We start from the raw sequence: 60,948 nt of genomic DNA, 5'->3' as shown, positions 1-60,948 counted from the left end.
GGACATTATATACACACCCTCGCATGCAAACCGTTATATTTCGGCCTTCTTTCTCCGGCAATCTTTCAAAAAATGACATGGCGATTATTCACTGCTACGATGGAACTTGTAGAAACGACTCTCGACATTACGACATGCAAAGGATGTTTTCTTCATACATTTCCCGCAACCAAAAACTCGGAGGAAAAAATGTGAAGAAATGAGCTACCATGGCACGGACGTCTAAAAGACCAGTTTAACGCCAGCAAGGATGAAACCATTCACATTTAATATGCAGTAAACATTTTTGTTTTGGCCAAGGGGCAGGGGCGCTGCCAGGGATTTTGGGCCCCATGAAAAGATATCACTTTGGGCCCCACCACAAGTGCCGGGACACACACACACATTTAGAGTATCAACTACGTAATTTCCTGCATTCTGGTGAATCTTTACACACTAATTTGTGAATTTTCTGCATTAATTTAAGATGAAAATATATTTATGTAAGCATACAGCGTAAAGAGCAATAATGAATAGACATAAGAAATGTACTGAAGGCCATCTTTTACAATCTAAATATATTTTTATTAGAAATATTCTCAAAGTAAACACCATAATGAATGACTTAGAATAAATGTTTTGTTTGAACTTAACTATACTACAGTATACATTACAGTATACAGTATACAAACAGTATGAATAGATTGCTAAGGATTTGCCTGCTGTACTTATTAAATGTGGGCTAATAGTGGAGCAAACACTAGCTAGCAAACAATTACAGTATTTCATTATGGAGTAGGCTGAGCCTCATCTGGAAACTCGTGATCTCCACTATAGGCTCCAGCTCCGAAGCAAGGTCTCTTGCTAACAAACTAAATTCAATTGATGACACACTAAATTCAATAAATTCTTGAGAAACTGGATTCAAGCTGATTTTAAAAAAGAAAATTTCCACACCAACTTTCAACATCTGTTGGATACCAAGAAATGCCGTCATTATTTGGAATTCATGTTTTTGAATAGGTGCATGTCGCTCATTGGAGCCGGGAAAATCCTGTATTTCTTACGGAGTGAGCTGGCACCTTGCTTCTGAGCTAAGATAACAGGTTAATTTTCAGCACTACACTGACACAAGACACCAACCTTCCTTTGTGAAGTACTTTTGACACATTCTGTTGGCCTTTTCTACCCATCTTTTCTACCCTGATTTTTGTTTTCAAAACATTTATGCACTACCGCACTTCGAGTCATTGACTGGTGTAAGTGCGCACCGCTGCTCCCGGTCTGATCGAAGGAAGGGCAGACCAAACCATTTAATGAAAATACGGGGATTTGGAGAGGGGAGGTGGCAATACATATGCTCTCTGTGTGTTTACTTTTTGCCAAAAACAAAACAACAAAACGAAACCCTTCGTTTTATTCCTATTAAAATTATGATTAATATTTAAATTTGCAAACGATTACCTAATGTTGTAATTTTCTTCGTGGGCCCCCATCAGGGCATGGGCCTTTAGAATCAGTATCACTTTTCACCCCTATACGGCGCCCCTGCCAAGGGATAAGCCATTTTGACATTTTGACTTATTTTCAGCGTGGCGTTTTGCTGTGCTGCTTCTGTCCGACAATGAATGACCTGAAAAAAAATTAAAGTGGTATCTGAATGCCACCGTTGTTACCTTTTATGTTGTAAAGAAACAACTTTAGTAAGGGGAAGTATAAACAAATTAATAGAATTAAGATTTGTTATTAATGAAAAAATTAAATCTGTTCGTTGGCTGTCAACGAGTAGCATTTGCGATCGCTACACAAAAATAGCAATGTAAATTGCCCAAAAGAACGGTCAGAGAAGTAAGACAACCAGAGGATATAATATATAAGAAAGACAGGGCTTATGGTGGTAAAGGATAGATTGTTGAAACAGTTGAATGTCATTGTCAGTGCCGTAAGAAGACCGTGTCGATAAAAAAGCGAAGGGTAAGCTTCGGTCGGCTCGTTTTTTTCCGTGTTTTTCAGCCCTCGACACTCAAGCCATCTGTTTAACTGAACATTTGTATGTTCTTCCACATCTTTACCAGTGAAATTGGCACCAGGGACATCATTTTCGGACAGAATTGGTAGGTTTAGCTCTATAAACATCTTCGTACACTATTTCCATTCATTTACTATCGAGGACAAACGAGAGCTTGTCCCCCCTTGGCTAACAGCAGAGCCACAGTAGCTAACGTCATAAATATTAATGAGCGGAAGTGACGTGTAGCGTGCGGTACCCCATTGCAGTATTACATTAGAATAGTGACCCCCACCCCACGTGAGAGCACAAATTAGCAGCATTGCTACAATGTGATTTGTATCTTTAAATGGGGGCCTGGACAGGAGGTGCTCGGATTGTCCATCATGTGCGTTCAATTCTATGTCGATTGAGGTGTAGAAAGGAAATACGGGTGGATTCGTGCATGCACACAAATTCATACATCTGGATTTCTTGGATGTTTTCTGGATGTGAGCATAAGTAGGCTTTCGGTAGGCCACACCATAAACACCATGGGCCTAACTGCCTTCAGTATAGTATGACTTCAACCTGCAAGATTGTGGGTAGCCACTCAACATCATGAAAAGAATGTACTGGATGCTTGAAGAAAGTGCTTCTAAAAAGAATATTTCACTGCATCATGTAAGTATTTATGGTGGCTTACATAAGCCTCACCAGCCTCCTCACAGTTTACCCTGAAATCGATAATAGGTGTTGCTTCCCCCTTTCTAAATTGCCTGATTTAGCCTAGGATCACCACCTTTGTATTATGATAGCACAACAGGCCTTTTATGCCTCCTCCATAACACATGCATCTTGTGTCGTGATCTGTTTTACTATCTTGAGCAGGTGAAAGCGGGACGCTTTTATCCTGGAAGGTTAGCAGAGGAGTTGCATCTCAGAGACCTTTGCCAGTCGAGCAGGTGGGACATTTTTTTTTTAATCGCCTCTGTCCGTCTCGTCTGGTTTGAGTGGCTGCTGCTCCTCTGTGACCTGTGACTCATTTGGCTTTCTGCAGTTGGTTGGGATGCAGTACTACTGCCATCTAAAGGACGGAAATTAAAGTACAGTTAATTAAGTACTTTGTGTTAGTCAGATTTTCCAAAAGCAACAACAAAAACAAACTCTCGAAACTCGATTAAAACCAATTATATTTGGCATGACATATTTGCGTTGCAAATGCATCATAGTAATACAACAGCCAGCTTCTTAATAAAAAAATAAAATAAAATAAAACATTTAAAAAAGGCTGCAATTTGATGGAATAGTTCTGATAAATGAGTTCAGCATATTTTGGTTTTAATTTTATAAAATGCTTATGTGGCAAGTTTTCTATTTACATGTATTTTCCATCCCCTGTGTCATCCATGGCTCATCTAAGCCATGACACTCAGTTGTCACTGTTTTTAATGTGCAATGTTTTTCATTGAATGAAATGTGGCTGACAGAACTGCATTTTATGCAAGATTAGGGTCTTCATTTGAGTAGACATCAGACCCATTTTGTTTTTCTAGGTCCATTATTAAGGCAGCAATGGTATGTTGAGTTCTTGATCTTTTTTCCTTATGTATAGATCATATGCCCTATTTCTTTATCAATGTAATTTTGGAAAAGACAGGCAGGTGATCCCTTGTATCATTTATAAGAAGTCCGCTTACTATTTTATGATCAGATTTACTAGTAAATATGTTAAATATTAATGTGGCTGTATCCATTGTTATTGTACTAGGTTTCTGATTAAGGGAAATAGGCATTACTCCACATTGTATTTAATAATGTTAGCTTCTTTGAAGGTGTGGCACAATCCTGACGTCGTGTAGATACCATTTATAAATACATTGGGTGAGTTCTTCATGTGTTTCAACTGTTAAACGTTGCATTGTATTAACCAGTGATTGTGTCAAATCTGACTGCGTCTCCAAGATTTATCCACATATATAGCAACCCCGGCACGTTTCCTATTTTTCCTCTTCATTGTGGACTCATAACTTTCCATTTCCACCTCCATAATTTTCACACTATCAAGCTAAGTTTCTGATATAATTATTGGGATTTAAAAAAATATATATATTCAAGTATTCTTTAATTTTAGAAAAAATGTTAGATACTTCTGCTGTTAAAGTGTATAATTGGGAGTGGATTATCCATTTGTATATTCTTCATGAGGCCATTTTGTTGTTATTTTACAGAGTTGTGCACGTTTTGAGTACTGTAGTTTATATTCGGTGTTCATCTGGCATAGAAGTCAGAAATGATTTCCCTGTCTCAAGATAAGGACAAACAAAATGCTTCAAAATAGTCAACACTTCCAGTCAATAGTGGCTCAAGCACCATTCCCTGTTGTAAAATTACAAGGAGCTCATGCAATAAGTGAGGTCCATAATGAGCATTTTTCCAAGTTTGCTTTGGACAAACCTCTGCGGCCTGCATAGATTCCAGGGGCCCATGTATTAGCCATTGAATATATTTGGCATGAATTAAAACGCTGACTCTGAGCCAGCCAGAACTCATCAGTCTCTGCAGCTAGGTTCCAAGGGAGAATATTACATCTCATGGCTTGTGAAAGATATATTCATTAGTAAGATATTTGCACCTGACTCGTTTTTTATTTTATTATTATTTTTTTAATATATATATATATACACATATATATATATATATATATATATATATATATATATATATACACATATATATATATATATATATATATATATAGACATATATATATATATATATATATATATATATATATATATATATATATATATACACAGTGTGTGTATATTTACGGTATATATAAAGTCAATATAAAAACTTTATTCACCCACTTTGAAATGTTGTTTTAAATATAAAAAAAAAAAACGAACTGAATAGCGCATACGCTTTGCACCACTTCACAGTTCAGACTAGCTTGAATGAAATCTCTCACTTGTTCACAAGTGTGTCTGGTAGAATGTGTGTCCTCTTATTTGTGACAACTAGTTCGGGGTGGATGACGCATACCCCCAAAGTCAGCAAGCGTAGGCTCTAGGACACTTGTGACCTGATAGTGAGGATTACTGTTACTGAGAAAGAAGGGATGGATGGATGGATGGATGGATGGATGGATGGATGGATAAAATGAGACCAGGATCACCCCTCCCCCCACCATTACATTATAATTTGTTTTGCTCAATTTAAAAACTTTTTTTTTTCAGAAGGGATTTGAAATAAAATGGTTGACATCATGTGGATATACAATACGCAACTTGCACGGAAACGCTTTTTAATGGGTGTCATTGCACACCTGCCCCTAAGGTGCTTTGAATTAACCCTCCTCAAAAGTTCAAATGTCTTAACCAGCCTTCCCTTAGGACTTATGGGCATCCACACTCAGTTTATGCTTCAGGTCCAATTCAGATCACACACAGTCGGAGATCAAAAATCTTTTAAATCCATCACGTGCCTCTCTATAACACCACACATACAGGTACATCAAATCAGTTCCTGTACTCCCGGATATACACTTTTATAAAAATTGCATTCTTTGTTTATTTTCAGTAAAAAAAAAAAAAAAAATGTAATTGATTCTTAATTCATTTTTTTACTCAAGAATTGTGAAGTCATTTTGCATGTTTTTGCCAACTAACAAAGAAACTAAAACAGAAATACTTCCTTGATGAAGCAAACAAGTTTCCATTTTTTATAATTGCAGTTTGGGACCTTTGTTACTTTTTGGGTTTAGAGCCAACACAGTGCACCAAAGCCAATAGAATGTGTTATGTGAGAAAAAACCATATAGGCTACTGTTGAGGTGTTTATTTCCCTTTTGGCTTTCCCAAGTACAAACCGGTCGATTTCATTTCAGAATTCACTTGAGATACTAAACTGTCACGGAGGATCTGACAGGTAACACGCGTACATGCATGCACCCACCCACCGACCCACACGTATGCCTACATACGCACACACACTCTACTGATGTGATTTTCATAATTCTTCATACAGTTTCCTGAGTTTATTGCAGAGGTATCATAAGAAGAAATGTGATAATGTTTCGAAGGGCGAAAGATTGACAGTTGGCCTGTAAAATAGTATTTTCAATTTGCATCATTTAGGTGGTGGGGTCTAACAATATATTTTACCGGGCTCCTAAATCCCTAGGGAAGCTGCTGCTTGTCTTCGAATTTCTGACATCAACAGTCTAACTCTAGCATGTCTGTCACAGAGTTTTAAGGTTCATGGTGTGAATCTCATTTGCAGGCCTTTCTGGTTTGACTCCAACACATTTTATGTTATCCTCCACCCATTTACTCCCCTACATCTGAAAAATAGACATAAGGTTAATAGAATACTAAATTGTACAGGGGTGTGAATGTGTGTCTGAATGATTGTTTATTTGATATGTGCCCATGATCCATCCATGCCCCTTGTCCAAAATCAGTGGAATTAAACTTGCAGATCAGTTTTTGTGTTTTTTGTTTTTACTGGGGCTTGGGGTTCAAATCACTCGAATTTGCATTGACTAGTCAGTTGGCACGGGTTGTCTACGAGTACTGCTGCGTTAACCCACATTTGACTAGCAACTAGTGCAGAATGTAACAGGGATAAACTCAAGCTTACCTATAAATGTTATGGAACCATAACAAGTGGAGGTTTCAAATCTAATGAGAACAAAAGAAATCGAAAAAGGATGGATGGGGACTCTCTGGCTAGTTGATATTTTCCTCACCCTTAGGTCACACATGCTTGCAACCATTCACACTCTTACAATAACACACAATTTGTTTGAGTGTGCACACGGAGCCTGCTCAGAAATGGCACTTTTTGGTAAATTGTAGCTAGAAGAAATAAATTGAACTCTCACCCTCCATGGTTGAATAAGGAGTACACGCTGAAACAGAAAATGAACTGAATTCGCTCTCTTCTTTGGTTACATAATGGATCCAATTGGCAGTGCTTGTAACTTCATGTGTAAAAGTTTTCTGGCCCAAAAGTGACTGCAATTGAAATAATGAGGATCAACGATCCAATGGAGAATAATTAATGTTTGCCACTTCATACGTCGTCGTATTCTCTGATGTCTAAATGGTCTCCCTCATTCCCGCGTGCAGTTCCTGCAGTGGCTTAACAGTGTTTCATTCATTATGAATTAGGCCCTGAATCAGGCTGCTGAGACATAATCATTCTTGTGCGCTCACTCTTAGGCCTGACCTGCTGAATAATATTAACTTAAAATTCTGAAGATGCTAATTTGATCTCTGATCTACAATACATTCGTTTGTGAAAGTTTGAGGAACACAAGGATACTTATTTACATTTTTATTCTATCTGCAACCCATGTTCATGTTTTTCAAGGACTGGACCTAAAACAGTCTCTTATCCCTGTACCAGACTTTCATAGCATTTATACTATATGTGAAAACACAAAAAATGTTCACAGGGATGTTTGCCTGATCAGAGGTTGGCAGTGTCATTAATGTGTCCATTAATTTTCCCTCATTGCAGACCACCATTGCTTTTTGAACCAAACTCCCTAAAAATGCAAAATCTGTACAATACAGCCCCCCGGCCAGGTTCTTGCATCTTTATCTGATTTAAAACGTACATAACATTATTTTAAACAAAACACACAATTCGTAGGTGAGCATAATTGTTTGAACCGGGATACGGTACTAAAAATTCAGATTAGTATGCGCTTTCAATAATTACATCAAGCATGTATGTGGTGTATTCGCATCAACCAACTTTTGCATTCTTGTCTTGTGATGCTCCACCAAATCTGAGTTAACAGTACCCCTCCCCACATCCCCGATACACACTCTTTTTCAAACTAAATCTTTTGCCACAAAATGTATGCATGCATATGCGCAAAAATGGCAGTCTAGTATACTTGTTCAGGCATATTTCTCATTCTTTATACTCCTGGACTCTCTTTGTGCTCATATTTCAATTTCTGCTGCTGGAACATGCTCAGCTCTCTATTTGCTTTTAGTGACCTGGATAGTCGGTGGCCTCATCTCACCTGTTCCCCCACCTCATTACCCAGCAGCACAGTTGGCAGTCAGCAAACTTGTAGCTCCAGCTGGCTGCACTGAAGCACTCAGTCTAACAACAACATGCAGTAGTATATCTGGAGAGTGAAAGCTATGGCTTGTTGGGTCGCCATGTCAATACGTATTTTGGAAGCTATTATGCAAAATGCTAAGCATTGATCATCATGCAGAAATGATTAAGTCAATGACAAAGATGCAATATAATTTACAGTATATATATATTAGGGCGGCGGCACGGTGGCTGAGTGGTTAGCACGTCTGCCTCACAGTTCTGAGATCAAGGGTTCAATCCCGGGCTTCGGCCTTCCTGTGTGGAGTTTGCATGTTCTCCCCGTGCCTGCGTGGGTTTCCTCCGGGAACTCCGGTTTCCTCCCACATCCCAAAAACATGCATGGTAGGCTGATTGAACACTCTAAATTGTCCATAGGTGTGAGTGTGTGCGTGAATGGTTGTGTGTCTCCTTGTGCCCTGCAATTGGCTGGCAACCAATTCAAGGTGTCCCCTGCCTACTGCCCGAAGTTAGCTGGGATAGGCTCCAGCACCTCCGCGACCCTCGTGAGGAATAAGCGGCATGGAAAATGAATGAATGAATGAATGAATATATTAGGGCTGTCAGATTTATCGCGTTAACGGGCGTAATTAATTTTTCTCAATAATCACGTTAAAATATTTAACGCAATCAACACATGCACGGTCAGATCTACTCATGGATTGCTGCAAAGTCTAAAATGGAATCGTTTTATTTATATATAGAGTTAAGAGGCAGCATCAAGTGTGCGTAGTATATATAAGCATTCAATGAGGACGTGCTTTTAAGTGGCAGAAGCTTTGACATCTTTCTCACACCATCCATTAATATTATTGAGGAAAGCTACATCAGGACGAGTAACAGGAATTGACCTTTTTCTTAACACCCTGTATTGTACCTAACGCAGAGAAGATATAGCATTTGCAGCACCCACACATAGTCATGGTTGCACCACTTCCCATCATGCATTTGGGCAGAACCGTTAAGCCCCTACAGTATCATTTACTGAAAGCTCAACAAATACACTAGATGGCAATATTTAGTCACAATATACAAACGCACATTTATTCTTTAAGAATTACAAGTCTTTCTATGCGTGGATCCCTTTCACAGACAGAATGTTAATAATGTTAATGCCATCTTGTGGATTTATTGCTATAATAAACTAATACAATACTTATGTACAGTATGTTGAATGTATATATCCGTCTTCTCTTATCTTTCCATTCCAACAATAATTTACAGAAAAATATGGCATATTTTAGAGATGGTTTGAATTGCCATTAATTCCGATTAATTAATTTTTAAGCTGTGATTAACTCGATTAAAAATTGTAATTGTTTGACAACCCTAATATATATGTTAGTGTCAAAGGATTAACATTTTTAATTAATTTTGCATAGTTAACTCGTGATTAACGCACTTATTTTGTAAAAAAAAAAAAAAAAAAAAAAGTCCTTGATTTCTGTCCCATTATTTAATCAAATTTTAATATTAGTGCCGTCAAGCGAATAAAATATCAAGCACATAGTTAACTCATGATTAATCACATTTTGTTTTCATTATTTTCATTTTTGTATGCAAAAATGATTACATTTTTGAAGTTTTAAATGTACCCCTATTAGCACAGGAGATGACGGATATGCATACCCAGGGGTGAAAGTGGCTAGAATTTCTTGCCGGAACTCCCAAACGTGAAGGTCGCCACGGAGCCAGAAATTTTATTTATTAATTAATTTTTTTCTTTCATTTTTGTGTGTGTGTGTGTGTGTGGGGGGGGGGGGGGGGGGTCAAGCCTCTTAAACTGCTGTAAACATTTACTTTAATTTTTTTAATAACAAAGATATAAGTAACATGCATTCAGAAAAATATGTACAAATGCAGAGTGAAATGTAATATATTTTGAAGATGGCGCAAACATTGACTTTTTTAAATCATAAGGAAATGAATAAGTAGCCTAATATGAATGAACAAAGGAAATGAATAAGTAGCCTAACATAAATGAACAAATTTAAGTCCAAAGTGCACATTAACAGCTAAGATGTTCTGAACCTTCCCATCAGAAGAAAATAAAATTGAATATGATGAATGAGCTTCCTCAACTCTTTTGTTGCTCTTAAAGATTTGATCCATTTTATGTTGCATTGCCCTTTTATGTCTTTATGCCTTTTTTTTTTTTTTTTGTGCTGTTCCAGAAATTATGCACATTTATTTGAACCAATCAGAGCTAACTATCTCTGCTGATCACATGTCAGTATGACAGCCAATTGAACGGATAAATGAGTTAAGGCGTTTTGCTTTGCTGCATGTATTCGCACATTGACATGACTCATCATCGTCAGACTCGGATAACTGCAGCAGCTGGGGAAACCTCCATGCCGTCTGTGGCATAAAATAGATAATAAATATTGGTGGAAACGGATTACGCTAAACAAGCACTTTATTATGCTTGTTGTTAACACTTGTGTATGTAAATCTGATGTTGGTAGATTGTTGTCTTCCTGGAGAAGAAATGCATGTGTGGCAGCTTAGCATTTAAAATATAAAAAAAAATTACCTAGTGTTTTGACAGTTGCCATCATATTTTCAGAATCAAAGCAGCTTGTACCGGAACAGCATTCCGGCCCTGAATCTTATACCGGAACTGCGTTCTGGCCCTGAATCTTATACCGGAACTGCGTTCCTGACCGTTCTGGCCCACTTTCACCCCTGTGCATACCTTACATAATTCAAAATTTAAGCTTCTTTAGAAACAATAGTTGGGGGACTTCATATTTGTAAAGAGGAGTGCGCCTCCATCGGAGAGCCTGCGCTTTATTTGACTCGCATCGAGCCCGTCGTCCGCCTGAGGTGCGCTATTTTCGGCCTGGGCTCAAACTGACGGCTCGGGCCGGCCCGACGAGGGATGGACATGATTCTTGCTTGTTCAAGCTTTTCAGAAATATGCCGTTGGTGTAGCCACTTGTCACTAAAACATGGCTGACCAACAGTGAAGTGCAACGTTTGTCTCAAAATGATTCAACCCTCCCCCCCCAAAAAAAGTGCTTTCAAACTTTTTGCACTTCAAAAAAAGTGAGTTCAAAAGTTTTTGCACTTAAAAAAAAAAGTGAGTTCAAAACCTTTTGCACTTCAACAACAACAAAAATAATAATATTTTCAAAATATATTTATATATTTTTTTATTAAAGCAACTTTTTTTGGGACTGAATGACACAAATGTCCTACCTACAATAGACCCTACCCACGTGACGTCACAACTCCGCTCTCCTGACTGGTGCCCCCCACTTGTCCGTCAACACATCGTGTTGACCTGTTACGGCTACGTACATTCCTCCTATTGACGGCGTGTTTTTCTGCTCGTTAACATTAATAATCAAAATGTGAAGGCGTGTGTGGCGGTCGGTTGCAATAACAGAGAAGATAGACGGAGAGACTTGAAGTTCTACCGGATTCCGAGAGACACGGAGAGGAGAGAGCGAGATGGGCTGCTGCAATTCGACGAGAAAACTGGGCTCCAAACGATTACCACAGATTATGTAGTAGTCATTTTATATCTGGTAAGATGCATTTAATATATATTTAGAGGGTTTGGGGCTGACAACCACAATTAAGATCATTGCTAGGCTAATCGCCGACAACATACACATATGTATGTAGTGAGAGTGCTATCGCTAAACCATATAAACATTAAAAGCCCTAGCTCCATTGACAAATGACATGAAATACATTAGACTTGACAGTGGATGTTAGCAAGAACAAAAGATTTTGAATTGAAAATTTCGTAACTCACCTCCCGAGCACAAGATTCCTGCCGACTTTTCGTGTACGAGGACCTGTTTCACCCAACCAGCAACGTAGCATTTATAAGCCTTCAAGCTCTTAAAGTTTTTCAAACTTTCGTGAGAATAGGCTGATTTTGTGTGGACAAGATAGTTGTAAATATCAGGGTCAGGCAGAGACGGCGAAGGCAGCCGGTCAAAAATCATCGATTTAGGCATCAAATATGGATCTGGCGACTGTATAGAACGAAGCTTTTCCACATAACGCCTTTTATGCAACACATCCAGTGAGTTTACGGCATCAGAAAGCACCGGGTCTTCCATGAAATGCATTTTAAATTCCTCGATCAATTGAAACCAATGCTAATACAGAGACAAAATGACGGACAAGTGGGCGGAACCATACAGCGAGCACGTGGTTTTGTGACGTCGGTGGGTAGGGTACGGCACAAGCACAAAAAGGATTGTTTCAATCAAAGAAAACATTTTCAAATGAAAAATTAAGTGTTCAAATGAAATTTTTTTGAGTCTCAAATATTTTTTTCACATTCAAATTTTTTTTTCTATGATTGAAAAACATTTTATTTTTGATTGAAATAATTTTTCTTTTGAAAATATTTTTTTTTTGTTTGAAGCAATTTATTTTTAGATTGAATAATAAAGACAAAATTGTCCAAGCCAAAATGTGGCCCAAATGTAAAACAAAAAAGAAAAAAAAAACTTCACTTCAATAATAACAATTAATTCAATCGAAGAAAAATAGTTTTCAAAATTTTAGTCTCGAATTTATTTTTGCATTCAAACACATTGTTTTTGATTGAAGTGACTTTTTTTTTTTTTGGATTGAATAAAAAAGACAAATCTACCTCTATGTATGGAGGTAGAGGACCTGACTAACAAGTTTACCAAACCATAAGTGTCACTCCAAAACACCAAAATAACATGCGAAATGATCATTATTAATTATTATTGTTGTTAATAATTTCACACATAAGTCGCCCTAGACTATAAATCGCACCCCCAGCCTATACACACTGTACGTATTACATACGGTTATCCATTTTTCCCCCACACAGGTGATACAGTGACAAAAGACGCAGGATAAACATCAGAAATGACTATATGACGCCAAAAAACATATTTATTCGATAACACATGAAAATGTATCAGTTTTTTTTAATTTTAATTCATTAATTGATAAAACCATGAGGGTGAGGACACGAAACAAATACTGTCACAATAGAATATACTGCGATAAACACATTAGAATATACTGCGATACACACATATATCCAGTGGGAGGCACTGAAGTGACGAAAGATGTTAACTGGTCATATTTGAAACACGAGAAGAAGAAGTAGAACAGACAGAAGCATTGCAAACGCAACCAATCGATTACATTTATCAAGTTATAATTAAAGTCAATCAAAAGGAAAGAAAGGCGAGGCATAGCAGCAAGTGGTTGTCTAGGTTCAAAAGGACGGTAGTCCTCCCGGACTAAACCCCAGAGAGGAACAGTAGTATCTATCTGGTAAGCTCACTAGTTTGCTAACGTTAGGTTCACTTCGATACTAAAATGACCGAGAAGCCACTATCGTTTGTTAACTGAATGCTCATTATTTCCTTCCATGTCATTTCTAAAACAGACACGATTAGACAATAACCGGAAGGTCTAGATGATGCGGTATTTGGAAATGGAACACCCATAATACATCTAGCTTTAAACGAGCTAATGTGAGTTTTAGTTTGCAACTAATAAGTGCTGGCATGTTTTTTCTTAAATATTGTTTTAAAATGTACTGTTTTTAACCAATTAACATGCTGGTAGCCCTGGTACATATCACATTAATGTCACATTAAACTAACGCATTTCTATTTATGAGTTTAAGTGATGGGCAGCGTATATTATATTTGAAGGAGTGCAAATTGTTTTTATTTATATGATGTATGGTGACTAACATCCAAAATATGGAAAATTAGGCTTTTAAACGCTGCTTACCCATAAAATAGAGTATATCATCTTCGCATCTTCGAATTAAGACTTATTATGCATTCCCGTAAAATTCTTTTTTATTATTATTACTATGAGAGTTCAGACCATCTTTTTCAGAGGTCCTGGGTCCACATCTGGTTTTACGCCTATGAGGCATTTAAATGATCTCTCCGTGCCTGCATGGGTTTTCCTTACATAGTCTCAGGCTTATCGTCAACCCACTTTAATTTTTTAATGACTTTTGCCAAGGCAGGCCCTTCCCCAAAAGCCGTGTTCAGTGCAAGCTAGGAGCTAAAGGACAACTGCATTGCTACCGTAGCGCGCCGTCTCTCTCACTCTTGGATGACGTAATTGCTGCATGAATTCCGATTTGGGAGACTTGCCAGTTCGGACCGTCGCGACGTTCTGGAAAAATGTGGCCCGGATCGGATTTAAACCACATACGAAAATATGCGACTTGTCCCGTTCAGACCGTCAAGTTACTGCCTCACTCGAGTTGGGAAAAACACGAATAAATCTGATTCGTGCATTAAGTCCTGCACTATGAACGTAGCCGAAGTGGCCTTGTGCTTTATACTTTATACCCTGGAATGGTCACCCATGGCAAACAGGAGCTCCGTCCACTCTCTACAAGCCACAGGTGTCCACATTGTGACAAGGGATATTCATACAAATGTTACATAGGAAAGATTTGAATGAACAAAACTCAATCTGGATAAGCATTAGTATATAGATAGACCGATGGTTATGTCAATAGCGGGGCGCTGACAGCACAATCGAACACAGAAATGACTAGTAAAGCTTTCCAGTTTTTTACCTCTGCTTCAAGTGTCTTCAAGTGATGTATTTTCATCATGTTTATTTCTGTGTTCCAAAACATGGATGTCAGCTTAATTGTAGACTCTAAATTGTCTTTCTGTGATATGCATTAGTTAATGTTATATTGCGCTATTGCAAAATTGTATCTACTGTATTCATGCATGACTGTATATGAATGCATTTCACTTTGTTCCATTCAGCTACTTGGGCAGTTGGTCAGAATGGATCCTGCTCTACTGAGGGAGAGGGAGCTCTTCAAGAAAAGAGCTTTGTCCACGCCAGTTGTAGAGAAGAGACCAGCTGCATCAGATTCTGGATCACACAAGAAGAAGAAGCCCCGAATAGAAAAGGAGGGCTCATCAGGATCCAAGCAGAGTACTGGTAAGTGAACCATCAGATCTGCTGATAACATGTTTGAATTAAAGAGCATACGACACCAGAAAAAAAGTCTTAAATGGCATTATTATGTGAATTAGAATCATATTTTGAGACGATTCGACCATATACAACAATTTAGCAAAGCGCAGATGACGAGAAATTAGTCTTTTAATCTGCCAGTTAGCCACGCCTACAATTATAGGGCTTTAGCGTCCCCAACAGGTGGATGACGTCAGCGGTAGACTAGGCTCATCGGTTTTACTATTCAGCCCATTGAGGGGGAATTGTTCAGAACGAGGAAAACGAGACGAAGAGAGCTGCAAAATGTCATTGTTTCAGTCTCTCTACTCCCAATATTTTTACAGGATATTCTTTTTATCCAAGTATTTTCCCCAATAGCTATATAAATGGCTTGAGAAGGACCAGTCAGCCCGTCGAGGGGGAACTATTCACAATGAGGAAAACGCGACGAAGAGAGCGGCAAAATGTCATTGTTTCTGTCTCTTTACTTCAATATTTTTACAGGATATTCTTTTTATCCAAGTATTTTTCCCCAATAGCTATATAAATGGCTTGAGAAGGACCAATCAGCCCGTCGAGGGGGAACTATTCACAATGAGGAAAACGCGACGAAGAGAGCGGCAAAATGTCATTGTTTCTGTCTCTTTACTTCAATATTTTTACAGGATATTCTTTTTACCCAAGTACTTTCCCCAATTGCTAAATAAATGGCATGGTCATGACAAATAACTTGTGCTAAATGGAATATAAAATAATAAAAATCCATTTATTCAAGACGACATGGCAAAATTACTCCATAATGGTCAAAACAGTCGACTTTACCTTTACTGTCACACCTGCCGAACAATATTTTATAACACCTAAATCGGACATATGTCATTTCCCTTCCCCGGCTTCGGAGAATGTAAACAGACCAGAAGGAGTGACAGCTAGCCGACATGCTAACCCGAACCGAGGGATGTTTCAAAGTCTTCGAAGTGGAAAATCACACATAACTAGCCTGGATTATTTGACATGACGACCCGGTTGTCAAGTTTCTTTGCGGATCGGCAAACCGCCCGGCGGAGAGCAATTTACAGTTCGTTCCCTGGAGGAGGGTGGCTGGAATTGTTGTGTAGCTAACGTGCTAACAGCTAACTGCTAATGAGCGTGAGGATAGCTTTTTACATGCCTATCAATGATCAAACGTAAGTAGTCCTTTATTTGAAGGAATTTTATAGTGTTTACTTTGTAATCACTGTATTCGTATTTGACATAATACAAAACAAGATGTTTACTCACTTCCTTGTAAGTCCATTGGTCCCACAGTAAATATCCACGGTGAATGGGAACCTTTTGAAACTCCAAAAAGGCGCATACGCCTCTCCCGCATACAGAATGATTTTTCTGCAGCCGTTTGGCTGGCGTGATGCAAAAAATAAAAGTATTAATCCGCAAAATCAGCTGAATCCTTCGTCCTCATACAAAACAGTACACTGTAGCGTGAAGAGGACGTCTTCTACCGTACACGTCACAGCGCCCTCCTCCTCAATGCGAGACCGAAGCCGGAAGTCACTCATTTTCCTGGCGCGGGATTCAAAAAAATAAATAAATATAGCGATCGCTTCCACACACATCCAAGCGGTCCATATCATTCAGGAGCATAAAATACCGCGTGTATTATGAAATAAACATGCTTTTTCGTGTCACAAGCACTTTAAGCTCTTGTGCATTCACTGGTAATCTGAGACACCTATAGAAAGTACTTTTGCCACGATGACGACTTCACCAATTAAATACTTTGTCGTCGTTGTTTTTTAAATTCCTGTCTCTATCTTTTGTACTTTTAAAGTCTGTAAAAGCTCTAGTTTTTTGTTTTGATCCAAAGCAAACAGGAAAAAAAAGAGGGAAAGAAAAAAAAAAACATAATAATAATAAACGATCTATCTATTCTTTAAACTCCCTATCCTCATCAGGTTCGCAGGTGAGCTTAACTCATACTATATGCCTACAGTAACAAGCAGGAAAATCAATGGACACAAAAACTAAATGGAATCATAAGGCTGTTCTACTGTTTTTATTTTTTTACATAAAAGATAATGTACTACTTTAAGAAAAAAATGAAGGGAACACATGAACACAATAATCAAATCACAAAATGCTTGCACGTTCATATAGTAAGTGATCATGACATCTTGGTCCCAAGATTTTATTATGTGGAACAATCGGACCATTTACCAGGTTGTCATTCATGGTGTCTTTTATTTACAACGTACACAAACGAACACAAGTGTACATAATATACTGATGACTAATTAGTCATTTACAGCATTTGTAAGGCTTTTATAAGAATACATTGTGAGAATACATAATATAGCTGTCCAGATATGCACGTCACTACATTGCTAACGTGCTATAACGTGCTAAAAGGCAAGGTCCTTAGAAGTCTGCTTTCTCAGAATGTTCCTTACAAATAGCAATACTTTATGTAGATGTCTATTAGCATCTAAACAATTATAACACTTGGATTCATTAGTGATTTTTCAATCACTCTCTGCGTATCTCTTTCTGGTCAAATTCAAAGATAGGGATGTAAATTCACTAATCTCATCTTTTGATAGTTTTGCAATTATGGTTTCAGGCCCATTTATTATCATAATAATAAATATGACTATATTTACGATTGCTTCTGTCTTCCTTGTGTACTTTTGTAAATACCGAGTTCTGGATCAGGATTTTGCTCTGTGTAAATATGTATGGATGGAATTTAGACAGCTTGTCAGTGTAGATTTTATTCTCCAGTCCAACTAGTTCATCCTGACCCAGTTCATCAGAATCCTCTTGACTGTTTAGCAGTTTTTGAAGGTGTCCTCCATAAGGTTTTCGGATTGTGTTCCTACTCTGGTTCTCTAATTCCTGTTTTTCCCGCTCCTTGCTGGTTTTATACCACCTCTGTGTTGGATTCCGATTCATTGCAGATGCTGGTCATTACTTCGCTGCAGTTTCCTGACCCCACCTCCTGTAGTTGTTCTTGTAGTATCTGCGTTTTTTCTTTGACGCAGCAGCCACAGTCCAAGAGCTCGTATAGCATGGCCAAGGCTGCCAGAGACAGAACGGTGAGGATGAACAGCAGTAGGATGATAAAGCAGGCCACGTTCCAGCCATCATGGAAAGGATAGGCCTCCTTCATCTGCAGTGAAACTTTGGAGAAAGGACTGTCCTCTGTGACCAGTGTCAGATTGTTGGCGGCTGTCGTTGTTGTGACGTTGGCCATGATTCCTGGTTGGAAGAATTATAAGTTGGGAGAAAATTTATTTCACCAAATTTACACAGTAGATGCAGAAAAAAATAACCATTAATCAAAACATTACAGGTACTTTTTATTTGATATGTTTTGAACTGTGGGAAAATCCTTCAGATTGTCCTGAATTCTGAGCAAAATGTTGCCGGCACGATTTACCATAACGTTGCCATGTATCACATGTCATATACATTATGTTGCTGCCTAGTAGAGATTACATCAACAGTGTTTGTGTAGATTGTCTACATACTTTGTAGAACACTAGTTTTGGGACGATCATATGAAATTCAATATCACTACCTAAGTTGATGATAATTTTTTGATCGATAATGTCATGTGATGAATACTTGAGTTTGTCTCTTACATGCACTGCTGTAGCTTTACCAAAGAAGAAACAGAGTTAGGGGCCGTTTATACAACAACAGGGGTGACAACGCAAAAAGTTTTTCAGAGAGCCCTATCGTTTACATGGTGACGATGTTTTGAGGGGCTGAAAACACAAAAATGGACACGAAAGTAATGCATACTACATCCGCAAATTGGAGGTTTCATGCACTTTTGGGCTTTCGTGTGCACACATTTTCCCCCACACTTAATGGTCCTGTAAACTCGGAGTTAAAATAACAGCAAAACGCCATGTTTGCGTTATTGTGTAAGATAATTGTTCTGTAAACGCAGCCTTAGTTTGCAGCATCTTACTACATAAAACTTCCCATGCATAGCAGTCACAAAGATGAGCAGACACCCTTTGTTTTCCCTTCTGCTCTTTTTATTTAATTTTATTTGAATTGTCATGTTATGCTACCCATTACGTGGCTCTGTCTGTAGTGCCAGCTAAGAAAGAAGGTTTGCTCAGGCAGCATGACCCAGTCAGCATCGTGAACAACTTAAAGCAGCACAGAAAGTTTGACTTCAAGTAGGGTAGAAAGGAAAAGGAGATGCGGTTGCATACAGGAAAAATTTACATTTTTTTATATTATTGATTTTGAGATATTACTCAACTCCAGTGTAAGTACAGTATATATATATTTTGTTGCAACAGCCCCAACTGTACCAAAGCACTTTACAAAGCACAATTTAAAATGCTAAAGAATTTTATTTAAAAAATTAGACTAGTTTCTTCATTGTGCATGAACAAAGGTTTCCACCATATTGTTTCCACTCCGGGTGAATTTGTTGTCATAGTTTACACACGCACACCTACTCCAGTTGACTTTCGCTCCCACGTCCACCAGATCCCGGGATTAACATTGAGATTCAAAGTAAACACATGAAACTAGTGGTGAGAACCTTGTGGTAGTCCCGGAGGGAAAAAAAACTTACAAGTGCAAATGAGAGACACTAGTTGCAGATTTAAAACACACAATATAAATTTTCTGATTTTCCTCACAAGTTGTTAAAAAGGTTTTAAAGAGTATAAAGATTCAGACTGATTGTTATTCTTTTTCATCTAAGGCTTGCTATTTAAAATGATGCGAGCATCTGCACCTTTGGTCAAAAGTTTTGAGACACTTTCAACTGAATGGGGAAAATTCTCAAAACCGGTAGCTGCGGGTCTACATAAATGCACGCGCACACACAGACACCAAGAAATATGCATGCATTCTTGACTCACAGACAGTCAGACATTTGTAAGTCACATAATGCAGCTGACCTAATTTGCACCAGCATGTTTTAAAAAAAAAAAAAAAAAAAAAAAAAGCTTCGAGCGTTCTTGTTGAAGCACATGCTTTACATTATGATGATAACATGTTTTTTGTGGTACTGGAAACATGGCTTGGGAACATTATTTAACCTGGTGGTAGTTGGTCATTATCTGGCCAAATGCTTGGTCCAAGAAAAAAAGGACGTTTACAAACGTTGATGGCATTGTGCGACTTTTTGAGTTACATTTGATGCACACCTAATATATATTCTATTGTATGAACTTAATGATGTGTCAATAAAAAGATTTATCATGATCAAATAATTGTAAAAGCAGGTTTATAGTAACTAATGAAGGGACTGGCAAGTATAAAACTATCCTTGACATACCATTAACAAATGGAGTAGGGGGTCCCCATCGAGATAGGTAAAAAACAGTTAAACATATCAAAATATGGTAGAATAATAATTTAAAATATCTACTTCTCCATTGACCCTTAATTGCTTTATTGAGGCAAACTAAAGCAACTTCATTGTTGTGTACGGTTTCTTCTTTAGTACTGTAGTATATTCAGCTAAACTTTTAGCTTGGAAAATAATTAAAAAGTGGCATCACGAAAATAACATTAAATGCGCCCCGCCCGTCATACCCAACGTCTTATTAGACCAAGTCTGTGGAAACAAGCCCAGCACTTGTCTTTCATACGCTCATGCCCCACATTTGCTTTTCTCCTCACACCTTTCACTTTACCATTTATTTGACCATGAGAGCTTCAGTTTTCCAGCTCTCCTTGCACACGGGTACACATTAATGCTCGGTAGCTCACTGACGCGTCAGAGATGGATTTATGTTTATTTCATAGTGTTCGTGTTCCATCTTGGCCTAAATCAACTCATGGCTGGCTCAAAAGCCTTACCACCACTTTGGTGTTGTATTTACATTACATACCATGTCATTGTGAAATATTACTCTGAATATGAAAAGGAGATGCATGAAACCTTTTGTGGTTGGAATCTTGAGAACAGCATGCATTCCTCACATTTCTGTCCCCAAAAGAAAAAGAAATATAAACCGACCTGCTTTTTCCGGTGATGAAGATGCAATTGCTTTCGCTCCCTTTTACTGCCCCACCTATATCTTTGCATCCGCTGCCTCCTCCTCAGTGCTCTCATGCACCATCGACCGCCACTCCTTGCAGAGCCTGATGGCTTAGAATGGTCTCCTCTCAGTCATTGGCTCTTTTCTTTTCTGTGTCCCCAACCCATTCGTTACCCGGCCTGTCACAGTTCGAGGGACCTGCCCACTGAGCAGCGCAACAGTAATAGTTGTTCCCGCCCACTGTGTTCATCATTCATGAATCAGTGCATCTCTCTGCTCTGATTGGAACGTGTCTGCAGCCTTTGTTGGCCGAGTTTTCTCATTGGACCCAGGCACATAATGGGATGAACCGAGGAGGCTGCAATCACATTAATTTTGCATACTGTTCTCCTTTGCAGGATAAATTATTGTATGGATGAGTGCAACGTTGAAGTCATGAATGTCCTTGAGACTGCCAAGTACTAATGAACGAGCCAGTGTGTTTTGTTCATTTGCTGTTTAATAGTTACTCAATTATGCTTAATTTTCTTAGATGATTACTCAAAATGAAAAGCCATACCATTCTCAATAAATGAAATGATTGTGTCTATAATTAATTTCTCAATGATTCTCAATTAGTAAAAAATTGCATAAAAAGGAAGATTTTTTCCTTCCCATTTTAGCCTAATTTTCATCAATTTTAGTTTATTTCTTGGCTGTAGTTACAAAGTATTATAATACGAATAGTCTATTCACAGTACTATTCCAAATTTCACACACGCTTTAACCATTCCAAATACTCTTGTAAAATGTATTTGGTATTGTTGAATTCATTTCATGCTGGTTATGACTCCTATTTTCCAGTAATCACTACTGTTACTAATCTTGATACTGTAATTACATTTTAAATCATCCTACCTATTTGTTTTCTTCTTTCTTTACAGAGTCTAGTAATGGCAGTTTTAACATTAAGACAAGCTCCGGTTACAAGTTTGGTTGTCTTGCAAAGATCGTCAATTACATGAAGGTAATGTGGAAACTGTTGGACCTTCCTTAATTATTGTATTTCAGAAGCAAATACAGTCATACTTCACTAGAATTTGGTCCAATTGTTTTATATTTTAGAAAAAGTTGTCAATAATATAAAATTAGTAATGTTTGATATCACTTTTTTTCAGACTGATACCAGAACTAGTATTGAACTCGTGAGCATTCAGTGATACCAAGTAACCAATACCACTAGTGCTTTTCAACCATAAGATATTAACTAAAACCGTAACACATATTTTGAAGAGAGACATTTTCCAAAAATCATAACGATCACTCTACGAACGAGTTAAAAGTTCACATTGACGTTTACTCATAGCTGAAGTCAAATTTAACTTGCCTCTTGGATAATTGCTGGCATAAGTCATATTTTATGTTTTGGTCTTCACAGACAAGACATCAAAATGGCGACACACACTTCCTGACACTTGATGAAATTCTGGACGAGACCAAACTTCTCGATATCGGCTTGAAACAAAAGCAGTGGCTAATGACTGAGGTCTGTATACACCAACCAGTGCTACATGATATGACGATGTACCAGTTTATCAACAAAACGACAATTAAAAATAGTTAAAAATGTATTCTATCATGGCATATCGATTTAATGATATAAAATGGCCAATATCGTGATATTTCCACATCACACACCACTAACACCAATTATACTAAATATAGTTATTTATCACTTGTCTTTACTGGATGCTGAAATTGAAAACAGTGATGCCTCAATTACTGCTGAATCTTGGATGCTGTGCATTTTCTCCTCACTGCAGGCTTTGGTAAGTAATCAAAAAATTGAGGTCCGGGATGGCACATATGGCTTCAAGCCCAAGTACAACCTGAAGGACAAAAAAGCTTTACTGAGGCTGCTGGACAAACATGATCAGCTAGGCCTAGGAGGAGTGCTATTGGAAGAAGTTGAAGAGGGGCTTCCCAACTCCGCTAAGGCCATAAAGGTAACTCCAACGAAGAATCTGCCCTTATTTGATTATATCCTTTCGTAGTACATAAAAAACAATCAACAGTATGTAGGAATTCATTTTCAAATGGTTGTTTTCAGGCATTAGGGGATCAGATTACATTTGTGACAAGACCGGATAAGAAAAAGATCCTGTTCTACAATGATAAACACTGTCAATTTCTGGTGGATGAAGGTCAGTGTTTAAGGTGCCTGTCTTTGTATGCCCAGTGGTCTTTTTCTGTTGATTTAGTTAAACCGAATTCCCACAAGACGGGACACAAAAAAAAAAAAAAAAACTGAATGCAATGATGTGGAAGGGCCAAATTTCAATATTTTATTCAGAATAGAGCGTAGATGACCAGTCAAAAGTTTTACATTGAGAAAATGTATCATTTTAAGGAAAATATATGTTGATTTTAAATTATTTGAATGCAACAAACAGCTGAACAAAAAGTTAGACATGGTCCTTTTCACCAGTCTGAGGCATCCCCACTTCAGTCTACAAACATGCGGGGACCAAGGAGACAATTTTCTAAAGTTTATAAATAGGAATGCTGTCTTTCTTTTTCAATACGGGCCTCTAAGTGTTCAGCTGCCTTTGGCTTGTCACACATTCCTTGTTATGATGCACCAAATGTTCTCTATAGGTCAAAGATATAGACTGGACGCTGGCCATTTTAATGTATGGATCCTTTTGCTGCATAGCCAAGTTGTAATTAAAAGGGTTACGGGTTCTTAAAAAGTGTTTAAATTTGTATAATAAAGACCTTAAATTATCTAGATGTAAAATCTTATTATTGTTAGAGATGTCCCATTTTGATCACGTGATCAGAAATTGGGCCAATTGCGCCATTTTTCGGAGGATCGGAATCGGGTAAAAAAGATCGGAATTTTTAATTAAAAATATATATATATATCTGCATCATGCTCACACTCTCCCTCCTGTTGCTTTCCTTGCTCACCAAGCAGCTGCTTGTTAAAGTTAATGATGAGTAAGCCTGTCGCAATATGCAATAATTCAATTTATCGCACGGTAAATGAAAATGAAGGCGGTAATTTTCCCGCTGCGATTTATCGCCTCACGTGCGTGCGTGCGTGCGTGTGCAGCAGATGTGTAGCGGACGTGCTGTTAAAAGTTTGGCTTCCTTGTTACCAACAGCGCAATGTGCCGTGTGATGAGGATTCACTCTGTTTTATTGACTTCTGGGTATGTTCGTTTTACACATTTGAACCTAGCCTAAGGCTACGTTCATATTACAGCTCTTAATGCATGAATCCAATTTTTTCGTGTTTTTCTGACTCGAGTAAGGCATTAACTTGACGGTCTGAACGTGACAAGTCGCATAGAACTGGACCATTTCAAATCCGATCTGGGTCAAATTTTTCCAGAATGTGGCTGACCGTCTGAACTTTCAAGTCTCCCGAATTGGAATTAATGCAGCAATGACATCAGCAAAGCAAAGCGGCAGTCAGGACGGGAGCGATGTAGCTGTGCATTAGCTTCTAGCTTGAACTCTGCTTTTGTGCACGAAGCGGGCTTGAACACGGTCATAAATAAATAAATGAAGAAAAGGATAAGCCTGACAATTTTCGATTTTAATTCTATGCGCCGAATGAGCAATATTTCAGTATTGCTTACATGGCCGAGACGGGGCAAATTGACACACCCACGTCATGTCACGCACGCAAGTCAAGGCTTATGTCCGTGCGTGTATGTGTTCTATCAGTCCATATAAACTTTGAATAAAGTACTAAACGGGGATTATTGATGTCTGTTATTTGTTTCATCTTTTTGGAAATCAAAATATGATTACCCTGGAATGACATACAGCTAGCGCGTGTAATTTGTTTTGATGCTTCTGCGCATGCGGTCACTTTGCTGAGCGCATCTCGGACTGCCAACTAGTGCGTATGCGTGATACTTGAACGGGCTCCATGGACAAAGGCAGTCTGAACGGGCACGCCAAAAAAACAGACATGACAAAAAATCGGATTTGTGCATTAAGACCTGCAGTGTGAACCTAGCCTTAATAAGCCGAATTTTTGTTACTGTTACTTAATTCATGTATTTTTCTCTGTTATTGAAGTACAATTGTTTGTGTTACTACAACTTTATACTTCTGTGCCTAAATGCTTAAGTTATTGAAGTGCAATTGTATCTTTCCTTGAAAAAGACATGTTATTTATTCTGTGTTACTGTGCGGTATTGATATACAGTAGTTGTCTTTTACTTAAAAGAGGCATGTTCTATTGTTTTTAGTTGTGATTACTTAAGAGTAAACGTTTATTGCGTTATTGTAAATTTGTAAATTGGTTAAAAAAAATGGGGGTGGGCGCAATAATATCGCATATCGCAATAATTTATGAGAGAATTTATCGCCCACAAAAATTTGTTATCGCGACAGGCCTAATGATGAGTGACAGCTTTGAAAGCTCTGATCTTGCCAGAGAAGCTTGGGAAACTTGTAAAGTGCCAAATTTATTTTTAACACTAGCGGTCGTGTGCTGTGAGGCTTTCTCAGCAGCATGAGTGGATTTGAGTGGACTCACTCAATAAAGTTTAATAAAGACAAGCATTTTTTAAAATTATTCTTGTTTAAAAATATTTCAGCGGGACAGTAACGTGTTTGAAATGTTTTTTTGTTTTTTTTTTAACAATTTTTCGGTATTGGATCGGGACACTATCTGCAGATTGTCAAAATCAGGTGACTCTGACTCGGGTGCAAAAATATGCGATCGGGACATCCTTAATTATCATATATTATATTTATTGCCAAGGGGAATGCATTATGACTTTTCTAAAATGTGCTCACACTCAACAAATGGTGATTTTAAATGGAATGTGGCGAGCTGAATATTTCCCATAGTGGCGAGGGCCATTGTGCCTGACCAAAGTCGCTTGGGGCAAACCCGAAAAATTTGAAAGTTTGTGGCTTGCAAGATAAAATTACGGCATATTTTTTCCTTCCACATTTTTTTAGACTGTTCATTAACTGAAAATTTTCACATGCACTTTTTTTTAATGACAAGAATTTGTGGTTTATCATACATTTATTGTAATTGTTTATTTATCTATTGTTTAACAAACATCAGAAGGAATAGAAAATTGATGTATTTTAATGAACCTTGTTAAATTGTTTCAATAATGCATAATGATATGGCTGATATTTTCATACTTCATACATGTTGTTGTAGTAATAAAAATATTTTTGTTTTAAATTCCATGTCACAGAATTTCAGAAACTGTGGAGGAGCGTTCCGGTGGACTCTATGGATGAAGAGAAGATTGAAGAGTATTTGAAAAAGCAAGGAATCACCTCCATGCAGGAATCAGGGCCAAAGAAAGTGGTCAGTATTCTAGCCTTACTGGAAATAAATAGCAAATATTCATCGTATGCATCACTACCTAGCCTTCACTCACATTTTGTGTGTTCCCTGCAGTTACCAGTTCAAAAGAGGAAGAAGCAAGCTGGTCAGCGAAAGAGACACTTCAAGACCCACAATAACCATTTGGCAGGAGTACTGGAGGACTATGCGGATGGTGTGCCAGTCAAAAAGTGAAACAGGGAACATGGACGGCTCCAATACTCTACAAACTTGTGTTGCACCTCGTGTTCCTAGTGAATAGCAAATACTTTGTGGAGTCAGTTTTAGCTATTAAGCCCAAAGGACATTTGAAGACAGGAATTCCTTTATCTAAAATGGTTTCACACAATGGCATCATTGAAGGGGATAACACCACTTTACAAACAAAACCAGTCTGAAAATGAGTGTAAATATTTTTTCCAACACCAAAGTCCGTTTTTGGAGGACAATATTTTCTTCTGGCAGTTCTGTACTGATAATTCACCTCCCTCCAAAAGTAAAATGGAAAAAAAGTGGAGAAGTTGTGTGGCGCATCAGAGACATCATCCAGCATGTATCATCTTTGATGTCAACATGGGTATTTCACTTGTTTTACTTTGCACGGGGTTTCCATCCTCCTTCTAATAAAATACTGTTGAACGATTTGTTAGACATTTCTTCGTAAGGGCTTCTACATCATGTTTCAAATATCCGTTGTGTTTTGTACAGTGATACAGTAACACTTTTTGCATTATAATGAGTTGTGTAAGTATCTACATTGTTTCAATGGATATTAACCAGGACCATGTTCAGTACTGTGGGGGCCTCTATATCCAGCTGACATGACGTAGGACCATTCTGTGCAAAGAGCCAATTTTTTTGTAGTGTCACAATTTATGCCTTTGTAAAAAATAATTTTAAAAAATTAAATTTTTGTTGCTAAGCTTCTATAATGTCATGAATCACTAAGATTTTAAAACAGTTTTCTAAATTGTCAAACATCAAAATTGCAAAACGTAGCATATTTTATTCATCAGTTCATATTAGCATAGCAGGATATGGGTAAACGCTCTGCTATCTTTTGTGGTTACGGTCTTTAGAAAATACCAGTTAGGAAAAGTACTGATGACAATAAATGTTCAATAATATATACATTGACATGTTATTTAATCTTGTAAAACTTCATTTTGCTATTCACATTTCCAACTTTTAAGGCTTTCAACAGTTTAATTATGGCTGGCCTTGATGGTTTTCAAGTGATGATAGTTGGGCAAAATCTTCATTAGAAAATCGAGCTGCAGTGTTTGAGGCTAGAAGACAAAAGAAACATGTTTATGCAATGTATTTTTTTAAACAAATTTGCCAACATTTTCAACCATTTTAAATGCCACATCTATCCATCCACTCACAAACCAATGTAACCATGTACCTGTGGCCTCTCAGTTTGCACCCGCCTCATACATCCAGAGCCATAGATGACTGTGTTCTCAGGTATGACCTCACAGGTGTTCACCTGGCAGAAAGCCCCAATGATGCAGCCGCTGGTTAGGATGACATTCCTACCTACATCAGCTAGACAACACAATAGAAGACTGTGAATAAATATTACATTTCCAATCAGTGAATGTAAAACTCACCTTTTGATTCTATAACATTGTTGTCTCCAATTTTAAGGGCTTGTGACACTGGATAATCAGTTAAGAAAAACGTTTTTAGGATCGGTCAAAATCATTTGAGAGGTAAATAACTTGCAAATACTAGAAAAGAAAAGGATACAACAGCCAACTTCAAATACATTATTAATGCCAATGGTCATCGTCTTTGGTTCCACTTCAGTATCTGGTGTGATATTTTCAGGGTAACTATTAAGATAGAACCAAACATATAACATGCTTCAAAGGGTAGTCAAGCATGAGCTGTTAAATTTAAGTCTAGGGTCCACCATAATTCTCTTGTAGATATTAGCAGCTCACCTGTAAAGACAAACCAAACATGAGATTGTTGTCCCTACCTGGGGGACGTCACTACCAAATGTATAGGACTCTACTGTACTACTGTAAGGTTGCAGGGAATGACTTCGAACAAGGCCTTAGCAATTTTGACGTCATTAGAAAATACATCTGGTGTTACCTGTTAATAATGACGGCTTGTTCCTCGATCAAATTCCCTTCTCCAATCACAATGGGGCCAGCTTCTGCAATTATTCGCGCTTTTGGATGGACCACTGTCCTTGGGCCTGATTGTAGACAAGAAGATGAGAAGTGGCTGAGCCAGAAACCCATAATTTAGATACAGAATGAAGGGCACGCTGCTAGTTATAACATTGCAGCCAACAGTAGAGTGACGTTGCTTGAAATTTGTTAAAAACGTAATATCTTACCAATAGTAACATCTCCTTTAATCTCACTTTCAACACACACCACTGCTCCTGCTGCTATCTTGACGCTGGAAAAAAAATAAACATTTTGCAGGGGCGTTAGCAATACGGGGGAACTTCCGATCACTGCTAACAGGCTACATCGTTAGCCGGCTAAATACGTTCAAATCGCTTCAACAAGAGAACAATGTCCTTCCGTCAGTCACGAGCACTAAAAGTAGAACCAGCGGTCAGTAAGGAAAATTGTTCACTTTACCTCTTTTGGGAGTTTTGTTTATTCGCCATTTCGATGGATAAAATGAGAAGGGAGTTGCCGTTGTTGACACTTGATTGTACAGCACTCGATAATCGACTGGACAACCTTACAATATTGAAGTGGCTTGCATTTATTCTTCGTCTCCCTCCCATCTGCTCGAAAAAGAGGAGGGGAAACCCCCCCCCCCCCCCCCCCCCCCCAGACATGAAATCTTTATACATGAAACAATATTTACTCATATCTCATCTATAACTTCCACGAGTATTGTTTAGCAGTAATAAAAACTCCCAGGTTGTTTTTGAGTAAGATGATGATAATTTGTACATTACAATGTCTGAATGCAATTATTTGCGTGCAATATTATCCACGAGACAACATTTTAGTGTTTGAATGTTGATCCAACTCAGTCGCGGTAGTAGAATGCATTTTGCTTTAATCAGTGCCAGTTGTTTGGCATTATCAATGTACTTTGACCCTCCTCGCTTCCTCTAATACATAAAACAGGCACAAATCGGAAGTGAAATCTGACTGCTATGCCTAAAAGGAACATAAACAAAAAATTTAGGAGAGCGGCGGCATCTTCAGTCGCCGTGTCTGAAAAGGCACGCGGGATAGAAATGGCACAATGGAAAAAAATGAACATGTTTTATACGTCAGTGATTGTCTCATTAATTACCATTTGTGTGGCACCGCTGAATGCTGAACTGTCTTTCTGTAAGTATTATCGGTAAAAGTAGACTTTTGTTATGATTTTGAGGTTAGCCCGTGAGCTAATAGCTAAATCACAGCACTTTTCCTCATGGTTTGAATATCCAAATTCATGACTCGAGAGAACGTTTTTTTTTCACTCACAATAACTACAAAATAGTTCAAAAATGAAATTCATACGATAAACACTATGTGATCGATATTACAAATTAAAGCATGTTTTAAACTTCCATAAAAACAGCAGCGTCCATCTGGCAAATGCAGTCGCAGAAACCTTAAAAAATACAGGAAGGCTTTTAAAACTCTCATTTGGCGGTATACGTGGGATTAAATGAGCATGTGACTTTGCAGCCGTCACTAAACCAGCCCACTAACTCACATGCTTCTCACTTGAAGACATTAATTTTACCGTGTCATCTACCCGATGCTTTGCATGAAATCCCACATATGTTCTATTAGAAATAATTAATTATGCTGACAGGAAGTCAAGTCTGTGAGGTAAGTTACTGTTTGTTTGTAGCTTTGTTCCTAAAAAGGTTTATGACATCTGAATTGTCTTTCTGATATTTGAGCAACTCACACGGCAATTGATTATGCACAACATCACGTGATAAATTCACTAGTGCGCATTTGACGTTAGTGAGCTAATATTCTTAGTGGTGGAAACAAATGTTGTGGGAGCAGTCAGTTACAAAGGAAAAGGGTGGAACTTTCGATGCATACTCTCTCATGCTTATGTTTTTCTTTTTCCAGCTGGTTTATTTAATGATAAACAACATTCAAAGTTAAAGATGGATGAAGCTCTTTTGACAGTCATCAATGAACTGGAAACCGAAGTGGAAGTGTATTGGCTCTCCCAGCGGTGCTATCAGGTAAATGCACATCCGGATTAAAACAACTATTGTAATATCTAAATAATTAACTAACTCCTGCCTTTTGGGTGTATCAGTGTCTTTATCAACAGCTCGGGGTTGTCCCTGCTGTGACAAGTCCAGGTCAGCCAAGCTCAAAGGAGTTCACTGTTGGCACTCAACATGAAATTACACTCCAAGCAAACAGCACCCCTGTTATTATGGAGATTTGCACGTAAGTTGCAGAAAGTATTTTGTGTGCGTAAACTTATGTATTTTGTGTGGTAGGAAACTGAATTAAAACAGTAGTGCCCGTATTTTCCGCACTATAAGGCGCACCTAAAAGCCTTAAATTTTCTCAAAAGCCGAAAGTGCACCTTATAATCCAATGCGCCTTATGTATGAATCAATATTGAGCCGCAACAGGTCTCACATCAACTCGGAGCACAGCTCCATCTGACGTAACCCCAGCCTCTACTGTAGCTTGTGTTTTATGTGCTTTATAATACGGTGCACCTTATATATGGAAAAAAAACGTTTTAAAATCGGCCATTCATTGAAGGTGTGCTTTATAGTGCGGAAAATACGGTATATGGAACTAGAAAATGCATTGGAAATAAACGGGGACATTTCTGTCAAAGTTTCGTGGGACCGCACGTTTTTTTTTTTTTTTTAATAACAATGCAACTTCCTTATGCTTTGATCTCCTGATTTTTTTAAAAAAAATTTCATTAATGTGATTCTGCTAAGAAATGCAGTATGGGACGAGTTACATTTTGAAATGTCATTTTTTTTGCCATTTGAAGTGAACTGTTTTTTTGGTTGTTGTTGAAAAACATTTTTGCTGCAACTATAAATTTTAGGGACAAAATTGAGAGGGACTTTTTGGAACTTTTCAAAGTTGGAATGATGAGAAGAGGTCAAAGCGTATGGGCCATGCGGCGTGCCGAAAAAGTGGACAGGATTTTCTTTGCAAAGCATCCCCTCAACAAAATGAATATGCAGTGTATCACAAAAGTGAGTACACCCCTCACATTTCTGCAGATATTTAAGTATATCTTTTCATGGGACAACACTGACAAAATGACACTTTGACACAATGAAAAGTAGTCCGTTTGCAGCTTATATAATAGAGTTAATTTATTTTCCCCTCAAAATAACTCAAAATATAGCCATTAATGTCTAAACCCCTGGCAACAAAAGTGAGTAAACCCCTATGAAAAAACATACATCCCTAAATGTCCAAATTGAGTACTGCTTGTCATTTTCCCTCCAAAATGTCATGTGACTCGTTACAGGAGTGCTGTCAGCTTTGCTGCAGAGATTGAAGAGGTGGGGGGTCAGTCTGTTAGTGCTCAGACCATACGCCGCACTCTACATCAAATTGGTGTGCATGGCTATCACCCCAGGAGGAAGCCTCTTCTTAAGACGGTACACAAGAAAGCCCACGAACAGTTTGCTGTTTGTGTCAACAAATCACATGGATTACTGGAACCATGTCCTATGGTCTGATGAGTTAGGCTTTCTTGTGTACCATCTTCAGAAGAGGCTTCCTCCTGGGGTGACAGCCATGCACACCAGTTTGATGTAGAGTGCGGCGTATGGTCTGAGCACTAACAGGCTGACACCCCACCTCTTTAATCTCTGCAGCAAAGCTGACAGCACTCCTGTAACGAGTCACATGACATTTTGGAGGGAAAATGACAAGCAGTACTCAATTTGGACATTTAGGGATGTACATAGTTTCTATGCGGTGTACTCACTTTTGTTGCCAGGGGTTTAGATATTAATGGCTATATTTTGAGTTATTTTGAGGGGAAAATAAATTAACTCTATTATATAAGCTGCAAACGGACTACTTTTCATTGTGTCAAAGTGTCATTTTGTCAGTGTTGTCCCATGAAAAGATATACTTAAATAACTGCAGAAATGCGAGGGGTGTAGTCACTTTTGTGATACACTGTATATTGCAAGTAAAGATGTTTAAGTTTAACCCAAATGCGTATCCAGATCAAAGTTGTTTTCCTTGAAAGTAGTAAAAAATAGAGATTGACCGATATGGGAAGCTGCCAAAAAAACAGCTGCCGGACAAACACTGATGGGCAAGTCCTTGTCCTGGAAATACCCGTCCAATTGCTCCTGTGATGTGACACAATTAGCCATCCATTTTGCTGTGTGTTATTAAGCATTGCCCATATTACTTAAAAGACAAATATAAATAGACATAGAAAAAAAGATGTATTTTGTGACAGGTTTGTAACTTGTAAGCCTAACTCGATGGCTGTATTCTGTAGCAGCAAAATAGGTGACGTTATTATGAATGAGGAATTTGCAATTTTGGCGGATAACCACTGTAGGAATGTCAATGCTCAGTCACTATAGTGGGGGAGGGCCAAATTATGCCAGGCCCCATGTCGCCCCTTTTTAGGCCCGTCCAAAAAATCTGAACCGCTGAAGAGGTGAAAGAATTTACCACTACAGTATATCACGTTAAATTATCAATAAATTGTTTAGTCTTTGTGCATATATTCATCACATTTCTTTAAATGTTTTAATGTATTTAGAAACAAATCCGTAAAATGACTTTTCAGGGTCTCCACCACCAATAATTTGAGATCTCTCAGAATTGTGTTGTGTGTGACAATTGCATTCTCTTTCTAGAGTTTCATTCCACTTTGGGGAGCAAGGAAACTACTCTCTGTGGCTTAAAAATATAAGTACCTCCGTGGCCAACTGCTCTATTGTGACTGATGTAGACCCAGTAAATAGTTACACACGTAAGTCAATCACACAAATAAACTGATAAAGCCTTTTTTTTTTGTTGTTGTTGTTGTTGATTTAGTGTAAATGTTTTCTCAATCCCTACACAGCCATTCTGGTAGCATTCCTAGTTTTTGCTGGACTGGGATTATTGTATGCTCTGGGAAGAGCAATATTTGCGTAAGTGTTGTTATAAACTGCAGTATAAATGATGGCCTAATTCAAATGGTTTTGATAGTGAGCAGGTCCTCATAACTGAATTATTATCTCTTCTTAAGACTCGATTGGGTTAGGGGTGTCCTCTTCAGAATTGGTGGATCCATGGAGACTGAGAGGCTGATCAACTCTGTGAGTATTTATCCAAGGGCATTTAGCTATTACTTTCCTATCAGAAGTATATTCGGGAATAGCATATTAAAATGTATGCAGAAACAATTTAATATTTTTTGTAAGGTATGTTTAGTATATATTTTATGTATAATATGCAGTATCAGATATGATGCATCAGTTGGCTCATTTCATCAGAAAAGATCAAAAAGCTCAATTAAAAATTGTTGCTTTTGCAAGTGGGGGGGCGGGGGGGGGCATGAAAGTTCTGCTTATGTGTATTCTACTCTATCCACTATCTGAAGTAGCATGTTTTCAGTGGTTTTATAAGACAAATGTCTCTCACAAGGAACTGGGATCCCCTGGCAGGACAGTGATGCCAGTGACTGACAACATACTTCCGCCCCCACCCAGTCCCAGCAAGAGGTTACGATCCCTAGACACATTCAGAGGGTAAAAACTGTTCGACTTTGTGTCAGTCAACTACTTTGCTTATAGGCTTGATTGATTTTGGAATTGTTTCAGTTCTTGGCAAGAAAACGTAAAACATAATCTGTGTTGCATGTGATTTGTATATTTTGGTAATAGTGAACGAAATGTTTATTGTAACTAATTCAGGTCGTGCTTTCATGTTATTTATTTGACAGGATCTGCTTAATTATTATGGTATTTGTGAATTACGGAGGAGGACGATATTGGTTCTTCAGACATGAGAGCTGGAACGGTAAAGATTTGTTGTATTGCCGTAACCACAACTTAAAATTGGGTCCTTAAGTATTTCTCTGCATGTGTATAAAAGGTACTCTTTGCTCCTTGTATCATTCTAGGCCTAACTGTTGCTGATTTGGTGTTTCCATGGTAAAATCCTAATTTCAACCAACATTTGCATTTTTAATTCATTTTATTTTGTATTTTTTATTTTCATAACTTCTGCAGCTTGATTATTCTTTTTTCAGGTTTGTTTTCATAATGGGAACATCCATTGCACTTTCAATCAATTCCATGCTTCGCTCAGGCTCAAGCCGCACTTCACTTCTGAAAAAAGTGGTATGGAGGGCCCTGCAACTTTTCATCATTGGAGTCATCATAATCAATCCCAACTACTGCCAGGGTTTTTGTGAGTTTGACCCTGAGTGTTTTTCCCATTCACCTGTGTTAGGCTCTTACATAATTCAATTCACATTACAGTGTCATGGGACAGCCTGCGGATCCCTGGTGTGCTACAGCGCCTGGCCTGGTCATACCTTGTCGTGGCCTGCCTGGATCTTTTGGTGGCGAGGGGTCATCTTGACATCCTACCATTGGTGAGATACACTTTTTATATACATTCAACTGCAGGGGTACCCAAACCGGTCCTCAGGGGCCGCTGTGGGTCCTGATTTTTGTTCCGACTGATCGAGCACAGACTGTTTAACCAATGAGGTTTCTGCTAAAACAAGCAGCACCTGACTATAATGAACTGACTACAGATGTAAGACACCAGATTGGTGCAAAGGTGTGGTCCTGTTTTGTTGGAAAGAAATCCAGCACCCACTAAGGCCCGATTTGTACCAGTTTGGGGACCCCTGCACTAGAGGCTCAAGCAGACGTAAATTACATGTATTTACATTATGATTTAAGTAGGGTATTTCTACCATATATTTTGGGAAATATAACTCTCTTTTTCCCAGGATGCATGGTGGTCCTCTTGCATTGATGTATTGCTCTACTGGCCTGCTTGGATTTTTGTGCTCCTCCTAGAAATCATTTGGCTCTGTCTCACTTTCCTACTTCCTGTACCAGGCTGCCCAACGTAAGTCAACGGCGGTGTGTGTATATGTAGCACGTATCCTATATGTAGCAAAAAATGGTTGTTCTATTTCATCCTTGCTGACTGGATTCCATTCCACTCGTCATTGTAGTTAGTTACTGTGTGTGTACTTGAAGTTAGTATCAAGGGTACATTTATATTCACAAAACCTTGGCTTCACTAATAAAAATGTTCTGGCAAAACTTAAGACCTGAACACAAAGAAAAATCAGCAGGCAATCTGAAGGGAGTCTGTGCATATATCTGACACATTTGTGTAAATAATGGGCACATATTTTGGAAGTCAAGTTTTTGTTTGGTGATCAGTTATATTCGTGTTTAGTTTTTTTGTTTTTTTTTCTCCCAAGTATCTTTTATGGGATTGTGAATGTGATTGAACTAAATTCTCTATTCTGGAACAGAGGCTATCTTGGTCCAGGTGGGATTGGGGACATGGGCTTGTATGCAAATTGTACTGGTGGAGCAGCTGGTCTTGTTGACCGCTGGCTGCTTGGAGAGAACCACATCTACCAGACACCTTCGGCCAGGGTGAGTGACAGACAAACACAACTCACTGATTAAAATGGACACTTACCATAAAAATGACAATGTTTTAATCACAGACTGTGTAGACTGAAATTATATTTCTTTTGAAGGTCATTTATGCCACTCAAATGCCATATGATCCGGAGGGTGTTCTTGGCAGCATCAACTCCATTGTTATGGCTTTTCTTGGGTTACAGGTACATTATCTCTTTATCTGTTCAAGCCAAAGTTTTGTCTTATCAACAGCATAGACCAAAAAAGACCCTGGTACCCTTCTGATGAGGCAAGAAAAATACCCCACATAGAGTCATCGACAAGTATGGAACTTGCCAAAATACATCTTGTATGACCAAAACGCCTTTTTAACGTGCCACAAAACTTGAGACCCAAATGAGACAAAGGCAAAGCATTTTGGAAAGTCACATTAGTGACATTTTAAGGCAACTTTTTCTGCTCATTGCCAAAAAGCTGAAGGTAAGGAATCCTTCAACAAGACAATAACCCATAACACACTTGATGCTCAAAGCACAAATAGTTTAAGAACAAACATTGGCTCTCTCTTGCGCAGTTTGCTTCCTTGACAGAAGGGAACTAGCAGGTACTGATGTGTGTAACTCATTAGAGATTTGAAAAAAAACCAAACAAAAAAACAATGCAATAGGTTTTAACCATTGTCTTCAACTTTTTTAGGCGGGAAAGATAATCTTACACTACAGAGACCTTCATTCAAGTATTATATCAAGGTTCCTAATTTGGGGTCTCTTTTTGGTGAGCATTTATATTTGATTGTATTTTGTAGAATCACTGTGACCCTCATTAGCTACACCTGCACAGTCAAATGAGACTTAATGATTAATGAAAGTCAAAAGTAAAAACCGGCAGCAAAAACCCCTGATCAGAACATCCCTCCCTAATCTTAATATTTATTATTTTTATGAAAGTCAGATTCTTGGACTGTACCGGTTTCTGTGTATAAACGGTGCTTTTTTAAAGATTCTTTATGGTTTGGGTGTTTAAATCGTGTTTTTTTTAATGACTGTAAATGATTACTCTAATTACAGGTCATTGGGTCTTGTATAACAGTTATATTTTGTATAACACACAGGGTGTCATATCAGCTGTTCTCACAAAGTGTTCCACAGACCAGGGATTCATTCCTGTCAATAAGAACCTATGGTAATAGTGTTTACCATACATTTATGTTTTCAGCTCATTCAAGCTGTGCGCTAAAATACTTACAGTACAATTTTTCCCTCCAGGTCGCTGTCCTATGTTACAACACTTGGCTGCTTTGCCTATGTGCTGCTTGCTGTAGTCTACTACATCATAGATGTCAAAAAGTGGTGGTCCGGAGCACCATTCTTTTATCCAGGTGAGGACTGCACTACCAAGACAATAGATTCCAATTTGGCATAGCCTGTGGAGTGTGCACACCTGCCTTTACAAAGCTGGTGTCCATTTCAGGAAATTAAAAAAAAACAACATACTATAACACTTTAATAACTACCATATCCCTGTCTTTAACGTGTGTGCGCGTGTGTGTTATTTCTTAAATTAGGCATGAACTCCATCCTTGTCTATGTAGGCCATGAGGTATTTGAAGACTACTTCCCCTTCCACTGGCGCATGGTCAATACTCAATCCCATGCTGAGCACCTTACTCAGAACCTTGTGGCTGTTTCTTGTTGGGTCTTCATCTCCTACATCTTGTACCGGAAAAAAATCTTCTGGAAAATCTAAGGTGGCATAACTTTGCATGCACAGCCTTGTTTGGATGTATCATCTAAAATGCTCGGGAAATGGAAGGCAGGGGACTTTTTACAACGTTGGTGGTATATTTCAAAATATATATGTAACAGCTGTATTTTCATTATCTTGTTTAATGTTTTGATTTGTTTGGTTTTTTTTTTGCATACATCCATACTGTAAAAAAGAACTGTTGGACTTTTCACAGATTTCCATCAGCTGACCTCTTCTAGATATCTTGTGACTCAGGAAGAACTGGGACCAAAATAGACTTATGTATTTGGAATTTGATGACGGCCCGGTTCATCTTTGTTTCCTTTCACACTAAGAGTAATTTTTAATTCCTCATTTTTCACAGTCTCTAAGTATGAAAGTAATCACATGTAGCTGTCTTGCCTTGTTGTAGCCCATTTGTACTTTGACAGCCTTCTAGCTGTTACCCAGCAGCAAGCTTTTAATATTTGTTTCATTTGAAAGATAAACTATTTGACAGTATAGTGAAAAGCATCAAAAGCTACTACAGATTTCTCACAGCCAGTAAATCATACGCTTTGTCAAACGAAGTAATTTGGGTATTAAAGCTCAATGTTTGTTGCCATAGAAGTTCATCCCCTTCATTTTTACCTTGACTGACCTTTTGCTAAATGTATTTTCTACTTAAAACTGAGTCAATGCTGGCCATTCCTATAGTAATGATTAGTTATACAGAACTCCTGTTGCTGTGTCATGGATATTTTCTAACTTTTATACTTTATATTTCAGCTAATGCAATGACATTCAAAATGTATTACGCAATACAGAATATTGCTGAGGTTGAGGTGGATTTCATAACGGGTTGAATGTTTACAATGTGCTACAGAAGAATTGTATAATAAAGATGCGGAGGAGTGACAACACTTTGTAATTTTTTTAAATTTTTTTATGTGGAATACATTTTGATAATGAAGTTGTTCAGCTTTAAAGGTACTGTAGGTAAATGGCATTTCTACATTAATTTTTAATTCTTTGTACCAATTTTGGATGCCAGGATCTGTGATTCGTCACTTCAAAGTTCAGAGATCAAGAGTTCACTACCAGTTTCTGGTTGCATGTTCTCAGTGTGTTTTTGTGGGTTCCTTTCAGGTGGTCCATTTTCTTCCCATATCTCCCAAAACATACATAGTAGATTAACTATAAAAAATTGGCCGTAGGTATGAATGTGACTGTGAATGGTTTATTCTCTGTGTGCTCTGTGATTGGCTGGCAACCATGGCCAGGTGTACTCAGTTGTTGTAGGTTCCAGCTCCCTGTGACCCCCATCAGGATAGATGGTACGGAAAATGGATGAATACATGGTATATATTTGATCTAATATATACAATATCTCCTGTCATGTCACATTGCAAAACACATCAGTTTTGTTGGAGCATGTCTACTGTATTGTGTCTGTATAATAATAAAAGTTCAAATATAAAGGGTCTGAATCGGGGGAAAAATGAAGGATGCAATCGGGTAACAAGAAAAAAGATTTGTCATCATTACTTTAAGAAATAAAGATTGGGCTGTATAATTGCAAAAAAAAAAAAAAAAAAAATCTCCAAGTGGAGTCGCAAAAACCATCAAGTGCTACACTGAAACTGGCACTTAGGACCAACCCAGGAAAGGAAGACTAAAGTCATCTCTCCTTCTGAAGATAGGTAAATTACTTATGAATGAACTGATAAGTTCATCCAAGTCACCAGCCTCGACATTGATAGAAGATAACAGCAGCTCAGATTTGAGACCAGATGAATGCCATTCATAGCTCTAGCAGCAGAACCATCTCTAGAACAACTTTGAAGAGGAGACTGCATGAATTGAGCCTTCATGGTCAAGTTACTGTGAGGAAACCACGGCTAAGGAAAGGGAACAAGCAGAAGAAAATTGTTTGGGCCAAGAAACACAAGGAATGGACTTCAGATCGGTGGAAATCTGTGCTTTGGTCTGATCCTGATGTTTGGTTTCAACCACCTTGTCAGGTTCCCATTTTGAAGGATGCTGTTTTGCTTGTTACGCTGTTAGGGATTTATTCAAAATTGAAGGCACACTGAAGCAGTATGGTTACCACAGCATCTTGCAGAGACATGCCATCCCATCCGGATTACCCTGCTATTATTGGTCTGATATTTCTACTCATGGGAGGTGTGGAAGATACTGCACCCACCACCCCCTACTCCCAGAAAGAGAGGAATCTCTTAATTTTTTTTCTTTGCAGTTGATGCTTCGTCCTAGCAGCTAAATGTAGAGGAACTGTTTAGATTACTAGTTCCAGGGTCCCTAGGTCAATTGGTGTCCTAGCTGAAAGTGTAATTTGGAGAGTATATTATTTATTTTAATCAAATATGAAGTAGTGCATATATTAAGATCAAACTAGCCTGCCTCTCACAAACAACACTTCCCACTGTCAAAAAAATAGACCCATAATCAAAAACATACAAAGTCAATAATTAAAGCCAATTAACAACAATGAAAAATGTAAATAACTTTGGCTCGCAAATTGGTGTCGTTCATTAGGTACACATTTAAAAAAAAAAAAAAAAAAAATTTTTTAAAAGGCTGATCATATGAGGTAATGCAAGCAACTACATTTGAAATCTATGTGACCTGACAGTTGAAAAGTGCATGCCAACATCCACATTTACATAACTGTACAACCATTATTCATAGGGTTTTGTAAACCTAAAGTAAAGCAATGGCTATACCTTTTGGCTTATTTACCGTGTTTTCCCTTTTTGTTATTTGATGATACAGACTCAAGTGCAATATTTTAGTTTTCACTGCATTGCACTCAGACTTCATTTATAACACCACTTTATAACACCATAACATTGAATTTGTGTACCGTTTTTCTATTGTTGTCATTAAAAATATGTATTATTTTACTGTCCTCCAGTGTCAGAACACGTTACCATACTTGCTTCATTGCTCCACAGAGCGTGGGAATCTAAACTGTAACGTCCTTGAAAGGGGGTTGGGGGGACAGATGTGTGAGTACTTGTTAGTCTCGCGATAACAGCGAGCACTCTCAATGGATGTCTATGTTGAGAATTTTTCTGTTCACGCGCGACTTTACAACTTTCCCACGCCTGTTGTTTTGGGCGACTCATCGCAGTTCCTGCCAACTTCTCTTTCTCACCCTTTTTTGCCCTCCTGTCTCCCCTGAATTTGGACTCAACTCATTTTTCTGCCTCCAGTCTGGACTTTTTGGCCCTGGTGTTATGGTGATAGTCAGCTCGGTGTGGGCTGCCCTTAGGAGGGGTCTCGCGGTTATTCGGGGAGGGAGGGGGGCGTTATTTGGAAAATGGCGCCTGTTGTTACCGGGTAAGTGTTTATATTATAGCGTAAATTGTTGCTTTTTAAGAAAAGCAAAATTGGTTTACTATAACTTGATTCTCCCAGACATGAGCAGGACTGTGAGGCAAAGAGGGTTTCAAACAAAGTTCTGGTGGCAGTCTAGTTGCTTTTGGACCTGCCACATTTGGACGCACGGTGTCAAAACTGTCATCAAGTTTTTCTCTGAATGCCAGCGTACTTTTCTTTTACTTCAAGACACGAACGATAGATTGTGCCTGCATGGATATTTACTGAGGTTCCATCCATCCATCCATCCATCCATTCTCTTTACAGCTTATCCTCCGCCAGGTACCTTCGCGTAAAATACAGTAACTGGTTTCCTATTTACAGTAGACTAATGAAAACACAACGTTTACAGTTTAATCCGTATTTTATGTAAATTAAAGCTTAGCCTTTTACTTTGACAAGCGTTTGCGTGATTCCCTGAACGTATTTTTAACAGAATATTAATTATAGTACTAATATTAATTGTCACTACATGCATTGTAAGTCCATTCATAGACTTCGCAATGTATATTATGAAGTCTATGGTTTATTAACTCGTTGGTTGACGGCAATAGACGCCCAGTCCATTTAAACAAGGAAGGTTGGCAGCGAATTAACCAATGCCTACTATATAGTACAAACTTATTTCAATTCACAGCAGGAGAATAACGATGGTAGATGTCCAACTCATCAGAACCAGATGTTTTGGACATCTATCATTGTCAGTGGCACTGAAAGAGTTTTAAAAAAAAAAATCTTCTTTGGTCCTGATATTCTTTTTTTGTTTTGTAGGAAGTTTGGCGATCTGTGTCAACCTCAACGTTTAACAAGGTAAACATGAATCACGTTAAGATCACGTTAAGATTGTTATTGGTCTTTCATTAGCCATTGGTGTAGAATTAAACTGCATAATACTGAGAGCTGTTTATAGTTTTTTCCACTTGTTACATAGGGTTGGGCATCGAGCATCGATGGGAACCGGTTGTATCACGCCGATGCTCCCGGAATCGTTTGAATTTTTAAATTTCGATTCCATGTTTCGATGCTCTGACCGCCGAGCGGAAAAATTGCTCAAGGTCAAAGACTTATATTTATATACAAGTTAAAATTAGCCTTGTGAGAAGTTTATATAATTTTAAAAAATCATCGAGAAGTTAAGACTTTAATATAAACCATGCAATTTTTTTTACCCAGCCTTTTTTTTACCCTGCCTCTTAAAAGAATTAGAATCGAGAATCGTTCGGAACCATAATCGAAACATAGAATCGTAATTGGAACCGGAATCGTTCAATTTCAAACGATGCCCAACCCTATTGTTACATAACGAGTAGGGTTGGGCATCGAGCTTCGATGGGAAGTGGTTCTAACACTCCGATGCCCCCAGAATCGTTCGAATTTTTAAATTTCGATTCCTTGTTTCGATGCCCTGACCGCCGAGCGGAAAAAAATTGCTCGAGTTTGAAGACTGATATTTATATAGAAGTTATAATTAGCCCTGTGAGAAGTTCATTTAATTTAAAAAATGTCGAGAAGTTAAGACTTAAATATAACCTATGCAATTTTTTGGACCCTGCATTTTTTTTTTTTACCTTGCCTTTTTGGACTCTGCCTCTTAAAAGAATCGGAATCGGGAATTGTTCGGAATTGGAATCGAAACGTGGAATCGGAACCGGAATCGTTCAATTTCAAATGATGCCCAACCCTAATAACGAGTGAGTTTAATGTGTTAATATATGGTCCTGTTTCAGGGAGGCAATGAGGACCTATTTGAAGGAAAAAGATGATCAAACGGTCCTCATTCTGCATGCGAAAGTGGCACAAAAGTCTTATGGCAATGAGAAAAGGTGTGCTCTTTTTATATTGGTTTGAAAGACAATGTTATTTTTGGAGTACTATTTGGAGAAATATTTGAGTAACAATATCTGATGCTCACAGTTTGATAAAGTCAACATACTAATCTCACATATGTTATAATTATTGAGATAACATAGGAAAGCTCCAATTATTGTAGGACAGTTGATCATATAGTAGGATCTAAATACATATACAGTACGTATGTATCTATATACACATATATACATGTGTACATTTCCATGCACTACTGTTCCGTGAACACAGCCGCGTTCACGAAAGCGATTGACTCTCCACAAACTTGTAAGGAAACTCCATTATTTGCCCATTTTTTTATGTTTTTACAAACAAACAAGTGTTTCAAAGTATACAAACATAATTTGAACATTTTTATGATTCGTTAAAATGAAGTGGTGGGCTGTTCATTTCTTGTTTGCTGATATTTTCGTTCAACAAGACTGCTCGTCAGATTGTATAAAAATGTACAGTCATATAGGACTATGATATACACTAACCTGCATCGTTGTTTTTCATTCTGGCAAATTTGGGGACATCGTAAGTGATGCCCACACGCCAAATTTTGGTGGCCACCTCACCAAGACTACTTCATAGCTCCATTGAGCAAATATCCCGCCATGTGGCTTTGAACTATGAGAAAACCAATTGGCTGCAAAGCTTAGCCATCACTGCTCCATATAATCTTCACTTTTCTTTGGAAAGACAGACAGCATATTGCTACTTGTGCCTCATAGTCTCCCAGCATCCAATGCGGTGCTGCGGATTTAAATAAGGATGAAAGTTCATGTCCTGTGCTACTTATTTCTTCAGTTACTGTTCCAGTTGTTTCAGTAATTGCTCGTTATGCTATTTACTTTGTTGTTATGTTATATTTTTAGTTTCGTTTAGAAACTGAGTTTAAATGAATGATGTTTAGCCATTATTTGTTAGTGTTTGCGTTGTGAACTGGTGGCTTGTTATTCTGTTTACATATTATAAGTGTGAGTTGTTCCTCCCTGCCTCTTGAGCTCTATGAAATAGCTAGTGGCTACTCATGGTAAAGATGCTGGAACAGTAATTAATTCATAACTGTAGAACAGGGCCATCAGACAATTCATGGAAGCTTTATCTCACGTATCACAGATGGGTAACTGATTCAAATCAGTTTATCGTTACACCTCAAATAACTTTGTTTGCATTCTGCAATTTTTTTTTGTAAGCATACCGACATGCGTATAGGGGGACAACGATGGCAAATACAGTACAGGTGAAGCAAAACACCTTTTTTTGCTGGCCCATTCCTTTTCGTTAGACTTCAGATAGATACAGTATACTGTACCTTCAAATCAGTTTATCGTTACACCTCAAATAACTTTGTTTGCATTCTGCAATTTTTTTTTGTAAGCATACCGACATGCGTATAGGGGGACAACGATGGCAAATACAGTACAGGTGAAGCAAAACACCTTTTTTTGCTGGCCCATTCCTTTTCGTTAGACTTCAGATAGATACAGTATACTGTACCTTCAAAAAGCTATATTGATGCATTAGAACACTTTGCCTCCAAGTGCGTACTTGCTTAAGTATACAGCTGACACAAAATGTATTTTTAAGCATGGCTCGTTATTTTATATCGATGCAACATGACAATACCAAGACCAAACTATGATGATGCTGATGCACTTTTAATACCCGGCCTTGTGAATAATGTAAAAATGTAGCTTTAACACATTTATTTATTTATTTGAATAATGCTATTTAGGTTTTTCTGCCCTCCGCCATGCATTTATCTGTTGGGCAGCGGTTGGAAGAAGAAACTGGAGAAGATGCAGAAGGAGGGCTGCACAGAGCAGGAGGCCCAACCCTGTGCCTTTATTGGGATTGGCAACAGTGAAGTGGAGATGCAACAACTGAACTTGGAGGGGAAGGTTAGAGTTTTGAACACTTCTGTTGCTCAGAAGGTGCTGCAAAATTAATATACTGTATAGGGATGTACCTGATCTGATCACGTGATCGGAAATGGAAATCGGAAACGGGTGAAAAAGATCACGCTTTTAATTAAAAAAAAAAAAAAATATATATATATATATATATATATATATTGTATTTTTAAGGGCGAAAAAGTAACAAAATAATTCAGAAATACAATGGCATTGCCAAAAGAAACAAAACTATATATGTTTTATACTCCCAACACTCCCGGAAAAATTGGAAGAGGAAGTACAATAAACAGTACAGTACTGGCACGTTTTAAACTTTTGTTCAAATAAAAATTTTTAAAAAATAATTCTGTATCGGATTGGGACTCGGTATCGGCAGATTCTCAAAATCAGGTGACCTGAGCTCGAGTGCAAAAATATGCGATCGGGACATCCCTTATACTGTACTATGTATTATTTGGAGGTACAGTATATTGATTTAACCTGTGAAACACATTTGAAATACAGCATATGAAATATAATGAAATTATATTTTGTCCAAATATAGACATTCAGTCTGAATAAACACCTCGTTCTCGCTACACTGTATTAAAGAAAACCTGCTATTTGAGAGAATAGGATTTTTTTAGATCAGTTGTTTTTGCCAGATATCTTTTTAAAAAAGGGTTTTAATTAACAACTATTATGTTAATTAGTTCCCAGTAAAAATTCATAATCCTCAGCTGTATTTATATATTTCTACACATACTTTTTCATGCTTGTAGTAAAGCTGAAGCTGTATTTAACAATAACATCTCTTTAAACAAATATTGCCCTCAGTTCTTGCATTTTTCTGACATTTATATGTCAATGAAAACAACACTAGCAAAATGAAATGATTAAAACCAAAAATAATAATATATATATATATATATATATATATATATATATATATATATATATATATATATATATATATATATATATATATGCTTGCTGGCAGGCAAGGCATACATGGAATGACATAACCAGGTAGCAGGCATAATATACAGGAACATATTTGCCGAGTACGGACTGGACACCCCAGAGTCAAGGTGGACGACACCCCCAAAGGTGATCGAGAACAACCGAGCCAAGATCCTGTGGGACTTCCAGATCCAGACAGGCAAACTGGTGATGGCCAACCAGCCTGACATAGTGGTGGTGGATAAACATCAGAAGACAGCAGTAGTGACAGATGTAGCAATCCCGAGCAATAGCAACATCAGGAAAAAAGAACACGAAAAGCTGGAGAAATATCAAGGGTTGAAGGAAGACTTGGAGAAAAAAATATGGGGAGTGAAGGCAACAGTGGTGCCAGTAGTGATCGGGACACTAGGGGCAGTAACCCCCAAACTGGGTGCATAGCTCCAACAGATACCAGGAACAACGTCCGACACCTCCGTTCAGAAGAGCGCAACCCTAGGGACAGCTAAGATCCTGCGCAGAACCCTCAAGCTCCCAGGCCTCTGGTAGAGGACCCGAGAGCTTGAAAGGAGAGACCATACCGCCCGGGTGGGCGAGACAACAATTTTTTTTTTTTTTTTTTTTTTTTTTTTTTACAAACATGATGCTATGCAGTTCTACATTACTGCAAACTACAACCACTATAATAACACTTATAACAATTTATATGTTTGGTCTTTTTGTTTTCCTAATGAGTGTTCTTTTAAGGGGAATAGAACCTAAACAAACTTTCTAAATCAGAATTTCTCTACTGTGGGAAGAAGAATAGCATGTTTCACTTCTCCTAAAACAATTTCTGTGCTTATGTTTCCTTAAATAGAACTTTTGCGCTGCTAAGACCTTATACATCAGTGACACAGATAAAAGGAAACACTTCATGTTGTCTGTAAAGATGCTGTATGGCAATAGCGCCGATATTGGCCTCTTCCTCAGCAAGAGAATCAAAGTAATCTCCAAGCCTTCCAAGAAGAAGCAGTCCTTGAAAAATGCAGACTGTGAGTATCAAAACATACACTGTGTTTTGGAATTAATTCGATAGAGTGCCTATTGTTATCTTTTCCACTCCATCTTATAGTATGTATTGCATCGGGAACAAAGGTAGCCTTATTTAACCGCCTACGATCACAAACAGTCAGCACCAGGTATCTTCATGTGGAGGGTGGAAACTTTCATGCTAGTTCTCTCCAGTGGGGGGCCTTCTACATCCACCTCTGTGAGTCCTAAATTATATACCTTTATGTGTGAAGTGGATTGCTTTTTTTTTTTTTTTTATGCATTATTTTATGATGTCACACATCTTAACGATGCTTTCACTCTTTTTGGTCAGTGGACGATGACGAATCTGAAGGGGAGGAGTTTGCTGTGCGAGATGGTTACATTCATTATGGCCAGACGGTGAAACTGGTGTGCTCCGTCACTGGCATGGCACTCCCCAGACTGGTATGCAGTTGACTTAACATATCTGTGCGCTAGAGCATTTTGTCATCTGGCCAATTAACTTTCAGGAACTCAAAATGAAAGACGAGTCATCTTGGAATGTGTCTTGCTCGTCATTTCTGTTCAGAAGAACAATCTCCATTCTAGTAGAGTAAAGTGTCTATAATGTCTTGGCATGAGGATTTATTGCCTGGCACCGCCAGACTATTCTCCCTGTATTTTTCAAACAATGTAAGAAGAGTCTGGGACTCATCTCCTTATTGGCGTCTTGAGCCAGAATGAAATCATTCGTGCGATCAGATTCGTTTATTTGCGTGACGTGTTCTTAACGAGCAACGTCACTCTTGAGCGTTGGAAGTCGTCTCCACAACAACACAGATGGCGAACGGGAGAGCTCAGAATATGTTCCAATCCGCGGTAAATTCAGTTTTAAATGACCAATAACACATCAAATCGCTTAAACCAACAGTCTGTCTCGCGCTAGCCATGTTGAAAAAACTTCTTCGTTCCGCACTCCTTGTATGTTTATTCCCTCGCGCTAGAGTTTCTTGTCGTTTTATCAACGGCATGTCCGCCCGTCACTGGTCATTTGGTCCAATCTGCTGTGTGTTTGCTGTGACTTGCTTCGCCCTGGGAATTTGATCTGCCGAACGGTCGCCAGACTCTATAGCTGGAACAGGGGTGAGTCTGGTGTACCAGGCAAGAGGACTTAGACACTAAGGAGTCATACACAATTTATAACTGATTAATTCAGTCTCCTGGTAATTTTGTCCAGACGTATTATCAGCATTGCTCATTCCAGTGAGGATTGCGATGCTAATTTACGAGAGCTTTAGTGTTTTTAAATGTGTTGATTTTCCATGCTTCCTTGATTGGTTCGGCCCACTTAACAAGCACATTCTTTTTCTCCCCTTAATTGCATAGGTCATCCGCAAAGTTGACAAGCAGGCAGCATTGTGGGATGCAGACGATCCGGTGTCGCAGCTTCACAAGTGTGCTTTCTATCTGAAAGACACAGAACGGATGTACCTCTGCCTCTCACAGGATAGAATAATTCAGTACCAGGTAGGCTGCAAAAGCTATTCACCAGAAATTGGTCAGAGATGAAAAATCAAATATACATTTATGCGCAACCAACCTCCACATTAGGCAAAACAAGTGAAGAAGCACTTCTGTTCAGCATAGCTAAATTGTAGTAACCTATAGCAGTAGAAAGGCAGATAGGCGTCCTGCCCTAAATAGCAAAAAAAACAAAAAAGAAAAAAAAAAAAATTAGAACGGTGATAGACGGTGAAGCACCAAGACAGGGCTTTTGGCACCATCTTGTGTCCTTTTAGAGTATGTTGACCACAAAAACATCCAAAAATAATAGTTTGAAGACAAAGAGTTTAGGTGTTGATTTGCAAGTAATTAATTGTGAAAAGTCAGAGAACACTATTTCATATTGTTAAATGTATACTTCTCAGCTAATACTGACAATTCACTGTACGTTTGGGTGTTTAGGGTTTGCTATATTTTATTTGCCAACAGTAGGTGTTGTTTGTTGTGCTCGTGTGTTTAGGCTGCACCATGTGTCAAAGAAGCAAACAAAGAAGTCATTAACGATGGCGCTTGCTGGACCATAATCAGCACCGATAAGGCTGAGTATACATTCTATGAGGGTATGGGCCCCGTCAACTCTCCAGTCACCCCTGTACCCGTAGTAGAAAGCCTGCAGGTACACGTTCATACACTTACAGTGGGGCAAATAAGTATTTAGTCAACCACTAATTGTGCAAGTTCTCCCACTTGAAAATATTAGAGAGGCCTGTAATTGTCAACATGGGTAAACCTCAACCATGAGAGACAGAATGTGGAAAAAAAAAATTAAAAAATCATTGTTTGATTTTTTCAGAATTTATTTGCAAATCATGTTGTAAAATAAGTATTTGGTCAATACCAAAAGTTCATCTCGAATACTTTGTTATGTACCCTTTGTTGGCAATAACGGAGGCCAAACGTTTTCTGTAACTCTTCACAAGCTTTTCACACACTGTAGCTGGTATTTTGGCCCAGTCCTCCATGCATTTCTCCTCTAGAGCAGTGATGCTTTGGGGCTGTCGTTGGGCAACACAGACGTTCAACTCCCTCCACAGATTTTCTATGGGGTTGAAATCTGGAGACTGGCTAGGCCTCTCCAGGACCTTGAAATGCTTCTTATGAAGCCACTCTTTTGTTGCCCTGGCTGTGTATTTGGGATCATTGTCATGCTGAAAGACCCAGCCACGTCTCATCTTCAATGTCCTTGCTGATGGAAGGAGATTTTCACTCAAAATCTCTCGATACATGGCCCCATTCATTCTTTCCTTTACACAGATCAGTCGTCCTGGTCCCTTTGCAGAAAAACAGCCCCAAAGCATGATGTTTCCACCCCATGCTTCACAGTGGGTATGGTGTTCTTCGGATGCAATTCAGTATTCTTTCTCCTCCAAACACGAGAACCTGTGTTTCTACCGAAAAGTTCTATTTTTTTTTTTTAACTGACCATAACACATTCTCCCAGTCCTCTTCTGGATCATCCAAATGCTCTCTAGCGAACCGCAGACGGGCCTGGACGTGTACTTTCTTCAGCAGAGGGACATGTCTGGCAGTGCAGGATTTGAGTCCCTGGCGGCGCATTGTGTTACTGATAATAGCCTTTGTTACTCTGGTCCCAGCTCTCTGTAGGTCATTCACTAGGTCCCCCCGTGTGGTTCTGGGATTTTTGCTCACCGTTCTTGTTATCATTTTGACGCAACGGGGTGAGATCTTGCATGGAGCCCCAGATCGAGGGAGATTATCAGTGGTCTTGTATGTCTTCTATTTTCTAATAATTGCTCCCACAGTTGGTTTCTTTACACTAAGCGTTTTACCTATTGCAGATTCAGTCTTCCCAGCCTGGTGCAGGTCTACAATTTTGTCTCTGGTGTCCTTCGACAGCTCTTTGGTCTTGGCCATAGTGGAGTTTGGAGTGTGACTGACTGAGATTGTGGACAGGTGTATTTTATACCGATAATGAGTTATAACAGGTGCCATTAATACAGGTAACGATTGGAGCCACGTTAGACCTCGTTAGAAGACGTTAAACCTCTTTGACAGCCAGAAATCTTGCTTTTTTGTAGGTGGCAAAATACTTATTTTCCACTCTAATTTGGAAATAAATTCTTTAAATATCAAACAGTGTGATTTTCTGTTTTTTCCCCCACATTCTGTCTCTCATGGTTGTGGTTTACCCATGCTGACAATTACAGGTCTATCTAATCTTTTCAAGTAGGAGAACTTGCACAATTGGTGATTGACTAAATACTTATTTACCCCACTGTAAGTTTTATCTGGCAGTGTGAATGTGCTTTTTATTGACTTTTAATATTCTTTTTTTTTTACCCTCACTGTGTTAATTCAGTTAAATGGTGGAGGGGATGTGGCCATGTTAGAGCTCACTGGACATAACTTCACTCCCAACCTTCGAGTGTGGTTTGGAGATGTGGAGGCTGATACCATGTACAGGTATGTGCATTCAGATTACTGGTACGCATTTGTGCTACTCACAAATAAAGTCAGTGCCATTTTGGGTAAAAATTCAGGACAAAATCTGTACTGTAACCTTTAGAGATTAATTTGACCGTCTCTGAAATTGTGAATTCCCATGTTCCGCTGTGTAAATATTATGTCACATATAACGTATTAACAACAGAAATAGTTAAAGACAGATTCATAGGCTGGAAGGGTCACAAAAAAGCTATAGAATATGTCGCCTTCCAGACCTCTTTACATCACTTTAGTTTTCAATTTCTTTAGATCTTGGCATTTAGCTGCACCTTTTCATATCTTGATCAAATCGTGCACATTTTGTGTTTACTTGGGTCTCCTTTGTCACATTTATACTCTTCTTAAAGATCTTAAACATTAAATTTGGATAACTGCAAAACAATAAGAATTCGAGAAGGGGGCAAATACTTTTTCACAGCAATATACTGTATGTGTTCATGGACCCGAATACACACCGTTGTTTTTCATTCGTGTTCTTTCAAGATGCGGCGAGAGCATCCTATGTGTGGTTCCTGACATTTCGGCTTTCAGAGAGGGCTGGCGCTGGGTCAGGCAGCCGGTGCAAGTCCCTGTCACGCTGGTTCGTAATGACGGAATCATCTATGCCACTTCCCTCACTTTCACCTACACTTCGGAACCAGGGCCCCGCCCCCACTGCAGTGTTGCGGAGGCCATACTGAGGACACACAGCACCTCCTCCTCATCATCCTCAGCATCCCAGACTTGTTCATCTTCAACTTCTTCCTCACTGAGCGCATTCACAAATGTCCAGGGGGTTTACAGCAGTCATGACTCAGGCATGTCAGTGTTGTCATAGTGACACTCATGGCGAGCATGTTATTTTTAAACTCGTACAATGTATACTCATTGTGCGTTTCGGTGGAGGACCTTTGAGAACACTTGCCTGAAGAGAAGTGTGAATGGTGAATGGGTGTTCACTTGTACAGTGCTTTTCTACCTTCAAGATACTCACAGTGTTATGCACTGTCCCATTCACCTACTGGTGCCGCGTCGTTAGCAACGGGAGCTTCCACATCGTCACAAGGGCAAATTCCAACTGACAACCTCTTTGTTGCATCATGACTCCTTTACCAACTGAGCTGCGCTGTCCCATGAGGTGGCTGCAGAATGATTGAACTCCATCCAGTGAGCTATTGTGGATATATTACAAGTCCTATGGATGTTGAACTAACTCTAATGACATTTACCCTACAGCAGTAGGTCATCTTTGATTTGTTGTGGGCAAGGAACTTATGCTGTCCTTTTTCATTCTTTCTTTTGGTGATACAGTAGACATTTGTCTTTACAGTAAAAGCTCCTCGGTTTTGGAGTTTACGTTCCAGTCCCACCACAATACGTGAAAATGCATGAAACATAAATACCCTATTTTAATATAGAATTTTTTAAAATAATGTTTACGGTACGTAATTTTTAAAAGGGTGTTTTTTTTTTAATTAAGTAAAGCTGTTTTTTTTTTTTTTTTTATAGCCGGTAATTAACAAAATTATTACAAAAGTCTTCACAAATACAGTTGACATTGAAATATCTAATACAGTATTGTGAATTTTTTTATGAATAAATATTAATTGTAAAATAGTAATAATTATAACATCAATGATTAATGTAAATAATTAAAATTCTTCTTATTATTATTATTAATTAAACTTCAGAAGGGAGCATCAATGGAAGGGATCCTATTTCAGTATGATCAAGCTGTGATGCATGCCAACCCTAACAATACAGTTTAAACTTGTGTTTTCCAAACTTTATTTAGAATTAATTCAAATAAAATGTATAAATAAATGGGGGTAGGGGGCACAAAACCAGGACTGCAAAAATTAAACCGGCACAGAGCTGGGGCTTACTGTATTATGCACCCTAAGCCTACGTATTAGTTTAAAGCTTTTGCTGGGGTACAGTTTAAAATCGCTTTACATGCTATTTAGATAGAAATGTCAAATATTGATATATATATATATATATATATATATATATATATATATATATATATATTATTCATCTTTCGTGCCACTTAAACTCACGAGGGTCGCGGGGTTGCTGGAGTCCATTCCACCTAACTATGGGCAGTTGGCAGGGTACACCCTTAATTTGCATGGCACAAGGAGAAAAAAACATAACATACACACACTCTTACCTATAGACAACACTCTAAATTGAGTGTTCAGTCAGCCTACCATGCTTATTTGGGTTGTGGGAGGAAACCAGAGTATCCGGAGAAAACGCAGTCATGGTTAGAACATGGACTTTACACCGGAAGGCCGAAGCCCGGGATAGAACCTCTAATCTCAGAACTGAGTCGAAAGTGCTAACCACTCTTCCACCATGCTTCACAATGTTATTATTAGTATTACAATACTTACATTTATTCATTCATCATATGTATGTGCCACCTATCCTCAGGAGGGTTGCGGGGTTGCTGGAGCCTATCCCTGCTAAGTATGGGCAGGAAGCAGGGTACAGCCTAAATTGATTGCCAGCCAATCGCAGGACACAATGAGACAAATAATCACGCACAGTCATACCTACAAACAATTTGGAGTGTTAAATCAGCCTACCATGCATGTTTTTTTTTTTTTTTTTTTTTTTTAACATATATGAATATTATGTTATTTCAATTACACGATTGAGCAACACAAAGATGACAAGATCAGAATACCTCCTCAGTATGATCCAGTCACTGCAAATTACAAGCAATAAAAAACAAAATTGCCAATAACATGGAGGTTTTTAGTTCGTATCAATTCACAGTTAAGTACCTGGTCACTCTGAAAAATCACTAGAACTAAATACAGTATTAAAAAGAAAAGCTGGGCTGCATGCAGGGATCGGACTGCAATTATATCTCGAATTTTCAAACCTTTGCATCTCTGTTCTCTCTTTGGGTGAATAAATTGAACAGGTAGAGTGTTTTTACTATATGGGAGCACAGACGGAGGAGACCTTTGATTCTGAACACTTGGACACAATCTGCAATAAAACCCTTGATGCTGTCATCTCAAAAGCAGAGATTTTTATATGTAATATCAAAACTATTTTTTTATGGTCTACCAAACACTCCGAATCCATTTTACTACCAGGATCGTATCTCGGTTTGACTTTCATATTGTCAAACAGAAAACAACCTAGCAAAATTACTGGTTCAGCAGCACTCAACAGTAGAAGACTTTTAAAGCCCTACCTAATAGTGTAAGTAATGCTGTCTGCAATTTTACATTTTTCATTTTCATACAATATGTTTTACTACGTATACCTGTTCATCTTGTGTATTTTTTTCCTGTATGAACCCTGTTAAAGAAAAAAAAAAAACTGTCAGGAATAAAGTTTCTAATCTATTTTTTTCCACCTGACTTCAATCAAAATAACTTCTTATAATTGTAAATGCAGAACTGAAATGACCATGGCTCACACTAAATCTTGCATGTGCTTATTCAAGTAGCTAGTTTCGTCACATTTTAGCTTTACCACATTGGTGCACTTTAACTTTTTATTTTATTTTTTTTAAATATACGTAGAATGCACGACTTATGTAGCTTATTCTGCAAGGCCCTATTGGGCATGGCCAGAGGTCAAAATTGTGCCACTATTTTTAAACTGGGAGCCAGATTGCTGGAATGAAACCTTACACTTTGTTAGGCTACTGTTAGAGTACGTGTGAGGCTGTTTGTGTCCATTGCGCTATTAATGTTCCGGCGTAATCATTTGACTTGTAGACTAGGTTGTGGTGCACGTGTGCTTGATTTTATCATATGCAACTCGACAGTAGGCCTAACGTACGCAAAGTTAACTGGCATTGTTTGTTGATCTGCGAAAATAACTTTATCTGAGCCTTAAGCCATGACCTTAATCATGCTATTCCTGGCCTGAACATAACCCAAAAATGTTAGATGATATGCAAGTCATCACTTTAAGTCAGTGTTGTTTTCCTTAAACAAAACAAACAGGAGCAAGAAATCCAAACTGCATTTGGCGGCCATTACATGAACTGTGTAGCCCTGTCTTTTTTTTTTTTCTTCCAATCTCTGTACATATTTGGTATGGGGGTTGGTGTGTGAGGAAACCTAATAATGTGATGAGACCATGTTACCGGAGAGAGATAGACGCAGAGAGAGAGAGACGTCTTAAGGTCTGCACACCGCTGGGACGGGCAACTGATTTGGGTGATCATACAGAGACACAAAACAGGCACAAAATAGGTTCCACATGACCACCAGGAAACTGGATTATTGACCTTGGATTCTTATCTCCATACTCAGGGTATTCTTACTGCCGTGTGATCACCACATTGGACTTAATTCATGATGGAACAATTTGGATACACCATCCTAGGCTTTTTAAAATGGCCTAACTATGGAATTTAACTCCATTATTTTTCTGGAATTACACTGGCTAACATTTTAGACACTGTCCAGTTGCCTCTGGTATTTGAATATTTTGGTAATCCAACAGTCTTTCTCCATTTTTTCCCCCGGAATTTCTCAGATCTCAGAATGCTGCCCCTTTTCCCATTTGTATTTCTTATTGTTCCTGCCTCTCTTTTGGTTGCTTCGATAAGTGCTAGTGACCTTCTGGGGGCCAGCTTCCCAAGTGGGGGCACAGGTTTCAATCCAGGGGGTAAGTAGGCTGAATGAATCACATACCTATTAATGTATCACAATGCAGCATTAATAATAACATGGACTGAAACTTGTATTTCCTTTGATTTGAGACAAGACTTGATAAAACTTAATTACTATCGTCATCAATGAGTGGACCAATTAAAATATGATTCATGCTAGTTGACATTGCATTTCTGGGCTGTTCTCTTGTTGCTATTCCAAATGTAAAAGGTTTTACTTGCCATCTTATAGTCGATACAACTCCTGTGTTAAACAACTTTGTATCAAAACATGAAAGCCACACACAGTCTTTAGGAAGTATTTGCTAAAAGTATATGTAAACCTTTTACTGTATATATTTGATAAGTGTCCAGCAGAGGGAAACTTCAGCCTTTCATCAGCAACCAAGGGATCGTTGCCCATGCTTTAATTCTAGTGTAAATCTTGAGATTAGATAGATTATTTTTAAAAAATTACCATATGTAAATCATCATTAAATTATGTAGCAGTATATGCAAATGTTGGTCCACCTTTACTCTCTGAAACACACTTTCTTTAAATTTAACACATGACAAAACAATGATAATACACGCACATGGAGGACAGCATCTCTTGGGCTTGCTTCTATACTTGTTTAACACTCAGACCTTTTGACTTCTTGTACCTTTAGCTCCACTGAGCACAAAAGTATGAGTCGCAGATACAAAAATGGGTTGTGACTAACAGGCCTGGAAAAACGGTGGAGTTCATTTTCTTGCACAGTACTACAGTTTTTTGAATAATAATAATAATAATAGTAATAATAATAATAAAAGTAAGTAAGTTCACAATTAAAAGAATTAAAAAAAAAAAAAAAAAAAAATCTGATAAAGTGTATAACCTTGTCCCCTGACTTTTATATTTTGGGAAGGGCAGATAAAGAATAATAACATTATACAGTATAAGTAATGATAAATCCATTAAAAAAAAAAAAAAAAACCTCTTTGTCCTACATTGTTAAAAATGTACCCAAAATAGAACTTTATCCTTAAGTACATTTAAAGAACAACAACAACAACAAAATCACTGCCTGTTGGATCTACACTCATACATCAATAAAAAGTGTCAATCCCCTGGCTTTGGATTTATATTAATCTATTATGAAAACTTTTTTTTTTCAAAGTGAGTTTCAGTACAAAACACCCAAGCAATAAAACATTTACACATTGAATATATCCCCAAAAGAATGAGGTTAAACTTCAAAATGAAGCATGTATTAATGAACTGATTTAAATTTTGAGCAACATGGTAACAGAGAAATACATTTGCACTTTCAACCCATGTAGACCCATGCATGGTGGTGTCACCGCCATGTATAAGCGAGGCTGATCGTTACAGTTTGGAGGCTCTGCAGAGCATTCATCAGATGATGGACGATGACAAGGATGGAGGAATTGAGGTGGAGGAGAGTGTGGAGGTACAAAATTATTCTCTTATTCTTGCTTAAATATCGGCATGTCATCATCAGCTATAAAGTTAACTTGCTGGCCAGAGACATACAGGATAAAGTCAGTGCTATGACAACAGGTGTTCTGGCTGAAGAAAGCGTCAAAGGCTACTTCAAGGATAGCAACAGTTTAACTTGGCTTTTGGCGCACTGACAATTGTGGTTTGCACTGATAGACTTGCACAAATAAGATGTTGCAGCACGAAGACTAAGTAATGTAACTGTAACATGATCCACCTGCACTCATTGAGCAAAATCTATTTTTCGCAACTAGTAATGATCCAGAATTATGTACCAAATAAGCGATGTGGAGAAATATAACTTTTTAAAATAAATTCTACCATGTTTTATATAGAGAGAATAGATGCTGGTTAACTGGTTACACATGCAAAGCATGTATGGATTTTAAAATGTGGCCTCAACTTTTTTTTTTATATCAAACATTGAGTTATTTGTCATAACATGGCAATTATATAACATCAATAACGGCCCTGTCACCTTCAAGAATGCACTTCTAAGATACCGTATACAAGTTATTGAGTTACGGTTGCCATAGGGATGTCAAGAGAGGGCTGTTGGCTCATCAGTGCACATTCCCAAGATGTCTTCAGTCATCAAATGAAGCCTTCATCTATATCCTAGGCTTGATATCAGAACACTGTGTCTGCATGTATTCAGATTTATTTACAGTACTTTGTTTTGTAAAGTTTTATAAGCTACACTATAGTAATATTGTAAACCTGTGTCTTCTCCCTGAGTTGTCCCCTTATCATGGTGCAAGTGTCTGTGTGTCTCAGATGTCTGAATCTTCATGCCTCAGCCAGTGTTACCGAGGCAAACAGGTCGTATGTAAGAAACAGGACAAATGGCTGCTCGCAAATAATCCATTGACTTTAAACTGGTAAAGTCTGAATGTGTAAATTGTGCAAAATGAGCTGTTACAGTGCATAAGAGAAGATAATCCCAACTGCTTCATCAAAAAGTTTGTTATTCATTTCTCTCGATGTTTGCTGTGTTATTTTGTATCTACCCCATTAATTGAAGTGCATAACTTTACAGTAAGTTAAATGGATCCTGACAGTCAAAAGCATCAATGTGTAAATTATCCGATAATTATTATGTTCCTGCATGTTTTCAACCAGTAATTCCTGACCCTATTACCTTGTACTTTTAACATTATATATATTTAATGAACCCCCCCTTTCTATTTTGTAGTTTATTATTGAAGACATGAAACAGCAGCAGACCAACAAACACAGCCATTTGCACCGTGAAGATCAGCACATTACAGTAGAAGAGCTTTGGAAAGGATGGAAGTCATCAGAAGGTGTTTGTCCAAAAGACTGTCCAAACACTCAAACTAGGGATGTCCCAGATTCAAACACTTGATCAGAAATTGGGCCTGATTATGCCATTTTCAGAGGATCGAAATTGGGTAAAAAAGACCATGTTTTAATATGTATTTATTTCATTTTTATTTTTAAATTTTAAGGGCTGCAAACAATGTTCCCTCTAAGCTCCGTGCATGAGCAATCACGCACTTCTTGCACGTAACCAGTGCACAAGAAAATATGCAACTCACAAAATAAAATTCAACAGAAACGTATTGTAACGTCACTAGGACTAGTGCATTCGATAAGGCAACATGACGCTCCTATTGGTGTGTTTGATACGGCAAACGTTTTGGTAGCTGTTGCGGAACACTATCGCTAAGATAGCATGATAAAAGAACGATAATATCTGCAGTATAGAATTTATTTTACATTTTGGGTGCTTTTTTTCCCCCACCTCAATACATTGCCGAGGTATCGAATTGGGACTCAGTATTGGCAGGTCCTCAATATCAGGAGACGCGATCCCGGGTGCCAAACTATTTGATCGGGATATCCCTAACTCAAGCAATTGACACATCATCAACTCTTCACTTGCTGTCTCTAATCCTAGTTCATAATTGGACCCAAGACGATGTTATACGCTGGCTCAGGGAGTTTGTTGAGTTGCCACAGTATGAGAGGAACTTTAAAGACTTCAAAGTCAATGGAAACACACTCCCGAGGTGACAATATTTTGTGTCCAAACGAATGTCTGAAAATGCACTGATCTTAGTTTAAAAACAACAACAGAAGAAAAACCCTCCTTTTGTTGTTTCTGCAGGATTGCAGCCAATGAGCCTTCATTCTTGAGCGGCCAGCTGAGAGTTCAGGATCAAAGGGACAAACAGAAACTCAACATTAAAGCTCTTGATGTAGTGCTGTTTGGACCACCCACGCGTAAGGACCATTACAGAATGTGTGCTTCTTTTAACAGTGTTCTAAACTTTTTTCCAAATTTAAATGGCAACTAATGACAATGATGTCGCTCTAATTGGATTTTTACCTCTAGAGATTTTGTAAGTCCTTAGTAATAAATTTCTAGATCAATAAACCTTCAACTCCAGGGAGAAAACTTGTATTACTATTCACGGTACATTAGAGCAAGATGCTCCATTTTAGCTGATATTGATTGTCACGACACCATGAAGAAGCAATCAACCACTTGTCCGTGATACATTAAAATACATTATTAATCATAACCTTTTTTTTTTTTTTGCATGAAGGTCCCCCTCACAATTACATGAAAGACCTACTGCTACTTGTGTCCGTGGTGATGGGAGTTGGGGGCTGTTGGTTCGCTCAGGCCCAAAACAAAACCAGCAAGATCCATATTATCAAGATGATGAAGGACTTAGAAAGTCTTCAGCGGGCTGAACAAAGCCTCCTAGACATGCAGGAACAGTAGGTTCATGCGAAAGTCTATTGTCATTATCTATAATTGAAATTATCAAAGTAAATTAGTGACTTCTCTCATCCGCAGACTGGAGCGAGCACAGGAGGAGAAACGAAACGTGGCAGAGGAGAAACAAAATTTGGAGGAGAAGATGCGAGACGAGATCATGGGGGCACAGGAGGAGGCCCATCGTCTCCAAGAGCTTAGACAGGGAGCTGTTAGTGAACTCAGCCGCCTTCGATATGCAGAAGAAGAACTTGTGCAAGTACTGTTCATGCATCGGCTAAAGTTTGTCCAAAATTAAAAATAAAATAAAACCTAAAGCTGACAACTATCGTTGACTCAGATCCGTGGGGCATTGAGACAGGCAGAAAAGGACATGCATGCAACTTGGACTGCTTCGGAGGTACTCCAGCAGTGGCTCCAGTTGACACATGAAGTTGAGGTCCAGTACTACAACATCAAGAAACACAGTGCTGAATTACAACTTGCCATTGCCAAAGAAGAGGTGATGTATGAAAAAATACAACATGTGCACAAGATGTGTATCAGAAAAGTTCTAGGACTGGTGTCTAAAAAGATTCATTTCAAACCTACATTAATGTCTTTGACCCCCCCACCACACAATGTGGGCCAGACAATAAACATACATGTCCACAATAAGATTATTTGGCATTTGCTTCATTCTGTGCGCCAGAATTGTAGTAGGGCAGCTTGTGGCTGCTCACAATGCCCTCAACTTCCAACTGTTCCTGGTCGTGAAGATATAGTAATGACAATGCTTCCTCCTCCACTGATCTAGCTCTGTGTGATTTTTCTTGCTTTTCCAAGCTCAAGAGTGCTAGGGACGACATCCAGATGGATCTCGGAAGAACTCTTAAAAGAGTGTATGAAGATGTTGCAAAAAAGGCTGGGAAACTGTAGTAGACTCCAGTTCTGGTCTTTTTTTGACATACATTGTATGAAACAACTACACTTGACCATATATTTCACACTACTGTGTCTGCTTGTATAATTTCATTTAGGCAGAAAAGATTAAGAAGAAAAGAAGCTCAGTGCTTGGGACTCTGCATGTTGCCCACAGTTCATCTTTGGATCAGGTTGACCACAAGATTCTAGAGGCAAAGTGAGTCCCATTGTATCTGCGGTTAGATTTTACTCGAGTC

At 38.3% G+C, this 60,948-nt stretch overlaps 6 protein-coding genes across 9 annotated transcripts in view; 4 read left to right on the top strand and 2 right to left on the bottom strand.

Moving 5' to 3' along the window:
* Positions 1-2,350: 2,350 nt before the first annotated feature.
* Positions 2,351-27,085, top strand: gtf2e2 (general transcription factor IIE, polypeptide 2, beta). 2 transcript variants are annotated; one of them, XM_057843687.1, is made up of 9 exons: positions 2,351-2,650; positions 2,858-2,931; positions 14,866-15,046; positions 22,011-22,093; positions 22,505-22,612; positions 22,890-23,072; positions 23,177-23,270; positions 26,310-26,425; positions 26,519-27,085. In XM_057843687.1, exons 3-9 carry the CDS (start codon positions 14,887-14,889, stop codon positions 26,636-26,638), a joined length of 864 nt encoding a protein of 287 aa, XP_057699670.1. In that variant the 5' UTR covers positions 2,351-2,650; positions 2,858-2,931; positions 14,866-14,886; the 3' UTR covers positions 26,639-27,085. The 2 variants fall into 2 exon arrangements, with proteins under 2 accessions (XP_057699670.1, XP_057699669.1); XM_057843686.1 differs by lacking the exons at positions 2,351-2,650; positions 2,858-2,931 and adding an exon at positions 13,181-13,384.
* smim18 (small integral membrane protein 18) lies at positions 17,185-21,212 on the bottom strand. Its single transcript, XM_057843689.1, has 2 exons — positions 21,066-21,212; positions 17,185-18,322 (listed from the first exon to the last, which is right to left on the bottom strand). The coding sequence occupies exon 2, from the start codon at positions 18,315-18,317 to the stop codon at positions 17,985-17,987; it is 333 nt and encodes a 110-aa protein (XP_057699672.1). The 5' UTR covers positions 18,318-18,322; positions 21,066-21,212; the 3' UTR covers positions 17,185-17,984.
* A 389-nt stretch (positions 27,086-27,474) lies between the features above and the next one.
* dctn6 (dynactin subunit 6) lies at positions 27,475-29,924 on the bottom strand. Its single transcript, XM_057843688.1, has 8 exons — positions 29,732-29,924; positions 29,056-29,207; positions 28,803-28,867; positions 28,553-28,658; positions 28,199-28,284; positions 28,060-28,107; positions 27,852-27,994; positions 27,475-27,732 (listed from the first exon to the last, which is right to left on the bottom strand). The coding sequence occupies exons 1-8, from the start codon at positions 29,732-29,734 to the stop codon at positions 27,649-27,651; spliced, it is 687 nt and encodes a 228-aa protein (XP_057699671.1). The 5' UTR covers positions 29,735-29,924; the 3' UTR covers positions 27,475-27,648.
* Positions 29,499-39,648, top strand: hgsnat (heparan-alpha-glucosaminide N-acetyltransferase). Of its 2 annotated transcripts, none has more exons than XM_057843684.1 (18): positions 29,499-29,769; positions 30,517-30,635; positions 30,713-30,849; positions 33,276-33,391; positions 33,485-33,554; positions 33,653-33,722; positions 34,051-34,154; positions 34,349-34,425; positions 34,529-34,559; positions 34,658-34,818; positions 34,890-35,005; positions 35,372-35,493; positions 35,912-36,038; positions 36,146-36,232; positions 36,726-36,803; positions 37,141-37,211; positions 37,295-37,407; positions 37,594-39,648. In XM_057843684.1, the coding sequence occupies exons 1-18, from the start codon at positions 29,589-29,591 to the stop codon at positions 37,773-37,775; spliced, it is 1,962 nt and encodes a 653-aa protein (XP_057699667.1). In that variant the 5' UTR covers positions 29,499-29,588; the 3' UTR covers positions 37,776-39,648. The 2 variants fall into 2 exon arrangements, with proteins under 2 accessions (XP_057699667.1, XP_057699668.1); XM_057843685.1 differs by lacking the exon at positions 29,499-29,769 and adding an exon at positions 30,084-30,261.
* Positions 39,649-40,890: 1,242 nt separating this feature from the next.
* LOC130920746 (recombining binding protein suppressor of hairless-like) lies at positions 40,891-52,847 on the top strand. 2 transcript variants are annotated; one of them, XM_057844157.1, is made up of 11 exons: positions 40,891-41,120; positions 41,931-41,969; positions 42,887-42,982; positions 44,749-44,914; positions 46,731-46,905; positions 46,986-47,123; positions 47,238-47,350; positions 48,272-48,412; positions 48,909-49,064; positions 50,769-50,872; positions 51,398-52,847. In XM_057844157.1, exons 1-11 carry the CDS (start codon positions 41,101-41,103, stop codon positions 51,729-51,731), a joined length of 1,482 nt encoding a protein of 493 aa, XP_057700140.1. In that variant the 5' UTR covers positions 40,891-41,100; the 3' UTR covers positions 51,732-52,847. The 2 variants fall into 2 exon arrangements, with proteins under 2 accessions (XP_057700140.1, XP_057700139.1); XM_057844156.1 differs by having other exon boundaries at positions 40,891-41,969; positions 51,398-52,846.
* A 1,553-nt stretch (positions 52,848-54,400) lies between these two features.
* The window catches only part of LOC130920745 (stromal interaction molecule 2-like), a 14,880-nt gene continuing 8,332 nt past the window's right edge, over positions 54,401-60,948 (top strand). The window contains exons 1-9 of the mRNA XM_057844155.1: positions 54,401-55,546; positions 56,856-56,986; positions 58,232-58,343; positions 58,961-59,072; positions 59,171-59,286; positions 59,613-59,790; positions 59,870-60,047; positions 60,129-60,290; positions 60,808-60,908. Of these exons, the coding sequence (XP_057700138.1) occupies positions 55,423-55,546; positions 56,856-56,986; positions 58,232-58,343; positions 58,961-59,072; positions 59,171-59,286; positions 59,613-59,790; positions 59,870-60,047; positions 60,129-60,290; positions 60,808-60,908 (1,214 nt within the window). The 5' untranslated portion in view covers positions 54,401-55,422. The remainder of the gene's footprint in view (positions 55,547-56,855; positions 56,987-58,231; positions 58,344-58,960; positions 59,073-59,170; positions 59,287-59,612; positions 59,791-59,869; positions 60,048-60,128; positions 60,291-60,807; positions 60,909-60,948) is intronic.

This window comes from Corythoichthys intestinalis, chromosome 8 (assembly GCF_030265065.1).
Source record: "Corythoichthys intestinalis isolate RoL2023-P3 chromosome 8, ASM3026506v1, whole genome shotgun sequence".
NCBI classification, from domain to species: Eukaryota; Metazoa; Chordata; class Actinopteri; order Syngnathiformes; family Syngnathidae; genus Corythoichthys; species Corythoichthys intestinalis.
The sequence above is the reverse complement of the archived record's forward strand: the minus strand, read 5'-3'. Positions and strand labels throughout refer to the sequence as shown.

Bases quoted from the DNA above. Each gene is read 5' to 3' on its own strand.
- gtf2e2 (XM_057843687.1), top strand. From the start codon at position 14,887: ATGGATCCTGCTCTACTGAGGGAGAGGGAGCTCTTCAAGAAAAGAGCT. The intron at 15,047-22,010 runs GTAAGTGAACCA...CTTTCTTTACAG, and splicing joins AGGATCCAAGCAGAGTACTG to AGTCTAGTAATGGCAGTTTT. The intron at 22,613-22,889 runs GTCTGTATACAC...TCCTCACTGCAG, and splicing joins AGCAGTGGCTAATGACTGAG to GCTTTGGTAAGTAATCAAAA.
- smim18 (XM_057843689.1), bottom strand. From the start codon at position 18,317: ATGGCCAACGTCACAACAACGACAGCCGCCAACAATCTGACACTGGTC.
- hgsnat (XM_057843684.1), top strand. From the start codon at position 29,589: ATGCCTAAAAGGAACATAAACAAAAAATTTAGGAGAGCGGCGGCATCT. The intron at 37,212-37,294 runs GTAATAGTGTTT...TTTTCCCTCCAG, and splicing joins CCTGTCAATAAGAACCTATG to GTCGCTGTCCTATGTTACAA. The intron at 37,408-37,593 runs GTGAGGACTGCA...TTCTTAAATTAG, and splicing joins AGCACCATTCTTTTATCCAG to GCATGAACTCCATCCTTGTC.
- dctn6 (XM_057843688.1), bottom strand. The intron at 28,659-28,802 runs GTAAGATATTAC...GTCTACAATCAG, and splicing joins TAAAGGAGATGTTACTATTG to GCCCAAGGACAGTGGTCCAT. The intron at 27,733-27,851 runs GTACATGGTTAC...TTTGTCTTCTAG, and splicing joins TGCAAACTGAGAGGCCACAG to CCTCAAACACTGCAGCTCGA.
- LOC130920746 (XM_057844156.1), top strand. From the start codon at position 41,839: ATGTTTTGGACATCTATCATTGTCAGTGGCACTGAAAGAGTTTTAAAA. The intron at 44,915-46,730 runs GTTAGAGTTTTG...TTCCTTAAATAG, and splicing joins AACTGAACTTGGAGGGGAAG to AACTTTTGCGCTGCTAAGAC. The intron at 48,413-48,908 runs GTAGGCTGCAAA...TCGTGTGTTTAG, and splicing joins ATAGAATAATTCAGTACCAG to GCTGCACCATGTGTCAAAGA.